Source organism: Eptesicus fuscus, chromosome 9, assembly GCF_027574615.1.
Source record: "Eptesicus fuscus isolate TK198812 chromosome 9, DD_ASM_mEF_20220401, whole genome shotgun sequence".
NCBI lineage: Eukaryota > Metazoa > Chordata > Mammalia > Chiroptera > Vespertilionidae > Eptesicus > Eptesicus fuscus.
Genome location: NC_072481.1, coordinates 25,170,814 through 25,242,439, shown reverse-complemented (window position 1 = coordinate 25,242,439; position 71,626 = coordinate 25,170,814). Strand labels below are relative to the sequence as shown.

Genomic DNA, 71,626 nt, shown 5'->3' with positions numbered 1-71,626 from the left:
TTCAATCATTGTACTGTTGATATTTGGCTCTGCTGACTAATGAGTTTGCCGACCACTGGCCTAAGCAAATGAAAACAGCAATAAACTTTTGAGTTAGAAGGTCTGGGTCTACCAGTCCTATGTGACTACAAGCAGTCCCTTAAACCCTCGAGACCTCAGATCCGCACATGTGTCCTAACTAACACCTAGTTAGTATGAAATCTTTATGTAAACCATACCTCCGATCAACAGAAACAAGGCATTCACATTAATGGCTATTGTCCCATTTCAATTGAGTACCTGGGCTTAGGGAATTGAAAAATAGGGCTGTCAAAGAAAAGAGACAGAAAACGGAGGGAAAGGATGAGGACGGGAAGAATCAGCTTACAGCGTGCATGGAGCCCCTCAAACCTGTTTGACTCTGTAAACCGAGCCCAGCAGCTTTCTCAGCCCTGACATGCCTTTCCCCGTGACATGTGATCAGCAGGGGTTCCCCATGAGGCATCTCAAGCACAAGCGAAGCCTTGCGACCAGCTCAGATACCAATGGGGTCAGGGAAAGGGGAGGTCTCTGTGTTTGCGGAGACTGATTCAGACATCCCCTCTTGGCTTCCTAACCCAGACCCTGGAGACAAGAAAACTCACAGGCCAGAGCCGGCTTCCAGTGTAAGACTGACTTCATCGCCTCCCAGAATGCGAGTTCCAGCCTCAGAGAGCCTCAGAGCACCCAGGGTCTCCCAGACACACCCCTCCTGCTCCTCCCAGCTCCCCCGCAGAGGAAGGCTGCCCGTATAACTACTAGAACCCCCGCGGTGTTCTAAAAGCAGAGGAAGATTGCAGCCAGGCCCTGAAGTAGCAGCCCCGCCTCCTCCGCGGCCTCCCTTCTCTCCATGCCCAAAGCCCGAATGCATCGCACGCGTTATTTTTAACCGCGGCAGCCTCCCCGTTTTCAGCCTCTCTGGCCCAGCCCCCTCCTCAAGACAGTCACTGGCAGGGTCAGGACGTAAAGAAGATCAGCAGGGATGCCGAGCACAGCACAGCGCCTGCCACCCCTTTGCTCAGATGACCTGGCGGCATTCTTCGGGGCTTTGCCTGGGGATCCAACCCCCTTGAGTCCATGCCTGTTCTGGATTCAGAATGTTAAACAGCAGGCAACTCATCCTATCGGGCTCCTCGGAGAAGACTGAAAGGAGAAATCAACCAAAGGGACCCATAACTGTGTGCTAGGGCAGAGGGGGCGAGAGGGTGCAACGCAGGGAGGAGGAGGCCTCCATCCTGACGCCTGCTGGTGAACGCGGGGTTTGTGAGTCCAGGGGCCCTTTCAGGCGGGGGGCTAGCAACGCCCTTGCCGCCCCCTGCCTACAGCTCTAAAAGCTATTCACTGGCGGATGCCACAGGCCCACCAAGGCCTTCCTCCAGGAGCTCCCTACTACACAAAAGAACTTGGAACTCTCCGGCCTGCCTTCCGGGTCTGCTGCCTGCCGCTCAGCCCCTCTGAACATCCCTTCCAGACCGCTGGCGCCCACGGAACGGCTAGCTTGCCATTACAGCCCACTGCCCGTTCCTGGCTCACAATCCGTCACACATCCTCTCCGGAACACGCCTTGCATTCATCCAGCCATTCATTGCTGGTCGGTCTCCAGCATGCACAAGGCCCTGTGCAAGCACCTGGGGTAAAGACATAAACCAGGCCCAGTCCCCAGGGAGTGACCGGCGCCCTGTGGGATAACTGCTCTCCTGGGCTAGGGAACGCGGAGGAGAGGAAAGTACGAATGCGAGAGCGGAGGAGGGAGCTTTGGATACCACCGAGGCCTTGGGGACAGAGGAGGTGGCACTCAAAGGAGGAGGCGGGGTTCCCGGAGCCTGGCAGAGAAGTTAGAGCACAGAGGTCTGATGCTGCGAGATGCACGGGTCTGGAGCCCAGGCACAGCTCACTGCGACAGGGTGCTTGTGGGTTCGAGGCGGAGCGGAACAGGTACACGGGGGCCTGACTTCACTGGGTCTTTATGCTACAGCCTTTCTTTCACAAGCCATGATGAGCCAAAGGAGGTTCACAAGCAGCTGAGTAACAGGATCGGGTGTGCAATTTAGAACAAATTTAAACTGTGTTAGTCATGGGGAGGAAGAAGGGCGAGCCTGGAAGAACTATTTTTTTTTTTTTTTTGACAGCGGATGGCATGTCCAGGCGAGGGGTGATAAAGCAGGGGAGATAGGGGCATTATTTGAGAGTCACCAAAGCAGGACAGGTCTCGGTGATGGAGTGGAAGTGGGTGATGTCACTGAATTAGCTGCAGGCCCTGCTTCGTCTGCCTTTCTGTCTGCACTCCGGCACCGACGCCTGCTGACAGGCTGAGCACTACCGGCGGAAGCAGCTCTGGGTGCCTTCAGTGGCAGCAGCAGAGAGCACTTGGCTGCACCGAAAAACATGCGAAGAGCTTTCCGTACATCATCTCCCCTAGTCAAGGCAGCCCTGCACAGCGAGCGTTCTTAGGATGGGGAAAGTGAGGCTCAGCCAGGATAAGGGACGTGCCCAGAGTCACAGAGCTGGTCAGGGGCAGAGCCACAATCTAGCGTTCGCCCTCTGACCCCAAAACCTGGGCTCCTAACCACTGCACTGCACTGCGCGGGAGGAGGCAGCCCAGCCCTCGCGCTGTGGAAAGGGTGTGTACACACTTGCAGAAGGTAATGTGCGTGCAAGTGCCCTCTCCAAGGACTTTAATCCGAGGAAGTAACTCAGCAGAAGTCAAGGGTTATCATTCATAAAGATGTTCACTGCGGCTTTGTCCATTATGGCGAAAAGGTGAAAAATGAGTAGGATTTTTAAAATCATGAAATATTATGACACTAGCCTTTAAATATGGTAACTATAAAGCCTAAAAATAGGGAAAATCTTTTTCATATAAAAGTAAGGGGAGAGGGAAGTTAGGGGAGGGTGGGGGTAAGGGGGAGAAATCAACCGAAGGACTTGTATGCATGCATATAAGCATAACCCATGGACACAGACACCAGGGGTTGAGGGCATGAGTGGGGGGTGGGGAGGGTACAGAGGGCAATGGGGGGATAAGGACACATATGTAATACCTTAATCAATAAAGACAATTTTTTAAAAGTAAGGGGAAAAGTCAGATCTAGAATGGTCCATAAGTCATGAAAGCAGCTACACGGGGACAAAGGCGGGGAAGAAGTCACAAAAATGAAAACAGGTCTCATGCTAGGATGGAGGGATTGTGGTGGCAGATTTTCCTCTTTCAAATTTTCCTTTAATGTCACTTCGTCACCTTTCCAATAGTAATAATAACCAATTTGATTCCCGCTGCCTTGTCAGAGAGCCTTGGGTTGGACCCCTCCACTGCCCGCCCAGCTCGTGCACACTGGCCCATTCTCCCCCAGGGCCCCCCGCACCAGCTCACTCCCAGCCTCTCTTACCAGCGACTCTGACCACAGCACGCTCCGCAGGGTCCAGCACCGAATCCTGGCTTTTCCGCTTTTTCTGCTCATGCAGTGGCAGGTTCCAGGGTAAGGTGTCCCCCGGGGGACAGGGAGACAGGCTCCCTGACCGCTCGCTCCGGTAAGACCGCTCGCTCCGGCATGACCTTTCGCTCCGGCATGACCGCTCACTGAGCGTTTCTTCATCCGAGGAAGACATCGCCCCGGTGGGGGCTGCAGCAGCAGGGCCGGGGGGCCCAGGGAGAAGTGATCTGGAGGAAAGAGGAGGGCACTGTGAACAGACTGAAGGGGTCACATAAGAAACACTGGGACTTGGGAGTCAGAGAGGTTCTAGTTTTGGTTCTGCCACTGATCTCATCTCTCTAAACCTCAGTTTCTTCATCTGGAAAATGGGATGATGATACTACATGGCAATACTAATTCACAGGGTTTGGGGGAAATCACATGAGATAATATATATGAAGATGTCTATAAATCTTAAAACACTGGGTAAAAGATAGTTCCTGCCTGGCCAGTGTGGCTCAGTGGTTGAGCATGGACCTATGAACCAGGAGGTCCTGGTTTGATTCCCAGTCAGGGCACATGCCTGGGTTGTGGGCTTGATCCCCAGTGTGGGGCGCACAGGAGGCAGCCAGTCAATGATTCTCTCTCATCATTGATGTTTCTATCTCTCTCTCCCCCTCCCTTCCTCTCTGAAATCAATAAAAAATATATATTAAAAAAATAAAAGGTAGCCCTGGCTGGCTTGGCTCAGTGGATAGAGCCTCAGCCTGCGGACTGAGGGGTCCCAGGTTCGATTCCGGTCAAGGGCACATGCCTGGGTTGCGGGCTTGATCCCCAGTAGGGGGCGTGCAGGAGGCAGCCGATCGATGATTCTCTCTCATCATTGATGTTTCTATCTCTCTCTCTCTCCTCTCTCCCTTCCTCTCTGAAATCAATAAAGAAATATATAAAAAAATTAAAAAAATAAAAGGTAGCTCCTACTATGAGTAACCACTAGGATTGTTACTTGGTACATTTGGAGGATTAAGCTTACGGGTCCCACAGATAGATGTGGATTCAAATTCTACCCCACCATTTGCTAGTTGTGTGACCCTGGGGAAGCCATTTAACCTCTTTGAGCCTCAGCATCCTCATCTATAAAATGGGGATGATGACAGCACCTGACCTGACTGGGTTGTCTGCAAGGAATAAATGAGATCCAGCAGGCAGAGTGCTTAACAATGCCCAGTGCCCAATAAGCAGCATCTATTATTACATTCCTGTACTACTCACCTCCCAGGAATGTTATAAGGATAAAATAGGGCAACAGATGGGAAGTATTTTCAAAAAGCTAAAGCAAGAGCTCAATGGCAGGCATGAAACAAAGCATGAGCTAGAACAGATAGAAATTCTTTTTCTTCCCATTCTGTCTCTGGCAGATATATTAGAAAAAGTTCTAAGTTTGAAGCAAGACAGACCTGGGTATAAATTCTGGTTTGGCCACTTACAATTGGTGCGATCAGGGACAAGTCACTTCACCTCTCTGAGTCTCAGTTTCCTCATCTGCAAAATGGGGGTAATATTTCACCTTAGAGGATGTTTCAAGAACACAGTGAAATGCAAATGTAAAACTGGCTGGCACCATGCATGTCACACAACAGGCACCAGATAAAATGTCCATTTGCTTATTCCAAGGGCTGTAGGGATAAGAGGCACAGCATGGGGAGTGGGGGAGGTGGTACAGAAAGTCAGTTTTTCTGGTCAGTTTAGCTAGTGGCGCGATCTGACAGGAAACAATCATTCTGGGGCCAGCTGGGCTCCACCAGCCAGACTGGGCAGCCTTCCCTCAGCCAGGCCAAGCTCACTTCCCAGAACCATCTGCTACACATGGCCCACCACCCCAACGGCCTCATCGGAGTCCGGATGGTGCATGCCTTCAGCTACCAGCCTCCCTGCAGGCCGCATAGTCAGCCCAAGCAACCAGTTCTCACTGTAGCTCTAGGGCCAGGGAGGGCGGGAGACCAAGGACTTTCCCTTGGGGGCACACCTGCACACAGAGCTGTATGGAGTCGTTCAGGTGGCCTAAATGACTGGGCACCCTGGGTCTCTGGCACAGCTCCTCCCGGATTCCGGAAATCTCCGCCTGGAGGCAGCCAGGGGCAGAGACAGCCTCCGGGGTCATTGGCACATCCCCACCATAGGCACAGAATGCAAACTGATAACAAAAGAAACATCCAACAGTGCAGGAGGCCTCTAGGCAGCTTCAGGCAGACAGAGCAGCCCTGCCCAGGCACCTCCTGTGCCAGGAGCCTTCGGGTCCTCTTCCCAGGGAACATGGAAAAGGAATCCAGCCACAGAAAGCAGAAAGAAAAAGACCTAGGTCCTGGCACCTCTTTGCCCTTTATCCTAGCACCTGCCCCTCCCCCCAATTCCCTTCTAGTGCCACCTCCCACCACTTAGGGCAGGTCAGATGCTGGAGTGACTGCCCCCGCCGCGGGGACATTCAGGCCGCGCTCCCCTCCCTACCCTCAGCCTTGGACAGGAAACGCCTCTCCCCTCGGCCCACCTGCTTCATCCCAGATCCGCCCATTCCTCCCCAAGACGCCCATTTTTACTACAAAGGCCCGCTCATCCACAGCCTCCTCCCTAAGAAACCGCCTCTCCCCGGCCCGACGCCGGTCCGTCTTCGACCCCCACAAACACCTGTTTGACCCCGGGCTTCTCACCCCACCCCCGGTCACCCGAGTCACTCCATCAATCCCGGATTCGCAGGAGCGCGCGCCACGTCCCCCACCCACTCCGCAGGCCGCAGGCCGGGTTCCAGACCCGCAACTCACCTGGCGCTCTCCCGCGGCGCCCTCCCCGCACCTTCCCCGCTCCTCCTTCCCCACGACGCGAGAAGGGGCGCGCCGCGAGCCGGGCGCGACGCGGGTGGGTCCGCGTGCTCGACGCGCGCGGCTGACAAAGAGCGGGGCCGCGCCGTGTGGACGCGCCACTGGGGACCCGGCGACCGAAACCTGGGGCCAGGAAGCGACGGTCCCCGCCCGGCCCACCCGCTCCCGCAGGTCTCTCTCTCCCGGCCCGAGAGGCTCGGTGTCCCGTTTTCCCGGAGAACACGCCTCCCTGCGGCCGCGGGCAGTGCCCGTCCAAGGGAACCCCCAGCTCGGGGCGCTCGGCGATACCCGGCGCCGGCCGCGGGGCTGCAGGTGCGAGGCCCGGACGGCTGCGATGCCCGCGCCTGACACCCCGCCCTTCCGCTGCTGCCCGCTACCCCGACTCGCGCCCCGCCGCCGCCGCGCACCCCGAGCAATCAGACGGGAGCCGCATCCAGCCCCGTGCCCCGCGCCTTACCCTGGGAGCCCGAGGAGGGGAAGACCGGCTGGCGACAGCAGCAGAGGAGGCGGCGGCGGGGCGCGCCCGGGCTGTAGCGCAGTCGAGGGGAGCACAGCGGAGCCGGAGCCGAGGGGAGCGGCTCCCACAATGGCCGAGCTCAGGAGCCGAGCCCCCCGCCCCCCGCGCCCTAGCGGCAGCGGCTGAAGCGGATCCGGCGCAGCCGCCCAACCCGCTCCCCCACCCCCGGCGCCGACGCCGCCCCCCGCCCCCCGATGCGCGCTCCCCCGCCCAGCACCCCACCCGCGGCCGCTCCTGACCTCCCCGCGCGCCCATGCCAGAAGGCCGCCCCGCGCCCCCTCCGTACTGACCCCGCGTCCTCTGGCCGCCCCGAGCCCCATCGCTCGCCCCTCTTCCCACAACTCCTCCCCCGCGGCCGCCCGTGTCCCGGGCCCGACTCACACCCCCACATTCCCCGCCCTCGACTCCGGCGCCCTCTCCGCGCGTGCGGGCCCCGCGGCCGCTAGCTGACCCTGGCCTGGCTTACCCGGCCCGCCCCCTGGACGCTCCCCGCTTCGGGTCCCCGAGTCGCTCTCCTAGGCTGCAGGGCTCTCTCAGCCCAGAACCCCGCTCCGGAACAGCCTCTCTTTTGCACCAAACCCCATTCTGTTCCCCTTCCTGGAGCTCCTGCTCCCGCTCGCAGAGAGCGCCCTGCCGGTCCACAGGCACACTCGCCTGGCTTCAGGAACTGAATGTGGCAGAGACCCGAAGGAGGCCCCATCTTCCTCGTGGGGCAGAGGGCAGAGGGGAACCAGGCCCCTGGAAGGAACTCAGACTCCTGTTGAGGCAGCACCAACCTTGGAAGAGGCTTCATCCACTGAGAAAACATGTAGTGGCCTCCTCGTGCATGCTCTGCCCAGTAATACAGAACATCAGAGCCAGAAGTGCCTCCGGCGCTCTCACAGTGCAGACGGGCGGAGATGTCCAGAGGAGGGAGGGCATTTGCCTAAAGTCACCCCACTAGTAGCTTGCATAGCAACAGCTACTATTTGGGCCTGCCTCCTGGGGACCCTGACAGTGCTTTATCTCAGTCGTGTCATATCTAATCCTCACAACCCCATTCATTCATTCATTCATTCATTCCACAATACCCACTGAACATCTACCACATGCCAGGCCCTGTGTTCTGTGCTAGCGATACAATGATGAACAAGATGCATCTGGCCCCTGCCCATTGGTTCCACTGGGCTTAGCAGGAAAGATAGACAGATATAAATCACAATGCATCCCATGAGGCAGGATTATCTTCAGTGTGTGGCTGTAGAAACTGAGATTAGATGAGATTTACTCCGTCATCTAGAAAGAAAGTAGCCATGTCTTCAGACAACACCCTGTGTTCTTTTTTTCACTGTAACTGTTGGGAACATGTAAGTTGGACCAACTTGCAGAGGCCCTTGAACTTCAAACTAAGAAATTTGGTCTAAACTATATGATTATAAGCAGCCAAGAAAGGTGGAAAACAAGACTGAAGGTAACCCAAGGACAAGGACAAGATGAGTGAGAATGGTTATGCCCGGAGACTGTTACAATAGTCCCAGCAAAAGGTAATGAAGGTCTGATCCCAGGAAAGGGGGATGGGAAGGGATGATTTCCACTCACTGAAACCTTCTGTGTTTGCGCACATTCTCCCACCATCAAACAAGGGGGCAGCCCTAGCTGGTTTGGCTCAGTGGCTAGAGCATCAGCCTACGGACTGAAGGGTCCCGGGGTCGATTCCGGTCAAGGGCACATGCCTGGGTTGTGGGCTCAATCCCTAGTAGGGGATGTGCAGGAGGCAGCCGATCAATGATTCTCTCTCATCATTGATGTTTCTATCTCTCTCTCCCTCTCCCTTCCTCTCTGAAATCAATAAAATATATATATTTAAAAAAATAAATGGGAAAATACCATTTACTAAACTCCTAATGACCTCTGGCAATGCCCTGGGCATTTTGTATATATTATCTGATTAAATCATCCCCATAACTCTGTGCAATAGATACCTTTATATCCTCATTTTATAAGTAAGAAAACAGTGAGACGTCAAATGATTTACTGAAGCCCACAAAGCAAACTAGTGCTGCGTCTTGGGGTAGAGCCCAGGCCTGTTTCCAAACCTCATGCCGTCATTGTCGCTCTCACTGTCTGGGGCCAAGGCGAAGAACCAAAGTCCTTTGACTCAGCCAAGGATCCTTTTCCCTGGACCACAGTTATCTCTGAGACTTCCGGAGAAATGTCAAGGATCCACAATTGCAACCTAAACCATACTAGGCCAGTAGAAACATTGCTCCACAGAAGCCTGCAGAGGCCTCAGCCCCAGGGAATTCTGCAGCCAGAGCCTCAAGTGCCTGTGGGGGAAGAAAGCTGAAGAGGCAAGGAAGGAATCATTCTCAGCTTAGAAATGAGTGCAAAAGCCCTTCCCTGGTGAGAGAGCATGGGTGCCCTGGGGGAAGACAAGCTGAAAACATAGCAAGAGTGTGGAGAGCCTGGGTCTGAAACTGAATCTCCGTAGCTGCTGGGGTGTGTGGGCAGGGCCTCGGTAGACTGGCCAGCTGGGGAGAGCTCATGGGGGAGAGCTGTCAATCATCTGGGAAGCCTGAAGTCCCAGCCTCTCTGACTAGAGAGCAACTAATGTTTTCTATCTCCTCCAACCTCAATGTCCTTCCCAAATCTGACCACCAATCCTGTCCTGAATTATTCATGCTGTGGGCTGTGAGAAGGTGGAGCTTCCGGAAGCTTCCAGACTAAGGACATTCAACTGTGTCTCCCTGGGGCTCTAGTTCCTGCAGTGCTACCCTGGGATTGACCTGCTGGTGAGATGTGCCAAGCTTTTGGCAGCTGGCAGGCAGCCAGTAACCTTGAGCTACTGGGCTTTGACTCATTTCAGCAATCTTTTATGGAGGAGTGCTATGTGCTGGGGACAGTTCTGGGTTCTGTCAGGAACACGGAAGTGGATCTGGTCAGGTCTTTGTCCTTGAGGATTCTCAGGATGGTAGAGGGGGCAGGTACTTAAAAATTATTCCCTTCTATAATGTCCTCTGGGTCTCTTAAGAGTTCCCTTCTATTGTACCCCATTTCACCAACTGAAGGCCTCTACTAATTCCCTCCAGAAGTTAGTGAGCTTGGAACTAGGGTACCTCAGAACCCAAACACCTAAACGGGGTTCTCTCCTTGGAGATGTGCCAAAACAACTTCTTACCCATGTGCCTATTTGGAGTTCGGATCTAGGCCCCCAGGCAGCTGTGTGGCCCTCAGCTTTCTGCCATATCAAGAGAATGACACTCACTCTTTAACCATTCAGCAAACACTAATTAAGCATCAACTCGGTGCCAAGCACAGAGCTTGTGCTGCTGGTACAGACAGATAATGGCCCTGTTCTCGTGCTGCTCACAGTTGAGGTGGGAGATAGACAAGCAAAAGGGCAATTACACTTCAGCTGATTTGTTCCGAGATGGGAAGAGAACAGGGTGCCCTGGGTGGGAGCACAGACTTCCTAGAAGCCTGAGGCCAGGTAACCTTACCAGGCCTTTCATTGTGTCTTTCTAGGTCTTTGCTTAAATAGCAACTCTTCAGTCCTCTGTCTTCATGGAAAAGCTTTACTCTTCCATATTGGCATTTCCTTCCACTGTTTTTCTTTAATTGATGAGAGAGAGAGAGAGAGAGAGAGAGAGAGAACCATCAATTTGCCACTTCACCCAACTATGTGTCCATTAGTTGATTCTTGCATGTACCCTACGGGGGATCAAACCCACAACCCTGGTGCATCTGGATGACGCTTCTAACAACTGAGCTACCTGGCCAGGGCTCTGTTCCCTGTTGTTCTTTATCCCAACCTGTTCCTCTATACCCTCTGGAATTAGGTAGGTGTCAATTGAAGGTGAAGGTGAGCATGGGTAGAGGCTCAAGTCCTGTGAAGTTGAAGCTATTTAAACAGGAAACAGCACAGAATCCCCAAACTGGGAGGGACCTTAAAGAGTTCTAAGCTCTGCCTAGAACATTTTTCCTCCCACCTTTCTCTAATTGATTCCTCCCATCCGTACACTGATGACGTCCAGATTTGTAGCCCATCTGTATCTCTCTCCTCCCAGCTCTAGACTCATATCCAACTGCCTCCCTGACATCCCCACTCCCACTGGATGTCTAATAGGCATCTCACATTGAAAATATCTCACATAGAACTTTTTTCTTTTAACTTGTTTTATTTTTCAATTACAGTTGACATTTAATACTATTTTACATTAGTCTCAGGTATATAGCATAGTGGTTAGGCAATTATATAATTTACAAAGTGATCCCCTCAATAATTCTAGTACCGCTGAAACCGGTTTGGCTCAGTGGATAGAGCGTCGGCCTGCGGACTGAAGGGTCCCAGGTTTTATTCCAGTCAAGGGCATGTACCTTGGTTGCGGGCACATCCCCAGTCGGAGGTGTGCAGGAGGCAGCTGATCGACATTTCTCTCTCATCGATGTTTCTAACTCTCTATCCCTTTTCCTTCCTCTCTGTAAAAAATCAATAAAATATATTTTAAAAAAATAATTCTAGTACCCACCTGAAACCACACACAGTTATTACAATATTATTGACTATATTCCCTATGCTGTACTTTACATTCCCATGACTGTTTTGTAACTACCAGTTTTTACTTCTTAATCCCTTCACCTATTTTATCCATTCCCCTACCCCCCTTCCATCTGGCAGCCATCAGTCTGTTCTCTGTATCTACGAGTCTGTTTCTGTTTTGTTTGTTTGTTTTGTTCTTTAGATTTCACATATAAGTGAAATAATATGATACTTGTCTTTCTCTGCCTGGCTTATTTCACTTAGCATAATCCCTCTAGGTCCATCCATGTTCTCTCAAATGATAAGATTTCATTCTCTTTTATGGCTGAATAATATTCCATTGTATGTAGCACATCTTCTTTATTCACTTGTCTATTGATAGGTACTTGGGTTGCTTCCATATCTTCCTTTTTAAAAATATGTTTTTATTGATTTCAGAGAGGAAGGGAGAGGGAGGAGAGAGAGAGAGAAACATCAATGATGAGAGGGAATCATTGATCGGCTGCCTCCTGCACGCCCCACACTGGGGATGGAGCCCACAACCCAGGCATGTGCCTTTGACCGAAATTGAACCTGGGACCCTTCAGTCTGAAGGCTGATGCTCTATCCACTGAGAAAAACCAGCTAGGGCTGTTGTCATTTTCTTATTTTACAATCTAAGGAAAAAGCAGTCAGTGCCCCTGACTAAGTAGTCAGTTACTGCATGTTTTGAAATTCTTGCAACACACCAATGTGCTGTGGCACATTGGTTGAAAATTGCTGATCTAGTAATTACTCTTGATTTTTCTTTCATTCCTCTCATTCCCACCAGCTAAGTCAGACAAACTACTTCTATAATGTATCCTGAATTCACCCATTTCTTCCATTTTTCTTTAAATATATATTTTTATTGATTTCAGAGAGGAAGGGAGAGAGAGATAAACATCAATGATGAGAGAGAATCATTGATCAGCTGATTCTGCAAGCCCCCCACTGGGGATCGAGCCCACAACAGGGGCATGTGCCCTTGACCGGAATCGAACCTGGGACCCTTCAGTCCGCAGGCTGACGCTTTATCCACTGAGCCAAACTGGCTAGCGCCATTTCTTCCATTTTTCTATCACTACCTTAATCCATCACTCACCTGGACAACTGCTATAGCCTTCTGAATGGTCTCCCTGTTTCCATTCTTGCTCCCATCCTGTTTCAATCCATGAAGAAGCCAAAAATGAAGCTTTTTAAATCATGTCATCCCATACACAGTTCTAACTTGCACTTAGAAGAAAATACAAACTCCTTATAATGGTCCATAATGCTCCACATGATCTGGCCCTTGCTTAGACCTAATCTCAAGACCCCCTTGTCACTGGATTCCAATAAATCAGACCTCTTTTGTTGTTGTTGTTCCTCTGATAATCTAACTTTATTCTCATCTTAGGGCTATGTGAAACTGTTCTGGCTGCCTGGAAACCACCCCCTAAAATTTTTGCATAATCAGTGTCATTTTTATCAAAGACTCAGCTTAAAAATCACTTTCTCAAAGATGCCTGTTTTGACCACCCATCCAAAGTAGCCTCCTCCATTACACCTTGTTTTATTTTCTTCATAACATTTATCACTTTGTCATCATCTTGCTTATGTGTTTACTTGTTTTATTTTCTGTCTCACCCACCAGGATACTTCATAAGAGTGGAGGCCCTATCTGTGCTGTTCACTGCAATATCCCTAGAGTGCTTGGCACATGGTAGGCTTTCAGTGGATACTTGTTGAATGAATGAAAGCATGAATGAATTAATGAATGAATCAACCAAACAATGAAGTAAGGAAAACAGAGGAAGAGACTCACCAGCAGAGAGATCAGTATGGACGAAGACCTGACATTGAGAGTATAGGAGGCCCAAGAGATGAAAAGAAGTTCAGAATAATTGGCATGAAGTGTGCTAGGGGGTAAGTTGACCAACATGAGGCTGGAGAAATAGGAGAGATTATGGAGAATGTTGGGTTTCAGACTCTCTCCTAAATTCCACATGAAGTCATTGAAGGGGTTCTCCCCACCCAGCTTTATTGAGGTGTAATTGACGAATAAAATTGTAAGATATTTGTAGTGTATATCATGGTGATTTTGTGGCAGGATAGTAGGAAGCTAGGAAAATTCCTGGGCAAGTGGGATGGGAAACTGAGATAAGAACATTAAACAAGGCCAAACAGTTTGGGTAGCTTGCAGCCAACTTGTGAATCACAAGACCTTATCTTCTCTAACCAAGGACACTTGAGAACAAATGGTTTATACCTCTCCTCCCCAACCAGAGAATACATAGTTTAAATCATCCTGCCTGGGAAAATAGAGAACAAAGACCCAATTAATGCCATGTGTGCCAGCTAAACCCAAGGACAGATGAAGCTGGGGAACTAATAACAAAACCCCCATTAAAGCCAGACAGATCTAAGATAAAAGTAAAACAATAAAACAGACCAAAGAATAATCCAAAACTCCCCTGTACACTCATTTTGATGCATCAGCTTATTAAAAATGCACCTGGAAAGCTGATAAATATTCTACTGAAACCCTCCCCTAAGATTCTCTCTTGCAGGGAACAAAAGAAAAGATAAAAAGCCCTAAGGACAAAGACTCAATGCGGGCTCACTCTAGAGCACGCCCAAGCCCCTTCCCAGGCATGAACTTTTTCTTTCTTCCTAAACTCTAAGAGTCCCCAGGAGACTGACAACCAGTGGGCAGCAGCAGTTCGACCCAGGCTCACCCCTGATCCTGTCTGCAAGGCCCCCTTTTCCTCTGACTTCCCAATGAGCTAAAGCAGCCCTGCCCTGGCTCACCTTTTTTTCCTGTAACATTTCTGGAGGACCACAGCAGAGCACGGCCTGGGCCCTCCCCTATTGTTTCTTCTCCCCAATTCCGGCCTTGGTTTCACTGTTCCCAGCTCTAATCAACATGCTCTCCAACCCATCTGGACTCACGTTGTGAAATCTTTCCTACACAAAGTCAAGAACCCACTCACAAGGCCAGCTTGAGGCAGACCTGCTCTGAGCCGTCCCTGTCTGTTAACAATGTGATGTATGTGTACCTTGTAAAAGGATTCTTCCCTATCTAGTTAATTAACCAATCCATCACTGCACATGTTTATCCCTTTTGGTGTGTGTGAGAACATTTAAGTCTTCTCTCTTAGCAAATTTCAATTATACAGCACAATGTTATCAACTATAGTCACCATGTTTTACCTTAGATTCTGAGACCTTATTCTTCTTATAGCTGAGAGTTCATGTCCTTTTATCAACCTCTTCCTATGTTCCCCATGCCCAGCTCCTGGCAACCACTTTTCTACTCTCTTTCTATGAGTTTGACTTTTTTTTTTTTTTTTTTTAGTGATAACATGCAGTATTTATGTTTATTTCACTTAGCATAATGCCCTCAAGTTCTGTCCATATTATTGTAAATGGCAGAATTTTCTTCTTTCTCGTGGCTCAGTAATATTCCCTTCTATATACATACCACATCTTCTTTATTCATCCATCTGTGGATGGACATTTAGGCTGTTCCCATATCTTGGCTATGGTGAATAATGCTGCAATGAGCCTGGGAGCAAGGAGATCTCTTCAATATCCTGTTTTCATTTCCTTTGGATAAACACCCAAAGGAAGTGGGATTGCTGGATCATATGGTAGTTCTATTTTTAACTTTTTGAGAAAACTCCATACTGTTTCCCATAGTGGCTGCACCAATTTACATTCCCATCAACAGTGCACCAGGGTTCCCTTTTCTCCACATCCTTGCCAACACTTATCTCTTGTTTTTTTGATGATAGCCATTCTAACATTTTAAACAGGAAAGGGACTTAATCCAATATGCATTCTGGAAAAACTCACTCTGGGTTCTGTGAAAACAGGCTACCAGGAGGCAAAGTTGAGTGTGAGAAAGCCACTGATAGGTGCCAGTGAGGAAACATTTAAACTTGTCCTCCCACCCTGGCAGGGTAGCTCAGTTGGTTAGATAGAGCGTTGTCCCGATAAGTCAAGGTTGCAGGTTTGATACCTGGTCAGAGCACATACAAGAATCAACCAATGAATGCATAAATAGGTGGAACAACAAATTGATGTCTCTCTCCCTTCCTTGATCTCTAAAACTTAATAATAAACCAACAAACTTGTCCTCCCAAGATTGGGTAAGATCTTGGACAAATGATAGTGATGATGATGGGGAGAAGTGCATAGAATCAAAGATATTTAGAAGATAATCAGCAGGACTTAGGAATGAACTAGATGTGAAGGGTGAGGAAAAAGAGGTACCAAGAACAACTTCCAGATTTCTGTCTCAGGCAGATTAATGGTGGAATTCTCTAAAGTTATCGAGAAGGAGGAGCAGGTTGGGAGAAAGATGCTATGCCCATTTTTAGACCTGCTCCCTTTGAAGTGCCCCTGGGCTACCCAGTGGAGATATCTAGGTCTGGAGCTCAGGAGAAAGGCCAGGGGTAGATGCATATTTGGGAGTTGTCTGCATGATAGAAAGTGGATCCATGCTCACCCAGGGAAAGTGCAAAGTGAGGAGTGAAGAGGACAGAGCCCTGAGCTGTACTAACAGTTAAGGGGTAGGTGAGAGAGAAGAGCTAAGGGAGACAAGTGGAAAACTAGGAGAGTGTCATGGGACAACGAAGAGCCGACTTGCAACAAGAAGGAAGTGGTCGAAAAGTCGAACATGGAAAGGAATGAAACCGACATGATGAGCTTGTCCTCTGGCCACAGGGTCTGGTTTTGGCATGGACATGGGACCGCTTCAGACCAGAGAGACACTATGAGGATTGGTAAAGGAGATTCCTTATTCCCAAGATAGTTACCAGGAGACACTTACTGATGCTTTTCTTGTTGTCATCATTACTATCATTCCAGTTACTTGGCTCCAGAGAACTTTGGATTTAGTGACATTGAAATGTATTAATCAGGGAGAGTTCAACCAAAGGACTTGTGTGCATGCATATGAGCCTATCCAACGGTTAAGTTCAACAGGGGGTTGGGGCATGTGTGGGGAGGGGGGGGGGATGGGAATGGGGGGATGAGGACAAATATGTGACACCTTAATCAATAAAGAAATTAAAAAAAAAAAGAAATGTATTAATCAATTAAACAAATAATTGCTGGGAGCCTATGTACTGTTGTGGAGCGAACGCGAGTGAATGACCACTGGAGTCCAGACCACATTAAAACTTAGGGAGCCTTTATTAGCCGGCCAGCGACTGCTCTGCCTTTCTCCACGCAGGTAGTCCAGAGAGCAGCCCCGACCCTTTGTGCAGGACTGCTTTTAAGCACATTTACCACATCTTGTTTTTGCAGAGCAAGCAATTTAAGACAAAACAGTTTTTCTTAAGTAATGTCAGGGTCATATTATTGATGACCATGTTATTTACAGGGTCATCCTGTTCTTCAGAAAGCAGTGTTCTACCTTGCAAGGCTATTTTGTGAGGTGCAGCTGGGATTCAAGGCTAAGTCGACTAGGAGGAAGCATGCTCAAAAATTTCTACTCTCTAACAGTACCAGGTACTGGTAGAGGAGTTAGGGATAAAGCAGCAAACAAAACAAAAGAAATATCTGCTCTCATAAAACTTAAATTCTAGGATCAACTGCTTCCACATGTCCCCTCTCACAGCACCTGTTTTACTACAATATAAAAATAGAGTCCTGTCCATTTTCACATTGAACTTTTGTTAAATAAACTTTTGTATTGATAAAAAAAAAAAAAAAAAAAAAAACTTAAATTCTAGGAGGGACCATAGACATCAAATAAATAACTAAATTTGCAACATAAAGCAGTTATTCTTATGGAAGAAGGAATAGAAATAAGAATAAAGTAGGGAGAAAAACATGATGGTGGGAGCTGCTATTTTAAATAGGGCAGGGTTGTCAAGGAAAGCTTCGCTGAGGAGGTGATACTTCAGCAGAGGCTAACCAGAGAAAGCAAAGAGGCCTCTGAACATCTAGAGCGGTGGTCGGCAAACCTAGGCTCGCGAGCCACATGCGGCTCTTTGTCCCCTTGAGTGTGGCTCTTCCACAAAATACCACATGCGGGCGCACACGGCCCATACGCAGAAGTTGGTTTTCGGCTCTCAAAAGAAATTTCAATCGTTGTACTGTTGATATTTGGCTCTGTTGACTAATGAGTTTGCCGACCACTGGTCTAGAGCAATGCTGTCCAATAGATAGATAATAACAGCCACATGTGGGATTTCACGTTTTCTAGGAGCCACATTTAAAAAGGAAAACCACAAGGATCAGTAGTTGCCAGGGGTTATTGGGGAGGGAGGAATGAATAGGAAGAACACAGAGGATTTTCAAAGCATGAAACTATTCTATATGGTAAATACATGTCCACCCATTATACATCGTCAAAACCTATAGAAAGTACAACACTAAAAGTGAACCTTAGTCTTAGGCAGTTTGGCTCAGTGGATAGAGCATCGGCCTACGGACCAAAGGGACCCGGGTTCCATTCTGGTCAAGGTCACATACCTCGGTTGCAGGCTCCTCCCTGGCCTGGGCCCTGGTCAGGGCTCGTGCAGGAGGCAACCAATTGATGCATTTCTCTCGCATCCACGTTTCTCTCTGTCTTTCCCTCTCCCTTCCACTCTCCCTAAAAAATCAATGGAAAAATATCCCCTGGTGAGGATTAATCAGAAACAATTTTTTTTTAAAAAAGTGAACCTTACTATAAACTATGGACTTTGGATGATAATGATGTATTAATGTAAGTTCATCGATGGTAACAAATGCATCACTGTGGTGCGGGATGGTGACAGTTTATGGGAAGCAGGAAGCGGCATATGGGAGCCCCCTGTACTTTCCATTCAATCTTGCTGTGAACGTAAAGCTGCTCTAAAAAATAAAGTCTATTTCTTAAAAAGTAAAAAGCAATGGATGAAGTTAATTTTAATTATATATTTCAATAATAGAGTTCAAATATCTCTTATTCAGTACTCACAAGCCTATATTTCTAACATATCCAAAATATTATCATTTCAAAAGGTAGCCAGTACTGAACAAAACCATTAATTAGATATTTTTAATTCTCTCTTTTTCATGTGTGTGAACGAGGCTCTCAAAACCTGTGTGCATTTTATACTTGCGGCCGTTCAGAGTAGCCACGTGTCAGGAGTCAGGAGTGGTAGTACCTTCCACCTGGGACAGCGTAGAGGAAGAGCATCTCAGGCAAAGGAAACAGTGAGTGCAAAGGTGCTGAGGCAGGAAGGGCAACAATAAGTTTTGTGTGTTGGAGGAGAGCCGGCAGGGACCGGAAGGAGCGAGGGGTGAGGTGCGGAGTGGTAGATGAGGCTGGTTAGAGACAAGGGCAGGAGCTAGTCCCTGGAAGGCCTGGTACAAAGTAGTTTGGGGATCATTCTAAGTGTGACTGGGGAACCATTAACGGGCTCTGAGCAGGGAACACATTCTGTCCCTTTGTGACATGAAATGCAATGCAGATGTTCTTTATCATGATACAGTTTCTAATTATAGGGAGGCCGTGTGGGGCCCTGTATCCCCCTTGAGCAGCACAAGGAAACCAGCTATCTCTCCAATGTCATGTTTGCAGACTAGAGGCCCAGAGACTAAGGAAGGCCTGCACCAGGATGCACGGTAAGTCTTTTATTGTTATTGGTGATTGGGCACAAGGGGATCAGCGGACTTTGGCCGGTAGAAGCAGGCTGGAGTGAGTTGAGGAGTGGGAAGGAAATGGCAAAGTTTGGCAGTGAAGGGAAGGAGAAACGATAGGGTAGAGTTGTGGGATCTGAAGTAGGGAGTTGGTTTGCTTGTTTGTTTTTATTTATTTTATTTTATTTTATTTTTATTTTTTAATTTCTTTATTGATTAAGGTGTCACATATTTGTCCTCTTCCCCCCATTCCCATCCCACCCCCCACCCCACCCATGCCCCAACCCCCTGTTGAACTTAACCGTTGGATAGGCTCATATGCATGCACACAAGTCCTTTGGTTGAACTCTCCCCCTCACCCTCCCCTATCCTCCCTCTGAGGCCCGATAGTCCGATCGATGCCTCCTTGTTTCTGGTTCTGTTCTTGTTCCTCAGTCTATGTTGTTCATCATTTCCCCTAGATGAGCGAGATCATATGTCACTAGATATATACTTATAAGAAGTGAATGTGAGACGAGCAATAATAGTTATGCTGACAGGCAAATGAATCAGTCTGTAGTGAGTTTCTTTCTGGACCAACAGTTCTTTTGAGACCCAATTTCAATGTCCACCAGTTCCTTATGTGTACATGTCAGCACTGACCCCTCAGCTCTGGATGGTGGACAAATGGTGGTAACGGAGGTCCGACTCCCTCTGGTTTGGTCTCGGCCGGACCCAGGGGCACGGCTTCACCCAGACTAAGGGGCACATGGCCTCACCCATACCCAAGGGGCGCGTGGCCTCACCTGGGCTGGGGACCCAGCCTCACCCGGATGGATCCAGGGGCACACGGCCTCACCCGGACCCAGGATCCGGCTTCACCCGTACCCAGGGGCGCAAGGCCTCACCCGGACCCAGGGGCACATGGCCTCACCCGGGCCCAGGGACTCAGCCTCATCCGGGTCCAGTGGCGCGTGGTCTCACCCGGACCCAGGGGCGCGTGGCCTCACCCGGACCCGGGACCCAGCCACACCCGGATCCAGGGACGCGTGGCCTCACCCGGACCCAGGGGCACGTGGCCTCACCCGGGCCTAGGTGCGCGAGGCCTCACCCGGACCCAGGGGCACGTGGCCTCACCCAGACCTAGGTGCGCGAGGCCTCACCCGGATCCAGGGACACATGGTCTCACCCGGACCCAGGGACGCTTGGCCTCTCCCAGACCCAGGGACGCGTGGCCTCACCCGGACCCAGGGACGCTTGGCCTCTCCCAGACTCAGGGACGCGTGGCCTCACCCGGACCCAGGGACGCTTGGCCTCTCCCAGACCCAGGGGCGCGTGGCCTCACCCGGACCTAGGTGCGCGAGGCCTCACCCGGATCCAGGGACACATGGCCTCACCCGGACCCAGGGACGCTTGGCCTCTCCCAGACCCAGGGACGCGTGGCCTCACCCGGACCCAGGGACGCGTGGCCTCTCCCAGACCCAGGGACGCGTGGCCTCACCCGGACCCAGGGGCGCGTGGCCTCTCCCAGACCCAGGGGCGCGTGGCCTCACCCGGGCCTAGGTGCGCGAGGCCTCACCCGGATCCAGGGACTCATGGTCTCGCCCGGACCCAGGGACGCTTGGCCTCTCCCAGACCCAGGGACGCGTGGCCTCACCCGGACCCAGGGACGCTTGGCCTCTCCCAGGCCCAGGGGCGCGTGGCCTCACCCGGATCCAGGGACACATGGCCTCACCCGGACCCGGGGGCGCGTGCTTGTTTGTTTTTAAGCAGGGAAAGACTTGAGGATGTCCGAACACTGATCTGAAAAATAGAATGGCCTTAGCTGGTTTGGCTCAGTGGATAGAGTGTCGGCCTGTGGACTGAGAGGTCCCAGGTTCGATTCAGGTCAAGGGCACATGCCTAAGCCCTAGCTGGTTTGGCTCAGTGGATAGAGCGTTGGCCCGTGGACTGAAGGGTACGGGTTCGATTCCAGTTAAGGGCATATGCCCAGGTTGTGGGCTCGATCCCCAATAGGGGGCGTGCAGGAGGCAGCCGATCAATGATTCTCTCTCATCGTTGATGTTTTGCCTGGGTTTCTGGCTCCATCCCCAGGACGGGGCGGGGCGTGCGGGAGGCAGCCGATCAATGATTCTCGCTCATCATTGATGTTTCTGTCTCTCTCCCTCTCCCTTCCTCGCTGAAATCAGTAAAAGTATATTAAAAAAAGAAAGAAAGAAAGAAAGAAAGAAAGAAAGAAAGAAAGAAAGAAAGAAAGAAAGGAAAGAAAGAGAAGAAAAATAGAATGGATCCCGGATGGTGTGAGGCTCCTGAAGAGGCGGCAGGGCCGCTGCGGAGCGGAGGAAGGCGAAGCAGGGATGCAGGTTGATCTGGGGGCTTGGTGGCTGCCTCCGTTCCAGAAGATCTGCTCATCCTATTCCGGTCGAAACACTGGTACCCAAATTGTTGATCCTTGATAGTCTGATAGGTAAAAACTGAAATGCCACTAAGAGTAATTTGTACTGCTCCTATTATCAATGAGTGACAATCTTTTCATGGGTCTGAAATGTGTTTTTTTTTTAAATCCTACTACTTACAAAAATTCTCTAAAGTAAAAATTAAAATTTGCCTCTAATCCCAGATTGCAAAAGCAATTACTGTCAAAATGTCATTATATATTTTCCAAACTTTCTTTGTGTTCATCTAAATATATTTATATATCAAATATAATATAAAATTTCATTTTAAAGGAAATATGTGTGTATACCTATATCTATTTATATAATATACCAGAACTCTGACACTTGCATTTTCTTTCTTTTTTAATCTTTTGCCAATAATGTTTTTGTTTATTCCACATCTTAATTTTTTAAAAATACATTTATTGCTTTTTTCTTTTCGAGAGAGAGAGAGGATGAGAGAGGGAGAGAGAAAAGAAACATTGATGTGAAAGCAGAACATGAATTGGTTGCCTCCTGCTTGCCCCTTACCAGGGATGGAGCCCGCAACCAGGGCATGTGCCCTGACCGGGAATAGAACCAGCAACCTTTTGGTGCCTGGGACAGCACTCAATAAACTGAGCCACACTGGCCAGGGCTTGCTTGTTATTTTAGATGCCTTGCATTTTCTTTTATTGTATAACTAGCAGCCCGTTTGCACGAAGATTCGTGCAATAGACCTTCATTCACCTGGATGCCTGCACCAGTTTTCTGCCGGCACCGGGGACCCAGGCCTTGTCGGTGGCCACCGCCTTCTGCCTTCTTTCAGGGTCGGGGCTTGGCCCCGGGCGGCGGCCTTGGCTCTGCTGCACCCCAGCCTCCCTGCTACTGATCGTAGGAGCCGACCCCCTGGTCGTTGCCTGCGATCCGTGCAGGCTCCACCACACCCCAACGTCCCTGCAATGGTTTCCTGGTGGGTGTGGTTGGTGGGCGTGGCTTGTGGGTGTAGCGAAGGTACGGTCAATTTGCATATTACTCTATTATTAGGTAGGACTTTTTCAAGGTCTGCTTCTCCTTCATTATGGCTACTTAGTATGGCATTTGTGATATGCCCTAATCTATTTTGCTCTTTCCTCTTTGACATTTTGATTATTTCCAATTTGTTAAACTGAAACAATGCTACAACAAATATTTTTCAGCATGCATTTTTATGTACATGTGATATAATTTCTTTAGGCTTATTCCTAGAAGTGGTCTTTGGCTGCTTTAAATGATAAACTAGTTTGAAGCTAACTAGGTTGGACTGGGATGGGAAAGGCTTCCATTTAAGTATTTTATCTACTGTTTTCAGCACATACTCACCAGAGGATATTTTTCCATTGATTTTTAGGCCAGAAGTCCACTTGCCAATTTGTTTTTAAATATGAACTTCCCTTCATTTCATAAATTGCTGTGCATTCATTACAATTCATCAGTGGCAAAGAATTCCTGAGTGGCTGCTGAGTTCAGTGTAAGGACAGAGATGGTTAGAACAACATAGAAAAGTTCTGCCCTTCAGCTTTCAGTCTAATAGGGAAACAGGATATAGAAAGAGAAATAATAATTCAAAGAGTAATTGCCGCCCTGACCGGTTTGGCTTAGTGGATAGAGCGTCGGCCTGCGGACTCAAGGGTCCCAGGTTCGATTCTGGTCAAGGGCATATACCTTGGTTGCAGGCACATCCCCAGTAGGGGGTGTGCAGGAGGCAACTGATCGATGTTTCTTTCTCATCGATGTTTCTAACTCTCTATCCCTCTCTCTTCCTCTCTGTAAAAAATCAATAAAATATATTAAATTAAAAAAAAGAAGTTTATACTTGTAGAATGTGTTTCAACTTGTACAATCTGTTTCATTTTATCACCTTTCAATTCTAGTAACCACCACCGCAATCAACATACAGAACTGTCCCATCACCACAAGGAGCTCCTTCATGCTGCTTTATAGTCACACACACTCCCTCCTCCTCCCACCGTCCCTTTTCCTTGGCAACCATTAATCTGTTTTCCATCTCATAATTTTGTCTTTTTGGAAATGTTATGTAAATGGAATTTTACAGTATGTGACCTTTTGAGATTTTTTTTTTTTTCCACTCAGCCTTTGAGATCCATCTAAGTTGTTGCTGTATCAAGTTTGGTCTCTGTCATTGCTGCATAATATTCCATGATGTATTTGTTTCTTGGAGTTGCCATAACAAATGAGCACAAACTTGGAGGCTTAAGACAACAGAAATGTATTCTCTGACAGTTCTAGAGGCCAGAAGTCCTAAATCAAGGTGTGGGAGGGCCACACTCGCTCCAAAGGCTCTAAAGGAGAATCCTTCCTTCCCTCTTCCAGCTTCTGTGGCTTCATCACTCTAATCTCTGCCCCATCTTCACATGGCCTTCTCCACTACGTCTGGGTCTTCTCTTCTCTTCTAAGGATACTTGTCATTGGACTTGGGGCCCACTTGGATAATACAAGATGGTCTCGCCCTAGCTGGTTTTGCTTAGTGGTAGAGCTTTTGGTCTGTGGACCGAAGGGTCCTGGGTTCAATTCCTGTCAAGGCATGTACCTCGGTTGTAGGCTCCTTCCCAGCCCAGGCCCTGGTTGGGGCGTGTGCAGGAGGCAACCAATCAATGTGTTTCTCTCATATCCATGTTTCTGTCTTTCCCTCACTCTTCCACTCTCTAACTTCAATGGAAATATGTCCTCAGGTGAGGATTTTAAAAAAGATGATCTCATCTGGAGATGCTTATCTTAATCACATTTGCAAGGACCCTTTTCCCAAATAAGATCACATTCACACATCCAGGAGTTAGAACATGACATATCTTTTGGGGGGCCCCAATTTAACCCACTACACATGATATGGATGTACCTCACTTTGTTTACCCATTCACCTAGTTGAGAGACATTTTGGTTGTTTCCAGGTTTTGGCTGCTACAAATAAAATTGCTGTGAGCAATAGCTTATTGGTTTTCATGTGGACATGTTTTCATTTACCTAAAATAAATACCCAGGAGTGCAATTTCTGGATTGTGTGGCAATCACATATGTATGTTTTTTAAAGAAAATGTTCAACTATCTTAATGAGTGGTTGTATCATTTTACAGTCCCACCTGCGATGTTTGAGGTTCAGTTTCTTCACACCCTCACCAGCATTTGGTATTGCCACTATGCTTTATTTTAGTTGTTCTCACAAGTGTGCGGTGACATCTCACATGGTCTCAGTTTACATTGTTCTAATAGCTAGTGATGTTGAACATTATCTCATGTGCTTGTTTGCCATCTGTATTCTCTTCAGTAAATGTCTTATCAAGTATTTTGTCTACTTTCTAATTAATTTGGGGGTATTTTTTTAATTGTTGAGTTTTGGGTGTTCTTTCTATAGTCTAGGTTAGAGTCATTGGTCAGATATATGACTTGCAAATATTTTCTCCCACTCTGTATTTTATCTTCTAAACAGGATCTCTTTCACAGAGCAAAAGATTTTTTAATTTTGATGAAGTCCAATCTATTTATTTATTTATTGGAATGTGCTTTGGTGTCATGTCTGATTCTTCCCAGAGCCCACGGTCCTGAATATTTTCTCTTATGTCATTTGCTAACAGTTTTTATAAATTTACATTTGAACTACTGTGATCGTTTTGAGTGAAGGTGTGAGGTTTGGTTCATAGAGTGGGTTTTCTCCCCTCCCCCCCATCCACCACAGAACTGTATGGGGATATTTCTGGGTTCTGTATTCTGGTCCATTGATCAATGTGTCTCTCCATCTGCCGGTACTGCATAGGTTGATTACTGTAGCTATAGGATCATTCTTTAAATTGGATACAGTGATTCCTTTCATTTTATTCATTGTTTTCAAAATTGTTTTGGCTATACTAGCTCCTTTGCCTTTACCTTTACATTTTAGAATAATATTGTTTATACCTATCAAAATTTTTTGCTGGGATTTTAATAGGAATTTCATTAATCTTGTGTATAGATTTGGGGAAAATTGACACCTTTACTATGATGAGTCTTCCAGTCCATGAACGAAGCATGTCTCTCCATTTATTTAGATATTCTTTCATTTCTTTCAAAAGCACTTGGGCTTTTCATCTTAGGAATTTTGTCCATGTTTTATTTTATTCACACCTACACATTTTTAAGTGATTATAAATGGTATATATTTTTAATTTAAATTTTGGTGTCCAGCCCAGCCGGTGTAGCTCAGTTGGTTAAGTGTTGACCCATGAACCAAGAAGTCACTGGTTTGATTCCTGGTCAGGGCACATGCCAGGGTTGCAGGCTTGGTCCCCAGTAGGGGGTGTGCAGGAGGCAGCCAATCAATGATGTTTCTCTCATTATTGATGTTTCTATCTCTCTCTCCCTCTCCCTTCCTCTCTCTCTAAAAAGCCAATAAAAACATTAATAATAAATAAATTCTGTTGTCCATGTGCTCATTGCTGGGCAAAAATTAATGACATTTAAAAATCACATATTTGTGCCCAGCCAGTGTGGCTTAGTTGGTTGAGCATAGCCCCATGCAACTAGAGGTCACCTGTTTGATTCATGGTCAGGGCACATACCTGGGCTGCAGGCTTGATCCCCAGGAGGGGCTGTGCAGAAGGCAACCAATTTGATGTTTCTCTCTCATCCATGTTTCTATCTCTTTCCCTCTCCTTTCCCCTCTCTCTAAAATCAATTAAAACATATTTTTTAAAACAAGTAAAATTTAAAAATTGCATATTTGTCATAAAAATGTAGACTTCTGATTTGTCATGAAACATTGAAAGATAAGTCATCCTGGCCTGCACTTCTGTTTGGTAACAATTGGCTGGAGCTGGGCATCCACTGCCTGTGGGTGGGTGATAGTGAGTTTACTATAAGTCCTGCCCCTCTCACAGTGAATGTATTTATTCTTACAAAAGGCTTGTATCCCTAGTTATTACATTACCAAAAGAATCTGAACTTGCTACCTCTGTATCAGAACTTGCGTTTGATGTCCAGGAAGTGTTGGCCACAATAAAGATTAGATATGACATCAGAAAAGGAGCCATTGGCAGGATCCTGAAAAGATTCTGCTACATCATTGCAGCAATGTTCTTGCTCTCCCGGCACAAAACTCTGTGTTAGCACAGACTGTTCTGAGTGGTTACAGTAAAAAATAAAAAAATCCCACTCTCATCCTAGCTGGTTTGGCTCAGAGGATAGAGTGTCAGCCTGCAGACTGAGGGGAGGGTTCCCAGGTTTGATTCCAGTCAAGGGCACATGCCTGGGTTGCGGGCTCGTTCCCCAGTAGGAGGCATGCAGGAGGCAGCTGATCAATGATTCTCTCATCATTGATGTTTCTCTCTCTCTCCCTCTCCCTTCCTCTCTGAAATCAATAAAAATATATTAAAAAACAAAAAGTGCCAAAACTGGTTTGGCTCAGTGAATAGAGCATCAGCCTGTGGACTGAAGGGTCCCAGGTTCGATTCTGGTCAAGGGCATGTACATTGGTTGCGGGCGCATCCCCAGTGGGGGGTGTGCAGGAGGCAGCTGGTCGATGTTTCTCTCTCATCGATGTTTCTAGCTCTCTATCCCTCTCCCTTCCTCTCTGTAAAAAATCAATAAAAAGAAAATAAAATAAATAAATATTTATTTAAAAAAATATATATATATTAAAAAACAAAAAGTCCCACTCTCATCTCAGGAAACAGCTAGCTCATTCCTCCTCTTGAGAAACCCCTAATTTTGACATGATCTGGCTTTATGCTCCCAGCCCATTCTTCTGGAAAGCAGGACAAAGCCAGTTGGCCCATAGAACCGTATGTCAGCAGAAGCCTTGGATGTTCAGCAGCTGCAAAGTGAAGCCCGAGGGGAGGTAGCTGTGTCCTAAAAGAGTAAAGAATGCTGTGCTGGTAGTTCCAGTCAGATTGGTGATCCCAGAAATGTGGAAGTTTCAATAGTTCTCAGGAGAAGCCTGAAAATGATCTATTTTTCATCATGGAGTCAAACAAGTAGCTAGCTCTGTTGACCTGGTCAGCTCTGCCATTTCAGTGTCCAAACCTAACAGCTCCAATGTGGAGGCAAAAATCAAACTTCTGAGTTCGCTGACCCCTTACAAAGGACATGAGGCTTCATGAGCCACCTGGCCTCTTTGATCCAGTGCATTCTATTCTGGCTTCTTCTCCGAGAGGGAACTATCAAAAGAAGTTGATCTTCTTTTGCCCGATTCCTCACCCCTTTATTTCTCAGCTCAGCATCTCCAGCCTTCTGACCAGGGCTGAGAAAAGTTGAACCATCTCTTGCTCTGTTTGGACAGAGCGCCACCCAACAATGGACAGCAGGCATGGGCTTCCTGCAGGAGCCTTGGCTTCCCTTAGTGCTCAGTTTCTGGAGATAAAAGACAAAACAATTGCCCTAGCCCCGTGGTCGGCAAACTGCAGCTCACGAGCCACATGCGGCTCTTTGGCCCCTTGAGTGTGGCTCTTCCACAAAATACCACGGCCTAGGTGAGTCTATTTTGAAGAAGTGGTGTTAGAAGTTTAAATTTAAAAAATTTGGCTCTCAAAAGAAATTTCAATCGTTGTATTGTTGATATTTGGCTCTGTTGACTAATGAGTTTGCCGACCACTGCCCTAGCCAGTTTGGCTCAATGGACAGAGCGTCCACCTGCAAACAGGTCAAGTACCTCAGTTGCAGGCTTGATCTCCGGCCCTGGTTGGGGCGCGTGTGGGAGGTGGCCAATCAATGTCTCTCTCACATCGCTGTTTCTCTCTGTCTCTCCCTCTTCCTTCCACTCTCTCCAAAAATCATTGGAAAAATATCCTTGGCTGAGGATTAACAAAAAAACAACAAAAAAAGAAAAAACAATCTGGTTTATCAACAACATCCTCTGCTCAATACATCTTGCATGTATGGCCTAAGACATTATCATTCTCCTTGGTCACAGTGCCATGTGTCTGGCCCTCCACAAAATAAGGAAAAAAGGACACTGGCATCAGACTAGGAGGCAACTCAACTCGAAGAGACCCTTCAGGAGGGCTGGCCACAGATAATAGCGAAGAATAACAATAATGAGAAGCAACGGCTATCATTTATCTAGTACCTATTACACGCAAAGTAGTTCTGGGTTAAATGCCTGTGTGTTCACTTAATTGTCAGGGAAATTCCATTAAGTAAATAGAATGATCTCTCCTTTGCAATTGAAGAGACTGCAGCTCAGAAAGGGAATGCAACTTGCCAAAGGTGACTTCAACAAGACTGGGTTTGAACTGCTTGATGTTCTGATGCAAGTGACATATTTACTGAACCGGTAGCTCCAAGTAAGGTTTTGTAACATTGAGTTCTCCCCATCTCTTTCTTGGCTGGAATTGCCCAGGCAGCCGAAGCCATGGCAGTTCAGGGTTGCTCCTGTCTTCAGCCAGGCTGGCAGATGAGTGCCTCCAATATGCTGATTGTTTCTGCTCAAATCTCTGGTCTGTAAGAAACGATGCCCAATCCCAGGAATTAGAATGGTCACTGGGAGTCCTCCAGATGCCTAGGCTGGGGAGTGGGAAGGGGGACAGGACACCCTTTTGATATTATTCAGCCTTGAAAAGAAACGCTGACATGTTACAGAACCTTGAGGACATTATGCAAAGTGAAATAAGCCAGTGACAGAAGTATTGGTCCTGACCGGGTGGCTCAGTTAGTTGGAGTGTCATCCCACACACCAAAAGGTCACAGATTCGATTTCCCATCAGGACACATGCTTGGGTTTTGGGATCAATCCTCTGTGGAAGCAGCCAATTATGTTTCTCTTTCATGTCAATGTTTCTTCTCTAAAATCAATAAACATATCCTCAGACAAGGATTAAAAAATGAGAAATACTGTATGATTCTACTGATATGTGGTACCTGTAGTAGTCCAAATCGTATAGAAAATGGAATCCTGGTTGCCAGGAGCTGGAGGGAGGGGAGGACGGGGAGTTATTGTTTAATGGGTATTATTATTAAGTTCAGTTTTCCAAGATGGAAGAAAGAGTTCTAGAGATGGATGTTGGTGATGGTTGCACAAAAATGTGAATGTACTTAATGCCACTCAACTGGACACTTAAATATAGTTAAGATGGTAAATATTGTTATATATATTTTACATTAAAAAATTGGGGGGAAATGCTGCAAGATATCAAAGGTTTCAACTATATTCTCAATATATATTAATTTTATAAGGTTCATAACCTTCTATACCCAGATTTTAACAGCATGTTTCTAAGCATGCCAATTAAAGGTACTATACCACTGGTGTAAGATAGCAAATTAAAACAATGGCATTGCTTCTTCAAAATTGTTATTTGAGTTGTGGTATTTTCTTAGCCTTAATGGTAGACTTCACAGACCTTATAGTAAACACACAATCAGTCTCTGCTGCCTCTCCCTCCCAGCCCAAGTCTGTGCTTTATGGAAGATAAACCAGAATCAAAACACTAAAGAACACTGCAACTTCTTAAATGAGTTACCATATTTGAAGTACCTCATACACATTAAGCATTCATTAAATGCTGCTCATTATCCCCTGGATGCTACTTTTTAAGGCACAGACAGAGGCATTTCCCCAAACTTAAAAAATAGGTTGCAATCTTATTATAGAAAAGTATGATCCAAGAGAAAACAGAACAAATAGGATGAAGCAATCCTTTATTTTTAGATACTTTCACAAAGAAGTTGTCAGTACATAAGCTTTCCAGTGGAGAAAATGAACATGAAAATCAGCCTCCAGCTGCTGCTCTGCTTAGGGCCTTGGGTTCTCCTCCTTGCCTGTGTGGTGGGGTGGAGGTGTGTACTTCCCCTCCTTGATTAGCTTATTCCGCTGTTTCATGATGGCACTCATGCGTTTCATCTGTCAAAGGAAGAAAGTATTTAAAACTAGGGGGAGGCCTCGGCCGGGTAACTCAGAGCATTGTCCCAATACACCAAGGTTGCAGATTTGATCCCCAGTCAGGGCACAAACAAGTATCAACCAATGAATGCATAAATAAATAGAACAATAAATCAATGTTTCTCTAAAATATAAACAAACAAACACAAGTAAATAAAAAACTAGGGGGAAGAAATGCACCAGAAAGCGAGGGCTGGAGAACCAGAAGGAAAATTGATTTCATTTTCAGAGGGCCTCTGAGATGAAACGTGTCTTTTAAAAACTAACTTGAAATAATTACTCAAGCTTTTAACAAATACACTTCTGGTATACCGTATTTTCCGGCGTATAAGACGACTGGGCGTATAGAAGATTTTCCTGGGTTAAAAAGTCGTCTTATACGCCGGAAAATACGGTATATAATAATATCTCCTTGAAATCTAATAACAAAACTTACAAGACAAAAACCCTTAAGAGCCCTAGCTGGTTTGGCTCAGTGGATAGAGCATCAGCTTGTGACTGAAGGGTCCTGGGTTCGATTCTGGTCAAGAGCACATGCCGGTGTTGCAGGCTTGATCCCTAGTAAGGGGCGTGCAGGAGGCAGCCAATCAATGATTCTCTATCACCACTGATGTTTCTATCTCTCTCTCCCTCTGCCTTCCTCTCTAAAATCAATAAAAATATATTTAAAAAAAAAACATTTAAGAGACATAGTCCTACATACTAAAAGCTTCTATTTTTTTTTATTTTTTTATTTATTGATTTTTTACAGAGAGGAAGGGAGAGGGATAGAGAGTTAGAAATATCGATGAGAGAGAAACATTGATCAGCTGCCTCCTGCACACCCCCTACTGGGGATGTGCCCGCAACCAAGGTACATGCCCTTGACCAGAATCAAACCTGGGACCCTTTAGTCCGCAGGCTGATGCTCTATCCACTGAGCCAAACTGGTTAGGGCATACTAAAAGCTTTTAAAATATTAAAGGCTATATATTCCTGACCTCTCTATGTCAAGGTGGCACTGCTGCTGTTGACTGTTTGCTGAGTATGAATGAAGCAGAAATAGCCAATATAAGGTCTCTTTCTACTACACTGAAATTAAGACCAATATATACTCTCAGCTACTACTCACTAGTGTTGAGCCCTGAGTTCTGCCTCTTCTCAGGTAGGCCATTCCTAGCAAATGCCATGCTATATAAGCCTTTGTGAGAGCATGATTCACATGGATTCTTCGACATAGAAAATACACTCACTAGTCATGACTGCATTATTTACCAGCTCAAACCTCAATGGCTTCCCATCTTACTGAAAGAAAAGCCGAGTCCTTCCTTATAATGACTTAGTTGGCCGACCTCCCTGCCTTTATGCTTAACACCTTCCTCTAGCTCTCTCTGACCCAGCTCAGGAGTCTTGGCGCTTTGCTGCTGCTTCTGCCGGACACGCTCTCCCCTGGTTTCCACTTGGCTCACTTTCTCTAAGTCTCTGTTCAAACGTCTTGTGTTGAACTCTTCTCTGACCACTCTATTTAAAAAAGAAAAACAACTTAGCCCCCATGACCAGGGCTTTCTATCCCTTTCCTATTTATTTTCCCCACTGCACTCAACTCCTGACACTCTATTTTTTAACTTGTTGGTTAACTTTCTGCTCCCCTCCCCACCATATAAGCTCCATTAGGACAGGGACTTAAAAAAAAAAAAAGTCTGGCTCTACCCAGTCTGGCTCAGTGGATAGAGCGTTGCCCTATGGACCAAAGGGTCCCAGGTTCGATTCCGGTCAATGGCATGTACCTTGGTTGCAGGCTCCTCCCCAGGCCCAGGGCCTGGTCCAGGCTCATGCAGGAGGCAACCAATCGATGTGTCTCTCTCACATCGATGTTTCTCTCTGTCTTTCCCTCTCTCTTCCACTCTCCCTGAAAATCAATGGAAAAAATATCCTGGGGTGAAGATTAAAAAAAAAAAGGCTGGGCTGCCCTAGCTGGTTTGGGTCGGCCTATGGACTGAAGGGTCCCTCAATTCCAGTCAACGGTACATGCTTGGGTTGCGGGCTCGATCCCCAGTAGGGGGTGTGCAGGAGGCAGCCAATCGATGATTCTCTCTCACCCTCTCTAAAATCAATAAAAAGATATTAAAAAAATAGATTTCTTGCCCTAGCTTGTTTGGCTCAGTGGATGGAGTGTCGGCCTGCGGACCGAAAGGTCCCAGGTTCGATTCTAGTCAAGGGCACATGCCCAGGTTGTGGGCTCGATCCCCAGTGGGGGGCGTGCAGGAGGCAGCCAATCAATGATTCTCTCATCATTGATGTTTCTATCTCTTTCTCCTTCTCCCTTCCTCTCTGAAATAAAAATATATTTTTTAAAAATAGATTTCTTTATGAAAGAAGTTTCCTAACAGAGGACTAGTCATGGTTAAGCTATTAGAACACCATGGTTTAAATCTTCACCTGAACTAGAGCCAATAACCACTTAGTGATGTGATATAGTAACCACAGGCTCTGGAGCCAGCATTGCCAGGCTCAAATCCCAGTTACAACACTTACTAGCTATATGACCTTAGGCAATGGCCCTAGTGTTTTAATTGTATGGTGGGGGAAATAATAGTAAAGCACCTTACAAGGCTGTTGTGAGAAATAAATGCATTATTATATGCCCGACACTTAGAACAGGGCTTGATTCTAATTTCCTGAATCACTAGTTTCTTCACCTAGGGGGAAGTATCTAGTCATTTAGGGTAACCTCTAAAACAGTAACATATCTATTCATAAACTCATGGGATAAGGAAGTGACCTTGGGGGAACTCTTCAATATTTCCAGATAAGGACATCAAGACAAACAAGTGACTTGCCTGAAGACGCAAAAATAGTGGTGGCAGAACCACACCAAAACCCAGCTCTTCTAACTTCAATCCAATGTCCTTTCCACCTCACCACACTGCCTCCTCTTGGTGTAAATTTTCCACAGTGAGTAAAGTCTTAATCTGAGCAAGGAATAATGCGAGCTCACGAGAAGACATTGTGAACTAGCTGGTAGGTGGCCAAACATGACCCATTCATTGTCCTACAATATAGACACTATATTACACACTAAATGATCAGTATTCCTGCAGAGATCAATACAAAATTATGACCCGACATCCTCTCATTCCTTCCAAATTTGGCTTCACTTTAACCAAATGCTAACAGACGTTAAAAGACATTTAAAATGTTGATCAATTTAACTTAAAATCTAAATTGTCTCCCTGAACTACAAGAAACTAAGTTATAAAAACATTTCTATTTGTTATACCTGGAGCACAAAAAGAGGCAAAACAACAGCCCACATTCAAAGATTTCTTTTTTAAGGGAGAATAGAGCTCTCAATGTGTTAGCCCTGTGTTAGCACCCCCTTTTCCCTATGCATTTTTGGTTAGGCTCACCTAAAGCAATCTCATTAACACCTCCACCTTCCCCAGAGTATAAATACTTCAGAGATTGTTATATCAGGTTCAATGTAATAGACCTTCAAGGTTTTTTGTTTGTTTGTTTGTTGTTTAATATATTTTATTGATTTTTTACAGAGAGGAAGAGAGAGTTAGAAACATCGATGAGAGAGAAACATGGATCAGCTGCCTCTTGCACACCCCCCACTGGGGATGTGCCCGCAACCAAGGCACATGCCCTTGACCGGAATCGAACCTGGGACCCTTGAGTCCGCAGGCCGACGCTCTATCCACTGAGCCAAACCGGTTTCGGCGACCTTCAAGGTTTTAACCCCTTCCCCAATGAGGGTTCAATGAATTTTAAAGATTTTTACCCGAAGATTTTCACAAACATCCAAGACAGGTTGATATTCTTTGCTTTATGGCCTACTACAAAAATAGAAACAGACACAGACATGTAATTTCTAACCTGATGGCTACAGCAAGGTTCGATACTAAGGAAAATCAGAGATGAGGAAGAACATTGAGGAACAACAGATCTTCCTCAGATGTGAAGACATTTAACTTCCTTGACATGGTACCTAAACAGAGGTGTTTCACCATAAAAGTCTTGCCAATTCAACTCAATGACCAATTAAAAATACTGAAAAGTAGCCCCAAAGAAATAAGGAAGTAACTCAGCTCCCACCTCCATCACTTCCTCACCGTTTTCTGCCGAAGCAGACATTCTAATAAATCTTCATATTCTATCTGGCACTCTTTCCGTGCGCGGATACCACCAATTCCATGTGAACATTCTATCCATTCTTTTTCAAAAGCATGGCATCGAGATGGAATCCTGTGAGGCTGTTCAGCACTTTGGATTGACAGCCAGCGGTCTAAGTCAATGCCCAACTTCTTCTGTATATCAAAGAAAGGCATGGCTGAAATGGAAGGTAAAAAAAGATATAATGCCATAAAATATAATCAAGTAAGAAATTTCTAAGAAAATGAGGTTATTATGATAAACTAGAGGCCCAGTGCATGATTTAATCATGCACCTGGTGCACCAGCCGGCTGTCTGTCCGCTGGTGCACCAGGCCTTTAGAAAGCCTCCAGCGCAGCCGTGGCGCAGACGCTGAGCTCGTGGCGCCAGCCGCAAGCTCAGCGTCCTGCTGGCCCAATCAGCTACCCCAGCCACCCTGAGTCCCACCCCCTGCGCCTCCTGCTGGTCCAATCGTGGGCGTAGCGGAGTGATGGTAATTTACATATTACCATTTTATTATGTAGGATAGCCCTCTAGAAAGTTATTTTACACTATTCTCCCAACTTCTTCGCACCAAACTTTTTCATTAGACAGATTCTCCCAGTTTATGGCAGATGAACAATTTCTGTGCTTTCACAAAACGCAAGGAAAAGAGAACTAAAACAAAGTATAAAAATCTTCTTTATATTGATAAAGTCATGTTTATCAAAAGTTAGAGTTTTTATGTTTTGACTTAATAATCCCAATTCTTTGAGTCATATCTGAAGAAAAAACTGAAAAGAACAAAAAGAGCATAAGCACTGAAGCATTTCTTTACATATTTCTATCCATATCAACTTAGATGACACCTTCCCTGAGAAGCCATCCTGAAACCGGCATCCCTCCTTTATGTTAACACATCAGTCTCCACTTCCCATAGTTCTTTGCATGCCACTATAATGGACTATTTACTTGAATGTCTCCCTTATTGAACAATGAATGCAGTAAGGGCAGGGACCAGGGAGTAGTTAGTTAAAAAAAAAAAAAAAAAAGGTTAATTTCAAACAACTTAAATGGATAATTAAATCCATTACCTACTTAGAATAGAAAGATATTCAGGAAAAAAGAAAAATAAACATGGGACATACATTTTAATGTCAAGAAAAATACAACAATAATGCCAAAGAGAAACTGTCTGCAAAAGAAGACTGGAGGAAAGCACACACACACAAAGGCAATGTTATGTATGAATAGATCTACAGGTGAATTTAACTTTTAAATTTCCTACCCATTCTTTAAGTCATTTACTAAATAACGTGCCAGGCACTGGAATGGGGAAAAGCAGCAGCTGCAACGTTAAGGACGAGAATACAGATACACAGCGAATTGGGGACCCAAAGGAAGGAACAAACCAGGGGTTCAGAGCTCGAAGAAGGAAGAATCAATTCCGTCCAGGTGGCTTGAAAATGCCTTTTAGGATGGGCTGAGTTTGCGAAGTGAAGGTCAGGGTACAGCAGGAGTTTCAGCCGCAGGTTCTGGGTATGTTTGAGGGACACTGAGGACCCAGACATGGCTGGAGCGTAAAGAGCATTTCGGGAAGAACGGAATGAGCTGAAGCGGTGTGAAGGCCGCAATCACGCGGGGACTTGGAAGCCGAGAAAAGGAGCATGGGCTTCGGGTTAAGAGCCAGAAGGCCAAAGCATTAAGCCGGCAGATACTCAGTTAGCCTGCAAGGAGAACCGAGAGAGGCGCGGGCTACAGGCTTCAGTGACATTGGCTGTGTGAGCCAAGGGTCCTGGGGAAGCGGAAGACACGCCCAGAGTTCCAGTGAGAGAGAACGGGCACCCGGCAAGCCACGAGGAAATTAGTTAAAGAAACCTCGGAAGGAAGTTCCTTAAGCTGAGCCCTACCGTCCTGCGGCGGTGCCCTTGCCCGTTCGCTGGCTGCGGGTACAGGATGATCGGCAGGCGACGCGGAGATCTGCCGCAAAGGATGCCCGCGGCGCGACGCTTGCAGCGCGACGCCGGAAGTAGATCTTCCTTCCGCCGTCTCGCCCCGGAAACCATAGGAACCAGGCCTATCTATCTGCGCCTGCGCGGGTGTGCTCCTGGCATTCTGGAGGTGTGACGGGGGCGTCCACTGACCTGCCCTAAAGAGCCGCCTTAGAGAGCACCCGGCGGGTAGTGCGTTCCGCCTGCCTCCGGGGACTGTGTCACGCACTCTCCCGACAGCTTTGATTCGTGAGGCACTTGACCAAGGCCACTCGAGGGAGAAAAGTGTGTCCCCTCCGCCATCCAGTAACGGTTAAGCTCATGGACTGCGGACCCGCGCTAGGTGGGTTAATGTTCTGACTTCGCCACTTGTGTGGGACCCAGGCAGCTTCCTAATCTCACTTAACCTCGGTTCCTCAAATTAAAATTAAAATATTGCCCTGGCCGAGTAGCTCAATCGGTTAGAGATCGTCCTGCTGAGCCAAGGTTGTGGGTTCGATTCCCAGTCAGGGCACACATCGGAAGCAATCAATGCATACATACATGAGTGGAACAACAAATTGATGTTTCTCTTTCTCCCTTCCTTCCACTGTGCCTAAGATCAGTATAAAAAATTTTTCAAGTTTAAAATATTACTTTAGCCGAAACCGGTTTGGCTCAGTGTATAGAGAGTTGGTCTGCGGACTGAAGGGTCCCAGGTTCGATTCCGGTCAAGGGCATGTACATTGGTTGCGGGCGCATACCCAGTGGGAGGTGTGCAAGAGGCAGCTGGTCGATGTTTCTCTCTCATCGATGTTTCTGGCTCTCTATCCCTCTCTCTTCCTCTCTGTAAAAAATCAATAAAATATATTTAAAAAAATAAATAAAATAAAATAAAATATTACTTTAAAAGAAAATAATAGTACCTATAGCATAGGGGGGCTTTGGGGATTAAATAAATGCGTAAAGCACCGAGGCTGTTCCTGGACGGTGGGAACCAGTCTAAGGCAATCACAGTGTTTGATGTCTCAGCTTCTAAAGTTTGTGGATTCAGGAAAGCTGATAAAGACCATGATGCCTTCCTCTGTTTGAGAACCTCCAATGGCTCCCTTTGACTGCAGAGGAGCATCCAAAGTGGTGTGCATGTGTGGGTACCATAGGGTATATGTAATATGATACATTAAAGTTGTGGGAAGAAAATATGAGAATATTTCTGTTTATCGAATCTTTTTAAAAATCTATCTTTTTGCTTTTGGGTTTTGTTTTTAATCTTCACCCGTGGACATTTTTTCCATTGATTTTTTTAAAAAACATACTTTTATTGATTTCAGAGAGGAAAGGAGAGGGAGAGAGAGATAGAAACATCAATGATGAGAAAGAATCATTGATCGGCTGCCTCCTGCACGCCCCCCACTGGGGATTGAGCCCACAACCTGAGCATGTGCCCTTGACTGGAATCGAACCTGGACCCTTCAGTCCGCAGGCCGCTGCTCCATCCACTGAGCCAAACCGGCCAGGGCTCCATTGATTTTTAGAGAGCAAGGAAGGGAGGGAGAGAGAGAATCATTGATGTGAGAGACACACATCGATTGCCGCACAAGGCCGGACAGGAGATGGGAACGAAGGTATGTGTCCTTGGCCGGAAATCAAACCCACGACCATTTGGTCCCCAGGCCGCAGCTCTAAGCACTGAGCCAAACCAGCCAGAGCTAAAATTTCTGTGTGTGTGTATGTGTGTGTGTGTGTAAATGTTTTTAAAGTACATAACATCACTGTAGTGGTACATATAAATAACTTGCAATTAAATATTTATTTGGGGTTTGAGCTGAAAATTTATTTTCCTTTTAAGTGATGTGCTCTCAAAAACGTTTAGCCCAGCTAGTGTGGCTCAGTGTTTGAGTGTCGACCCAGTAACTGGGAGGTTATGGTTAGATCCAGGTCAGGGCACATGCCAGAGTTGCCGGCTCAATCCCCAGTATTCGTTGTGCAGGAAGCAGCTTATCGATGATTCTCTCTCATTAGTGATATTTCTATCTATCGCCCTTCTCCCTTTGAAATAAATAAAAACATATTTAAAAAGCAAAAAACATTTAGCCAAGTCCAGCATTCCAACCTTCCCAGCCTCCGTCCAAAATCCCCTGCCTAATGTTCCAACCAAGAGCTTGTTTCAATGTATTTCAGGAAAAGTCCTGCCACCCAAGTCTCTTTGATTTTTTTTTTTTAACCTTTCCCCAGGAGTGACACCATTTCCATCCCATCTCCATTTCTGCATGCCAGATTCCTGATCTACTTAAGGACTTTTGCAAAGGTTTTATTCCCCCAAGGGAATTAAATGCCCCTAAGTCCCAGATCACCTACTCTGGAGATTATCCCTAAGGTCCCAGAATTTGCTGGTTTTATTCAAGCACTAGAGGCCCAGTGCATGGATTCATGCACCAGTGGGGTCCCTTGGCCTGGTCTGCACCCTCTTGCAATTCAGGACCCCTCAGTGGATGTCGGAATAGATGGTTTCGGCCCGATCCCCTCAGGCCCGATCCAGACAGGAGGGAGCCTGATCCTGTGTGTTGAGCGTCTATCCCCTGGTGTCAGTGAGCGTCATAGCAACCGGTCGTCCAGTCATCCTGTCGTTCGGTCACTTAGGCTTTTATATATATATAGATTCCAATTCTTCCTTCCTTCCCCCCATCAGATTAGAGTTTCAGTGCAATTAGAATTTCCTGAGCACCTAATACATACCCAGCGGAATACTGGGGGCTTATGGAACTCTTAATTCATGGCCCTTGCTCACAAAATACCAGAGCTCGTAAGGTATTGTTCACCACCACCCTTTGCATTTCTCCCACTTTTTTGTTGGAAACTGAAGTTGTATTTTGTCTTTTCCTCATCTTTTATCCAATATTTAATTACTGCCCAAGTTCTCTCAAATATTCCTCCCACGGGTTTCCATTATTTCCTTTCTGCCTCCCAGCTCCTCACATCAATCTCTTTTTCCCTGACTAATCTTCCTAAAATACTAACTTCATTGTATCATTCCTTAGATACCAGGCAGGATAGATAAGTACAAAGATGGGCAACACAGATGCCTCTAAGGTCAAACAGAGCTCACCCTGAAAACAAAAGTACCATGATAAATGGCAACTGGTACTTGGCCTCAATGTGACTAATGGGAAGGAGTGGTGGGGAATAAGACAAACTGGGGGGCATATGTCTGTGCTGTCTGAAGGCAGCAGCAGCTGTTCAGTTCTCTCCTATTACTGTTGAGAGAATCAGGGCCCCAAATTGTCAAATCTTGATGTTTTTCAAGAGAAGCCAGAAATCTTAAATGTGAAACCTCCCATTTAAAAAATTTGGGGCAACTAATTTTTCAAAAAGTGCTGGCCAAACAAAACCCACATTGGAAATGGCCTTTATGCTGCCCAATTTCACCTCTTGGTTAGAGGGGAAAATGGAGGTTCAAAACAATTTACTTTGAACTATGATGGCTTTTACATCCAGCCTTGCTCCCTTCTTACTCTTGTTTGGGTTGCTTTTCTAAAACTCAAATCTGATCATTCAAAAAACACTGAGCTTTTATCACATGCCATGGCCCTTGTTGAGCTCTGGGGATGAAGACACAGAATGCTGTGGCAAGTGATAAAACAAAGATGAACAAAACAAGGGAGAACAGAAAAGGAGGAAGTCATTCATACTGATCGGGCTGTGTTTGATATATCAGTATATTCAAGAAAAGGTCCAAATTCATTGGTTTTGGCATCAAGTCCCTTCATGATCTGATTTTGTCCCATTTCTAAGTTCTCAGATCCCGTTCTTACCAGCCCCTATTCAACCTCCTGTGTTCTCAGCCATCCAGAATTGCTCTCATGTTTCCAAACCTTAGGGGCAGGTTCTGTCTGGAATGATCCCATCTGCTCACTGCCACCTCCCACTGTCTCCCATCTCCCAGGTAAATTCCTAATCCATCCAGGTTGGATACTATGCAATTTTCTGATAAAGGATTTCCAAATTCCTCAAGCATTTCTTGAGGTCCCAATAGCCCTGTAAGCTTCTATTATAGACATTGCTAACTGCTGATACGCCGATCCCCCCCCCCCCCCCCGCACACACACACACACACACACACAAGGGACCATGCACACAGCTTGCCAGCATGGGTGTGAAAGATGGCAGTGACAGGTCTTCCTCTACTGCAAATACTGGAAAACTACAATCCCCAGAAACCCACACCAGAACTGAGCCTGCACTGTTGCTGCAGTGACCACGGGGCTGCTTGGATATTGTGCATACGTCACAAGTGATGTAACTCAATATTAGGGGTTCCATGTCGCCCCTTTCTATTCCTAACCACCCTCAACCCCCACTTACCTTCATCGTCTTGTTTTGTGGATCCTTTGCTTCGTGGAAGTGTGATTTTACAACGAAATTAAAGGACTTTATGCTCAGAGGCAAGCCTGAACTGTTGCTTTTTCCAATCTGTATTCGGGAAACCTAGGCTTGAGACTGGAACGAACACAACTGGGCGTTCACCGATGGGCGTTCATCACTGTGATCTGTTTTTCCCCAACACAGCCTCATTCCCATCTTTCAAGGCGTAAGCGATGTTTCGATGACCTAATTTAAGGGCCTCATTCCCACCTCTGAAAACTAGCCTCAGCTGCTGCATGAGCACACGCCATAGCTAACGTCCCCTAAGTCTCCATTCACAGGATCTCTGCCCTTGACCTGCAGGATTTCCGCATGTCTACACGCCTCTTAGTCATAACCCAAGAAAAGCTTTAAAACTATCCTCCTACTGATAGACCATCTATAATTTAGCACGTTGGGAACTTCAGGCCTGTATCTGAAACCACCACCACCCAGATTTGAATAAACTGGGTAGCTTGTGGATCCCAGCACATTTGGGGAAAGCAGTGAGTTTGGAAACTTACCCCCCACCCTCATCCCCAAGCCTAGAGGAGCAGTAAGGTAGAGGCAACAAAGCCAATAATAAGCAAAGTCTGAAAAAGAAAGTAATGGGTCCTAAGGACTGGACTGTAATGAAAATCAGAATAATCATTTAAAGTATAATAAGAATGTGCCATTTGGGGGTAGAGAAAATATCAAGCTTAAGATGCAACAGGACCAGGAACCACTGAAGCAAGCAAGAGGAAGGCTGTGCCAGGCTCATGGTGGTAGCGGTATGGATGTTGGTAAACATTCCATCCCTACAATGTTTGGCTCATTCTGGTCTGAGGAGCTGCCTCTTGACCTTAATTAGGCTCCCCAGGTGGTAGGATTTCATGAAGAAAACACAGTTAAGGCCAATAGGCCACTCTATGGCACCTGACATATTTCTCATCATAAATTAACACACTTGGAGTCTGGTTTTATAGACAAACTAGGGGCCAGTGCACAGATTTGTGCACCATGAACTGTGGGCCGCGAGGCTGCGGTGGGCACAGGGGCGGGTCTCAGCCCATCCTTTGTTCCCCCGCCCGGTTCTCCCGCCATGGCCCCTGGTTCCCTGCCTGGCGGCAGGCCTCCCCCCCTCCCGCCCCCAGCCTGCTGCTCCCACTTGCTTATGGTGCCGGCCCCGCTTGCACCTGCTGATGGTGCTGAGTGATTGGGGCAGGTGTGAGCGGCAGCTCCGGTGCTGGCAGCAGTGCGAGCAGGGGCTGGCACTGGCAGCAGGTGCGAGTGCCAGGCGGGACGGAGACAGGCAGGAGCAAAGAATTTTCAGCCGAAACCGGTTTGGCTCAGTGGATAGAGTGTCGGCCTGCAGACTGGAGGGTCCCAGGTTCGATTCCGGTCAAGGGCATGTACCTTGGTTGCGGGCACATCCCCGGTGGGGGGTGTGCAGGAGGCAGCTGGTCGATGTTTCTCTCTCATTGACGTTTCTAGCTCTCTATCCCTCTCCCCTCCTCCCTGTAAAAATCAATAAAATATATTATAAAAATGTAAAAAAAAAAATTTTTTTTCAGTAATGACCAGAGGCTAGCCCCCAGGACAGCGACTGGCGCCCCACCTTGGTCTGGTGCCCCTGCTCACCTGCTCCACCATCCGGCCACAGCCAATGCCCACCATGGTCCACGCACGCCCCCTGGTGATCAGCGCACATCATAGCAACCGGTTGTTTGGCCATTGGGTCTATTTGCATATTAGGGTTTTATATATATATAGATAGAGCCAGCCTTCCTGAGTACAGATCAGAGTAAACTACCTGGAGGGATCCTGCCAGTGCAGCTGAGTAGCCTTCCTCAGGAAACACCCTGCTGTCTCTCTGGGTGCACAGACACTTATCAAAGCAAGTTTTATCATACTTCTGCCCACAAACCTTGAGCTTCTCTAGGGTAAGGATTGCACCTCTTACCCTGGCTGCACAGACACAACTGCAAAAGGCTTAAACTTACTTGATCTGAGAGTTAAGGGAATTTCAGGTAGTGCACTGATGACTGGAACAGCAGTATAATTCATTTAGTCACTCATCATTTAGGAACCAAGAATAGAGAGATAAATAGCTCAAGGTGCTACTAAGTATAGAGGAAGAGTTTACCAAATACACACATAAATGCATTATACAGTTTTAGAAAGGCATAAAATGAAGTAAACCTTCTCAAAAAGGTCTTCCTTACAATCCAATTTAGGCATCTAGTTACTTCTCTATCATTACCATTCTCTCTCTCTGTCTTTTTAAATAATTCTTCATTGTTGAAAGTATTACAAATGTCCCCCTTCATCCCCCATTGACCCCCTCCAGCCTGCCCCCACCCCTGCTCTTTTCTTCAAACACTTTCCAATCATAGATTTACTTGTTTACAGTTTGCCTATCTTGCTTTACAAGAATGTAAGTACCACAAGAGCAGGGACCTTATAGTTCTAGAGCCCAGAACAGTACTTGGCAAATAGTAGGTGCACAGTAAACATTTATCTAATGAGTAAGTAACTCTGCCATGAGGAACGGAACAAAAAGACAATTGCCACCCTGACCAGTTTGGCTCAGTGGATAGAGCATCGGCCTGCGGACTGAGGGTCCCGTGTTCGATTCCGGTCAAGGGCATGTGCCTTGGTTGCAGGCACATTCCCAGTAGGGGTGTGCAGGAGGCAGCTGATCGGTGTCTCTCTCTCTCTCTCTCTCTCTCTCGATGTTTCTAAACAAGATTAAAAACAAAAAGGTAAAGAAAAAGAATCTTTGCAAGTATGCTCAGGGAAGAAGGAACATGAGACTAGAAAAATTCTTCAAGGGCCATGCTCTTCTTTGACAGGCAAAGCCTGAGCTACATTTAAGCATCCTTCCCAAGCAATGTCCAGGTCTTATCTCTGGGCAAAGAGGCTCTTAATTGGTCAACCTGTCTCCAGTTTGGTATTCGCCCTTCTGTCCTGTACTTACCCTGAATTAGTTTCCCCAAAACTCTTCAGATTCCCACAGAATAAGAGGAAACTCCTAGTAGTCAGTGTCCTTCATTATCTTGCCTCTGCCACCTAGCTTCACACTCTCTTCCTAGGATCTACGTGAGTTTTTTACTCTGGCTAAACAAGAGTGTTGTGCCTGCACACCATGATTTCCTACCACCTAGCATTTGCTCATTTCAAATCCCAATTACTACTTTGCCTGAACCCTAGTCATTCTTTGAAACCTTACTCCAACTCTACCTCCCCAAATAAAGCCTACTTAAACTATCTCTTTTCCTTGGTCCACTACCTGTACCATTCATGCAACACTCAGCAACTTTTATCTTGCCTGCTTATGTACCTCACTAGATTGAGCTCGCTTCTCAGGAGTCAAAATCCAACTGACTATATTACTTCCAAGTCAGGTACTGGGGATATAAGATATAGGATTACTTACAGAACTTCTCAGGTTTTAAAATTCAAATACCTGTCCTCCATAATTAAAGAATCCAGAAGACACCAGCAATGCTTGCCAATATTAACGTCTTTCCCAACTTTTCTCCCATTAACACAAAGGCATATTGGGTACCAAGCTAGGCTAATAGCCTTTACCAAAAAAGCTCTGATAAGCAAAAAAGTACATAGGAAATTTCATATGTAGAAATTGAGCACTAGGAAATTTCAATCCACCTACTGCTAAAAAGCAGTTGAAATCCTATCTAATAATGAGGGAATATGCTAATTGACCATCACACCCTCACAAAGATGGCGACACCCACAGCCAATAAGGAGGGAATATGCTAATTGACTGCCGTGCCCTCAAAGATGGAGGCACCCACAGCCACAAGATGGCAGCGCCCAGTTCCCTCAGCTCTGCTGGGGCGGCAAGCCTATGGCACGGCTGCGCACCTGCCTCCGGAGTCTCCCAGTGCCCTTAGTCCCCCAGCCTCCCAGGGCTGGCCCGAGGCACAGCCAAGCCTCGGATGGCGGTTGCTCAGCCAACACCCGAGGCGCAGGCAACCCTCGGATGGCAGCTGCCCAGCCAATGCCCGAGGCACAGGCAAGCCTCGGATGGTGGCTACCCAGCCGCCCAGGGCTACCCAAGGCTTAGGTAACCAGGGCGGGCTGAGGCTTGCACTGCCGGCAGTGGCAGCAGCAGAGGTGTGATGGGAGCGTCGCCTTCCCGATTGCCAGGTCGCCTCCCACCCCTGAGGGCTCCCAGACTGTAAGAGGGGGCAGGCCGGGCTGAGGGACCCCCAATCCAGTGCATGAATTTTCATGCAGTGGCCCTCTAGTAGAAAAATAATTTTCTTGCCCTAGTCAGTTTGGCTCAGTGGATAGGAGCATCAGCCCATGGACTCAGGTTTGACTTCTGATCAGAGGCATGTACTGAGGTTGCAGGCTCAATCCCTCGGCTTTGGTCAGGGCATGTGTGAGAGTCAATCAATTGATGTGTCTCTCTCACATCAATGTTTCTGTTTCTCCCCCTCCCTTCCACACTCTTTAAAAAAAAATCAATGGAAAAATATTCTCAAATGAGGATTAAAATAATAATTTTCTTAAAAACATAAAAAGGCTAAATAGGTAATGGGGAATTACTGAGCCAAAATCTAGATGAGAATCCAGACAGCCTAGAACTCAAAGCTTCTCTTTCTTTTAAGGCATTTACCAATCTGGAAGAAGTCTGAGCTGCACTTTCAGAAGCCTCATGGACTATAGGGGACAAAAATAAAAACCTAAGGCCAACTAAATGTGGGAACTCCCACCACAGACACCTTATGCCAGGATTCCAAAGTATTACACTTTCAAGATACAGGTAAAATAAAAGTAAACCTTCCTCAAGAAAAGGAGGAATCACCAGAAAAGCAGCTAAGTCAAACAGAGTCATGTAATATGTCAGAAAAAGTATTCAGAATAAGGGTCATACAGTTTATAAACTGGATGGATGAAAAAATCAACAACTTATATAAGAATCAAGAAGAAATAAAGAATGATATAGCTGCAATAAAAAACATCATGGAAAGTTTCAACAGTAGACTAGGAGAAGTGGAGGACCGAATTAGCGAATTAGAAGACAGGGAAGCAAAACACACCCAAACTTAACTGTAATTGGAGAAAAAAATTAAAAGACAGGAGGAGAGCCTAAGGGAACTTTGGAAAGAGGTCTTTTTTTTTTTTAATATATTTAATTGATTTTTTACAGAGAGGAAGGGAGAGGGATAGAGAGCTAGAAACATCGATGAGAGAGAAACATCGACCAGCTGCCTCCTGCACACCCCCCACTGGGGATGTGCCCGCAACCAAGGTACATGCCCTTGACCGGAACCGAACCTGGGACCCCTCAGTCCGCAGACCGACGCTCTATCCACTGAGCCAAACCAGTTTCGGCAACATCATACTCAATGGGCAAAAATTACTAAAACCATTTTACCTAAGAACAGGAATGAGACAGGGATGCCCACTTTCACTACTGCAAGTGCTAGCCATAGCAATTAGACAAGAAGAAATAAAAGGTATCAAAATTGGAAAAGAAGACGTAAAACTGTAATTATTTGCAGATGACATGATGCTGTACATAGAAAACCCTAAAAACTCCATGAAAAAATTATTAGACTTAATAAATGAATTTGGCAATGTAGCAGGATACAAAATTAATGCCAAGAAATCTATGGCATTTTTATACACCAATAGTGAACTTACAGAAAGAGAGATTAAAAAAATATCCCATTTACCATCACACCAAAAAAATTAAGATACCTAGGAATAAACTTAACTAAGGAGGTAAAAGACCTGTACTCGGAAAACTACAGGATACTGAAAAAAGAGATAGAAGACACATAAACAGATAGAAGAACATATCATGTTCATGGATTCATAGAATCAACATTAAAATGTCCATACCACTCAAAGCAATCTATAGATTCAATGTACTTCCCATTAAAATACCAACAGCATATTTCACAGACCTAGGACGAACTCTCCAAAAATTCATCTGGAATAAAAAGAGATCCCGAATAGCTGCAGCAATCCTCAGAAAGAAGAACAAAGTAGGAGGGATCTCAATACCAGATATCAAGCTGTATTACAAAGCCACTGTTCTCAAAACTGCCTGGTACTGGCACAAGAACAGACATATAGACCAATGGAATAGAATAGAGAACCCAGAAATTGACCCAAACCACTATGCTCAATTAATATTTGACAAAGGAGGCAAGAACATACAAGACAGTCACTTCAATAAATGGTGTTGGGAAAATTGGACAGATACATGCAAAAAAATGAAACTAGATCACCAACTTAGACCATTCACAAAAATAAACTCAAAATGGATAAAGGACTTTTATTTATTTAAAAAAATTTTTCCATTTTTTTATTAAGGTATTATGATAAAGGACTTTTAAACATAAGAAGGGAAACCATAAAAACATTAGAGGAATCCACAGGCAGCAAAATATCAGACATATGCCGAAGCATTATCTTTACTGATACAGCTCCTAGGGCAATGGAAACTAAAGAGAAAATAAACAAATGGGACTACATCAAAATTAAAAGCTTCTGTACAGCAAAAGAAACCATCAAAAAAACAAGAAAGCCCACTGCATGGGAGAACATATTTGCCAGTGTTATCTCTGATAAGTGTTTAATCTCCAACATTTACAGGGAACTCATACACCTTAACAAAGGAAGATAAACAACCCAATCACCAATCAAAAAATGGGCAATGGACCTAAATAGATACTTTTCGAAAGAGGACATAAGGAAGGCCAAGAGACAAATGAAAACATGTTCAAAGTCACTAATCATCCGAGAGATGCAATTCAAAATGACAATGCGGTACCATCTCACACCTGTCAGGATGGCTATCATCAACAAATCAACAAATGACAAGTGCTGGTGAGGATGCAGAGTCCCCTCCTGCACTGCTGGTGGGAATGCAGACTGGTGCAGGCACTGTGGAGAACAATATGGAGTTTCCTCAAAAAACAAAAAATGGACCTCTCATTTGACCCAGTGATTCCACTTCTAGGAATATATCCCAAGAAACTAGAAACACCAATCAGAAAGGATACATGCACCCCTATGTTCATAGCAGTGCAATTTACAATAGCTAAGATTTGGAAATAGCCTAAGTGCCCATAAGCAGATGAATGGATTAAAAAACTGTGGTACATCTACACAATGGAATACTATGCTGCGGTAAAAAAGGAATTCTTACCATTTGCAACAGCATGGATGGAACTGGAGAGCATTATGCTAAGTGAAATAAGCCAGTCAGAGAAAGATAAATATCACATGATCTCACTCATTTGTGGAATATAATGAACAACATAAACTGATGATCAAAAACAGATCCACAGACAGAGAAGCATCAATCAGACCATCAAACCTCAGAGGGAAGGCAGGGGAAAGTGAGGGTAAGAGGGAAAGATCAACCAAAGGACTTGTATGCATGCATATAAGCCTAACTAATGGACACAGACACCAGGGGGGTGAGGGCATGAGTGGGGGGCAATGGGATAAAGACACATAGGTATGTAATAACTTAAGGGGAAAAAAAGTAAACCTTTCTCACATGGACTGGATACCTGATTGTGTGCCATCTGGATGACCCAGGGAACCTCCAGCCTTCAATCTGAATTAAGGAAGTTTGGGACTATTCCCAGCCACAGGCAACAAGAAATCCCTCTTAGAGGTAAGTATGTCATCCTTGTCCTGTTTATTTCTACAAATAACTTTTCAAATATACTGTCCAGCTCACAGATAACCTGGCATGAAAACAGACAAGGCACTATAAACGACAATCAGTAAAAAACAAGAGACCCATGAAGACTTCAGGTATTAAAATTTTAGACAAAGTTATCACACCCTCCCTTCAATAAAGTGCTAATTATTTACAAGTGTGGATTGAGGTGCTTAGCTAGAGCTCTTTCCCTAAGTAAACTTGTTCCTTTCTTCCTGAAGGTGTCAACCTTATCCAAGATCCAGTTTAACTGCAGCTATAGTAGACTGCAATGTTCTCAGAAGCTGTTTTCAAGGAATCATCACGACAGCAAAGAAATCAGTTCCTAAGAACAATATTTAACCAACTCTCTTTAAACCCATGCTATGTTCTGATAAACATGAAATTCTCATAATCCACTTTTGTATCAAAATTTTCAAAATTAAATATGCCAAAGGTAAAATAACTAGTCATTCTAAGGCTTTCCCCCTCTAATAGTATACTCTCTGTCCCCATCCTTTAGAACCATCGCTCTAAAAAGTTCATTTCTTTTTCTATAACTCACTTTGGCAGTCAATTTTCATTTGTAGGAAGAGGGTTTTTTCATCACACTTCAAATTGATGTGTAACTCCCCTAGGAATTATAAATTAGGAAATGTCCATGACGCATGGTGCTTGTCATTTGTGAGCTTTTCAAATTCATATCAATGCTGCAGTGCAGGGGCTCACAAACCTTTCTGGAAAGGGCCAGAAAGTATTTTCAACTCTGTGGCCCATACTGTCTGTCTCTGGAGTTGCAGTGTGAAAGCAGCCAGGTGCAAATGAATAGGTGTGGCAGTGTTCAAATAAAACTTTATTTACAAAAACAGGCCACAGTTTGCTGGCCCCTGATTTAGTGAATAACAAAATACAGATTCACTGAAAGGCATCACTGAATTCATTTGTCATTCATCTTTTATTGTTTTCTTAGTCAAACACTTAAAGTACAAATTCTAATAAGAGAATGTGAAATTCTGTTGTTAACAAAGGGCTCTTCATACTGGAAAGTTGAGAATCACTGCTGCAGAAAGGAAGATTTTGGTCTTCAGAGCTGATGAAGACCACTGTAAAGAAACCTCCTGTAACATTTTCAAGTGCAGAGCCTATGTCCCAAGCTGTGCTAAATACCTTCTTGACATGAATTAACTTAATCTTGCATTTATTTGAAAACAAAAACCCAACGATGTACATACAATTAATCTGTTTTACAGATAAGAAAACTATGGCTCAGAAAGTTCAGTAACTTGGCAAGACTCACATAGTAAAATAGTGGCAGGGCAGACTAAAGTCTAGGGTTATAAACATCCAAAGGCCATTCCTTTAACTGGTAGACTAACCAACCAATCCTTCCTGGTGGGCAGGAAGCTTCACCATGTGTGGAAGCTGGCCCAAATTCTTATATCCCCTGATGTTCTTCTTGGGGAGCTCTTAACAGTTATCACTGTCTCAGAACTCTGATCTCCCCTGTACTCCTCTAACTTAGGGAGGGACACTTACTCCTTACATTGTCCTTAAACTTAAGGCTTTACTTAAAGAGGATAACTAAAACAAAAACACAGAATATTTTAACTTACTAGATATGGCTATTCTGAGACTACTTCTTCCCTACTTATCCTCATGAGACAAAGATACTTCCCTACTTGGGAATGTGCCTTAGTTCAGATTCTAGAAATCAAGGTCTAGAGAAAAACTCCTTTTGCTAGTCTAAAAGGCCTATCTTACAGGTCCCCATTTTCTGTTCTAGGATCTGTCTTTTACCTGGATAAAACACTAAGCAAACATGTCTAGTCTCTTTAGAGGAGATCCCCAAATCCAGCCATGGTGGTGTGGTCTTACCATGTGGCCCCCAAAAGCAACCATATCATAATACAATAGCATGTCATTTTCCTTACAGAAACTTAACTCTATTTCCCAGCCAGAAGCTATTCAGTAGGAACGGGGCTGACACTCACAATACTGAGTGAGCACATCACACTGATTCTGTAACAAGAAGACTTAAGTGAGGCAGTGTTCCCTATTCCTGATCCATCCTTCAGGACTTCTGACGGCCCCCACAGCTGCGCTGCCCTTGTTTTGGTGTGGCTACCCCACTGTAAGGCCACTCCCATTACTGCCGCTACTATGTTCCTCTTTCAGGAACAAGTGACTACCCTGAAAAAAGAAGAGATAAAATAAATTGCCCTTCAAATATGAAGTAAAAAAATTCTTTAATTATCAAAAGATCACTGTTGGGCTTTAAAAAAAAGTCTGTAACTCTTAAATGTAATGTTAAACTGGGGAAGTGGTTATAGCAGCTTCACATAAATTATTTTAATAAACATCATCACAGTATTAAGAAGGCAAGGTAAACAAATAGCTTGAGTATTTTATTTGTTTGCAACTAAGCTTGTTAACACTATATAATGAAAATGTACAAAGAATAACGTTGCAGTTTTTGGTTAGATTTAAGTCAAAGACATTCATTAATAAGGAATCTTCCAATGTGAATATTCCAGAAATTATCTCTAAGCCATCTGATCAGAACTGTCTCTGAATATTACCTTACTTTGGAAGGTATTGGCATACATTTTAATTACACTCAGATTTTTCAAAATAAGCTGTAATTAAAAAAACTATTCTATATTCAAACTAAAACAATTTTAATAGAACTTTCCTTTCCAGAAACAATAATAAACGAAACAAGGCATTTGTAAAATGTGGTCCTGAACAAGTCACAGTAAAAAATAAATGTATACTTAACTTCCACCTCCTCAAAACAGAGGCTACTTTCTGTTCCTCAGCCTTGAAAACAAGGTGAAGAACAGTCTGTAAGCAACTTTGGGCAGGGGGTTGCCAAAACAAAGCTCAAGCAGTTGAACATGGACACCTCTTAAAAGAATTTGGGAGAAGCTGACCAAAGGATCCAAATCTGTATGTAATAACTGACACAAAGGTGAGGTGGCTCCTCCCAAGTAGCAGTGCTGCCGGGCCTGGCCCAGCCCCAGCCCATGCTCACCTGGTCTGTGCTCCCAAGAAAACCCTGATGCTCCTGCTCTAGGGGAGACTTTTTCTTTTTAGAGGTTCAGTGTCCAGGGAGCTCTCTGTGTGGATGAGGTGAGCACAGACTCCACATGGGTATTTTAAGGCTTGGAGTCAAAGTATCTTTCCAATACAGCTAGGCAGATTCCATGTGTCAAATGGTCCGTCTCCAGTTTGTTCTAATTCCTCACCACGCATTTATAGACCTAGGACCACAGACCTTTGCTATGTCATCTAATCACATCTGATGTCCATCCTAATGTATGATTCATATTCTGTGCCTGAAAACAGTCCCTGTATTTAACAATACCTACACATAAAACAACCCACTGTTACAACTTACATGGTCACAAAACATTAATGATCTTCTGTAGATCAAGCAAATGTTTTTAACCATAATTGTCGTGCATCAAATTCACAGCCAGAATCCCCAAGATCAAAAAAATTTGCACAATACAAATAATAACTTAAAATACACATACATACATATACATACACTCTCATACACACTTCTTACAGAATGTGCTTGGGGAAACTCCATTTGTTGAGTGCCACTGAGGGCATATTTTGCAAAACTGCTGCTCCAGGTATTTTGCTTCGAAAATCTATCACAGTAGGGCACAGCTGTTTATTGGATGAGCAGAAAAGAAAGATATGCTTGTGGCAACCAGAAAGTTTTAAGGTCTTTCAAGTTGTATAAAATGGACCTGCAGAAACCTTTAAGTGTTCTCAGGATGCAAAGTTGGAGCTGAAATGTGATATCAAACCAGTTGCAAAAAGTGCACAGCAGCCATCTCTTGAGGTCAAACCTGGTACCCAGATATGCAAGAAAGCTTCAGGACACATCTATAAATTAGAAATAAAGAAACAAAAACATGTAAAAATACTAAAAAACATAGGGTTGTCCTTTTTAAATAACAACTAATGGTAAATGTGATAAACTGCATGGAGAATATGAATCACCACTTAAAAGGTCCTACATTCTTAAGAATTTAAGAAATCTGAGTCAGGTTCAGTGGATATACAGTTATTATAATTTATGTTTTGAGTACCTGGTAGTTGCAAGATGTTTAGAATTAAGAAATTCTGATCACACTCTTGACAAGTAAGCCTAAGAAATCAACTTTCATAAATTAACAATTGAAATTACCTTTCTGGGGAAAAGCCAGGTAATAAACAAATTGGTACTGGAGTTAGACTACCTAGGTTTCAATCTTGGCTGAACCACTAGCTACATAAGCTTGGACAAATTAACTTCTTTACTTCTTTAAATGCTATCGTTACTTGTATAACAATAACAGTTCTTCCCTCATAGGGTATGGCCTGGTGCTAGGCATGTAAGTATTCTTTAAGTGCTAGCTATTATTTTACTTCACAAGGGCTTTTTGCTATCAGAAGACAAGGTACTCAGTTTTAAAATTTTGCTCTTGAAAGTTGGGTAATTCAAAGAAAACTTGGCAATACTTACAGCTTGTGGGCCGTGTTCCGTATCGTCGCATAATCTGATCGTGTGTGAATTTCACAAAAGATTCATATTGTTCTGTGAGGGGAAAGACAGTATATACTATCCCCGGAAACTCTCCCCCACTTTTCAAGAATCAAGTGTCAGGATCACATCTAGCTTCCCTGTTTAAATTATTTATTCCCAGGACCTCCTTATAACAGTCACTCTTGAGATTTGTTACTTCCTCTTAGATGCCAGACCCAAATCCCTGGCTCCTAGATTTAACCACTGATCATTTATAACATAACATTTTCCTAATAATCTTGTGCTGTAATTCTATCCCCTACTAATGTCTTCCTAAGACAGATAGACATGATCACTACTATGCCAGCAAATTTTAGGGTATCTCCTATAAAACATGAAGCTTGAAGCCCTTTGCTGCACTCTACCGTGGCTATAAATTCCATCATACACATTGAGTGAAAAGGTGGGATGGCTAAAAGCTAGGAGAAAATTCCATACTACCTAATTATAGTTTGTTCTACAGAAGTGCCTTAGAGCCAGCTGGTCTGAACAATTTTGGGGTGGTGGTAGGAGGGGCGAATGATATACTAGTTTCTTCTTATAATATATATTATTAGTATATTAAAGAAATTCTACTATAAAGAAACCCATTTAATTTTGTTGCTAACCCCAACAGTTCTCAATTTACAGCAGGCCTATTAACATTCTGAGGCACCACATGGTGTGGGTCATCAAATTAGGAAACAAGGAAGACTTTGCTGCCTAAAATCTCTCGATCACAACCCTCCTCTTTCACTAAACAGGTACTTTCTATTCCTGATTCAGATCCCTTCCTTTCAGAAAAGGCTCTAACTTGTTGCCACCATTAATCACTCCTTTTGTTCTTGCCTAAGCGGTGCTTTCCAAACTTTATGCTAATGTACCTCCAAATCACAGGATGCCTAACTTCCCACACCCACTAAGTGACTCTCACCAGGAAGTTTGATTATGTTAACTATTTTCCACACCTCCCAATCATCTATTGATGGTCAGCACTATCCCAACCACCTGTTTACATGCCAGCTAACCCAAACAGTCTACTCAATGCCTTTGTTCATATGAAAAATTCTCAGAAAAGCTTGGCTTATCTTTTTTCAGAAATGTAAATAAAAAGTCCTTCCATATAATATATAAATGAAACATGTACAACCACCAAAAGGAATAACTTAATAATCATAATTCATTAAGTCTTCTTGCATGATGTCCTACACCTAAATTATCATTTACTTACTTGGGATTAATCCTTACTGAACCTTATTAACAATGGCACAGCCACCACCTCAGCCTACCTGCTAGTTTGGTATTGAGGATGTGCTCGTACTCCTCCCGAATTTTATCTTCGTAGTCTTTTAGGAGACGCTCACATATGATTCCAACTTGTCGGAGAGTAAAGGTGGGCTGGTCCTTCTTCATCCAGGAGGAACCTGGCCAACAGACAAATCTAGTTTACAAATTCTAGTTCTAAAGTTCAGAATTAATAACATCATGCAAACAGCCCTAGGATATAAAAATTGTTTATAAAAATGATATTTTCACTAATTTACATGAAATATTTCCACAAAATTCTCTGAGTTTCTGACATTTGTTTTACAAAGCAAGGACAAAGGTAAACTGAGAAGAGAAACAACACGTATCCAAGTTGTTCTGATGCCATAACAACCAGAGTCCATACTCAATGCTCATTTGGTCAAGAATAAGAATAAAAAGTTTAAAGCTGATATAAAGCCTCTAGTCTAGGTTAAGAAAAGTAGATTCACTGCATGAGAGCTACCCAGATTCTTGGAGATCACCTACACCTATGTTTAACCAAGGTGGTGCATCATAATTACCGGTGGAACTAGTTCTGGGATAGGGCTTCAGAATCTTTTAAGTTCCAGGGTGATTTTGATAAGAAAAGAATTCTGACACTTATGGAGAGCAAATGACTTGCTCAATATAAAAAATTGTTAGCAAAGTCATCGAAATATGAATGAAGGGGACAATTAACCACTACACATCTCATCCTTGATCCCTTTTGAATCTGGGCCAAGAAGAGTGAAATGTTTATAAGATAGTAGTTAGGAACCAAAATATCCACTGGAAAGCCAGAAAACATAGAAATTGACTTCCTGATCATGATTTTTTTAAAAAGCAGCTCCATTGGTAGTCCAATTCTGAGTTGTTTTTCAAGGCTTAACCTGGAATTTGTTTCTTTGGCCTTTAGTCTATAAAAATATTCAACAGCCTGAAACAAATAATTTTTTTGCTTAAACCAATTTTTTTTTCTCTACAAATGAAACCTGACCAAAATATCTAGCCAGTCATTATCTGTACTTGTTTCTCTACCCATAACATATTCTATTACTTCAAAATTAGCTCTAGCCAGTTTGGCTCAGTGGACAGTGTGAGCCCATGGACTGAAGAGTCCCGGGTTTGATTCTAGTCAAGGGACTTATACAGGGTCGTATATAAATCCCTGACCCTGGTTGGGGTGCATGCAGGAGACAATCAATGTGTCTCTCTCACATCGATGTTCTGTCTTTCCCCTCCCCTTTCCACTCTCTCTAAAAACAAAAACAAAATTACATTACTAAAATTGAGACTTGTTAGCTATAACCATTGAAAGGTCTACCACTTATGTATGTGCAAGAGCAATTAGAAAAGGGGTTGTTTCAGAGCCAAAATCTTTGGGTTATAAGAGGATTTTTAAAAAATCATTTGCGGTGAAAGTGACATAAAGTGAACAATTTAGTATAGTCACAACATTGTACAACCACCACCTCTATCTAGTTTCAAAACATTTCTACTACTCCCAAGAAACACCACTTACCCATTAAGTGGTCCCTGTCATTTTAAATATCATATACAAACTCTTAAATGGGATGTGCAAATTAAAGTATTCTTACCTGGAGAACTAGGCGCTGTGAGTGCTGAGGAGTGAGGCTGACTTTCTGAAGTACAAGCTTCATTCTGATTAAGAACAACTTCTAATTGTCTCCACCTCTGGTAACGACTATATTCTTGTTTTATGTTCTGAAAAATTTGCTCTAAATAAAAAAAGAAACACACTTGAGCATTCACTTTGAGTCATTTCTTCTTATCCTTCTCCCCATGTAATAAATATTAACAAGAAAAATATTTATACTGAATAAAGCATTCCTCCTTTAACCCCCAAAGTGTGCCCTCTTATTATCACTACTAGAGGCCCAGTGCACGAAATTCGTGCAGGGGGAGGGGGGCGTCCCTCAGTCAGACCTGCACCCTCTCCAATCTGGGACCCCTCAGGGGATGTCCGACTGCCAGGACCGCTGGCTCCTAGCCGCTCGCCTGCCTGCCTGCCTGATGGCCCCTAACCGCCCTCCCCTGCTGGCCTCATTGCCCCTAACCACCTCTGCCTCGGCCCCTGCCATCAGGGCTTTGTCTGGAAGACGTCTGGTCTAATTAGCATATTACCCTTTTATTAGTATAGATTTCAACAATATGTAGAGTAGCAGTTATTTTGGCATAAGCCACTCAGACAATTCTCTTCGCTTGTTTCCTGAAGACCAGAGCTGCTGTTTGCTGTAGCAGTAACTACAACTTACAAGGAAAAAAAGTTCTTCACCTAATAGGGAACTATTTTTTATCTCCCTTCAGTTGCACAATTTCACAAACCAGAGTACTAGGGGTGAGTCTCTTACGACCCAAGGCCTTCTAACAGCAAAACTCTTGTCCTGTTTGGACTAAGATCTTTAGAGAAGAGGAAAGCAGAAACCACTATGTTTATAGCTGGAGGAAGATCTGAAATTTATTGCTTGGAATTCATGAACAGGACTTAAAAGAGAACTTTCTGATTTTATAAGAGGCAATATTTGGTAGGATTCAAGTTACTATTCTGAGTCAAGGTAACAAAAAAAACAAACACTATTAAAAGGAGTTCAGGACACACAAATACTAACCACCTTGAAGTACATCCTAGAGACAACACAGAATCTGGAAGGATGTGGTTTTCAAGTTTTTTTTTTTGTTTTTTTTTTTTTTTGTGGTAGAATGTATATTCACTTTTCAGATAATAAAGGCTCCTAAAACCCAGAAAATTATATTACCCACCCGAACTCACATTATTCTAATGTATACCTTACTCTAGGTGTATTATTATTTTTTAATAGGGAGGAGGAAGTGTTAATTCTATTTGCTACTTCCTAGATGTGTGACTATGACCTTGGGAAGTCATTCAAGATCTTTAGCCTAGTTCTTCAATATAAATACTAAATGTCTGCCCAATAAAGTTGTGAGAATCAAAAATCGAAGATATTAATGCCGTAACAAATGATAGTACAGCCCAGGAACTGACATGAATTCAAAGTAGCTCCACACATAACTAAACACTCAGCCTAAACACTGGAACAATGCAGTATTTGGCAAAGCTTTCCTTTAAGAATGCTGTAAAGTTCATGTGTTAGATCTCTCAATTTATGAAGTCTTTGCTTCATCTTTAAAATATATTCTCCAAGCACACATGTGCCAGATGCAATACAAGGTTGTAAGTAATTGCAGACTTGAAACAAGAAAGAACAAGTATGAGGACAAGGCTCCTGAAAACAGAAGATCTTTGATAAACTTTTCACTGCCTCCTGCATGGCAAAGTGAACAAATGGAAAGATACAATTTTGAGGCTGGAAGAACTTGCAAGTCCAAGAATCTAAACATGGTATACACAGGAGAAAAATAAGGAAGCAGATGTGATTTTCTTCCCAAGAAGGCCATATATAACAGGCAAAGGCATTTAAAAAAAAGAAAAATGCAAATTTCTGCTCTGGCCTGCTCTAGGGTTCAGCTGGTTGAGCACTGTCCCATGCACTGAAAGGTCCCTGGTTTGATTCCAGCTCAAGGCACAAGCCCTGGAAGAGGGCTTGATCCTGAGTAGGGGGTATGCAAGAGGAAGCCAATCAATGTTTCTCTCTCCACACTCTTCCTCTCTCTAAAAATCAATAACAACATATTTTTTAAAAGAAAATTGCAAATTTATTTTTTTAAAAAGAGACGAATGGAAAAGGAGAGGGAGAGAGAGAAATATCAATGATGAGAATCACTGATAGGCTGCTTCTTGCATGCCCCATACTGGGGATGGAGCCCACAACCCCAGGCATGTGCCCTTACTGGTAATTGAACCAGGACCTCCTGGTTCATAGGTTGCCATTCAACCTAGCCACGCCAGCCAGGCACCAAGTTTCTTTTTTAACAGTGGGTAGTTTTTTTTTTTTTAAAATATATTTTATTGATTTTTCCACAGAGAGGAAGGGAGAGGGATAGAGAGCTAGAAACATCAATGAGAGAGAAACATCGACCAGCTGCCTCCTGCACACCCCCCACCGGGGATGTGCCCGCAACCAAGGTACATGCCCTTAACCGGAATCGAACCTGGGACCTTTCAGTCCGCAGGCTGACGCTCTATCCACTGAGCCAAACCGGTTTCGGCAACAGTGGGTAGTTTTAATCTTTGCCTCTCATTATTTGAGGTTGTGCTTCTAGGTTTTATCAGACTAAGTCCATTGTTTTTCCAGTTCCATCCCCCACTACAATCCAGTTGCAGTAAACTATCCTTTCCTTCATTTGTGGGTTTTCTGGCCTTTGCTCAAGCAATTTTGCTTTGCTTGAAATGGGGCTGTTTCTCCCCTTCCAATATTTAAGACCCAGCTAAAATGCTACCTCATTTGGAAGTTATTCCTGAACCCCTCAACTCATGATCAATTAATGCTTTGCATCTACTCACTCCATGTTTACAAATATCTTCGAGTTCAACAACCCCCCTCCATACCTCCATCCATCCACCTCACTCATTTAAGCAATAAAAGGTTTAATTTTATAGGGTTTTACCACAAAAAGTGCTATGACACATCTTTTTCTGAAGTAAAACATAGTCTCAGACCATTTCTGAGAGAATTGCACAACCTTTGAAATAATGACTAGGATTGTTACAGAGTAGAGCCACTGATTTTTAAATGCACTTTTCTATTAATTGGCTTTATTCTTTCTACTTGTATAGCAACTAATATTTCCTCCCCCATTCTTTTTTAATCCAGAGGGTATCTTTCACATAAGCCAAAGCATTAATGAATCATTCATACTCTGTTTCTTTCATAACAGAACCCTATTCTAATAATCATTAAGAAACATAACTGATCAATCTTTACAAATGAATACTTTATTTTTTAAAACTTAGGTTTATTGTAGAAAGTACTACAGATGTTCCCTTTTTTCCCCATTGACTCCCCCTTCTAGCCCACACCCACTGCCCATCCCAGGCCTTTACCACACTATTGTCTGTTATAAATGAATATTTTAAACAAAGTATTTTAACATAAAATGACCAAGAAGCTAGTTTGCATGATCTGTATGGCCAGATTAAATTTTAAGATTAAAAAAGTAGTGACCCCATTATAGCACTCTGCAAATTTTTAGGCTCCCAAATACATTCAGCAATCATTTATTATGCACTTGGTATAATGTGAAATACAATAAAATTAGTCTAGAGAGTAGTATTGGGAGAAATACAACATTTACATAATATTCATCAAGACAGATGGAGCAAGTATTCTATTTTATTGAAATTCTATTTGTAGCTGTAGGAGCTGTGGACAAAAAAAATTTTTTTTAAATCACCCTCTGCTTTTGAAGGACTTTTTACAAAAACTTCTGCAAACATTCTTGTTCAGTGCAACATAAGTGGTCTAGGAATTTAAGGTCGAACAGAGTTCCTCATGGAGCAGGGTTAGTCAGGTAATGGACCGAGATTTAAGAAAATTAGTGTATCTGGATTAGCAAATAGCAGAGGAAAACATGATGGAAGGCAAGAAGATATGGCTATAGTTGGTAAATCCTTTGAATGCCAGCATAAAAAAGAGGTGAACATGAGGATAGACTTGTCTAGGGCAGCCCGGCTGGCAACTGCAGGAACGTTGGTTAGAGAGGATGAGGGCCTGAAATCCGCATGGTGGATTTGCAGAGGAGGACATAAAGCCTACATTCACTGGTGACTGTAAGGGGGTGAAGAAAGAATGATTTTATGGCAATTCCAAGGTTTTGCTTATGCGTGAAAAACAGAAAGCACACAAAGAAACGACTTGCCAAAGTTCAGTTCGGAGACTCCCCCCATTTCCGGGTGCCCTTTAAACTGCTAAACATTAATTCTGGTGCATTTCCCCCTCAACTCCCACACAATGGTTAAATTTTTTTAGATTAACTTTTACTTTTTTGTCACATCAGCTCTCGCCTTTACTTGGCCAATGCCCTTACTTGAAGGCGAGTCTCTCTGCTCAGGATAGCTGAATTCCTCCTTCTGGAACCTCTGTATGTTTAAGGATTCTCAAATTCTAGCTAACGACCTACAAGCCATATATGGTACAATAGCCATACAATAAAAAAACATGTCCAGTCCCTTAGAATTAGTCAGGTTGAAATCGGATTCCCTAACTTCTGTGGCGGCCTCTGGGCCCTCAAGACTTCTGGAAATCAGGTCTCCCGACCAGCTCCAGTCCAGCGTGGAACAGCACGCACGCAGGCCCCCTCCCCGAAGCCGGCCTCCACCCCCCGCCCTCCAGGCCGGGTTCGTGAGTAGAATCCAATTTTCCATGGCCCACTGGGTCTCCAGGCGGCTCCGTGCAGGCCCAGGCGGCGGAGGCAGGAGGGGCTGGGGGACGGGGAGGGCCCGGAGCAGCCAGGGATATCCCCGTCTCCCTCCTGCTGCCCACCGTCTAGGCTCTCCAGCTCCAGGAACACCGAAAACGGGCTCTGTGGCCCCACCACCCCTCCCGGATGTTTCCCATCCCCGGAAGCGACCAGGCCCAGCGGCACCCCAGTTCCCTTTTCTCAGGACGAAGAAGGGGTCCGTGGGTAAATGAGCCCAGCGTCCATAACCCTCCCCCCCCCCCGCACCCCCCTCCAAATGCCCGGGCCTGGCTTCCTGCCAAGCCCGCAGCGTAGCTCACCCGGAGTCGGAAGGCGCCGCTCGCTGCCGGGCGGGACGGGCTGCTGGAGCGTCGGCGGTGGGGTCTGCATCTGAAGCGGCGGAGGCTCGGCGTCCGGGGGCCTGAGGCCCGGAGTGGGGCCGGGCAGCGGGGCGCAGCGCCGCCGCTTCGGGGAGCCCGGGCTCAGCAGCGCCGCCTCGAACTCCATGGGCCGTTTCAACGTCGCCCCGCACGCCATGCCGCTGACGGGCCAGGGACCAGGAGCCGACGCGGCTGTGACGGCGGCCCAACCTCCGCCTGCTCAGCGGAGCTCCCGAGCCAAGCCGGCTCCAATGGCGCCTCCAGCACCCGGCAGCGGCGCTGGCCCCGCCTCCTGTGACGTCACGGGCGTGCCCACCGCCAGGCCGGGGGTGGGGAGCCGGAAGAGGGCCACTCTGGGAGGGTCCATCAGCCACAGTCCGCCGCCGGCGCCCCCTACTGAGGAAATGGAACGGCCTGGGCGGAGAACTTGGTCACCAGGCAACGAAGGGAAGGCCCCCGCCTCCGCCCCTCCCAGGGTTCCAACCCCCACCCCATCCCTCGCCGCCGCTCCCGGGTGGCCCCTTAGGTTTTCGCACCTGCGCGGCACGGGCCTGGGGGAGGGGAGAGCCCGCATTGGCAAACTCCGAGGGGTGTGTGGAGAGGCGTCGGGGTCGGTGTCTGGGGGTCCCGTAACCTCCAATCTAGCCCTTGCCCCGGGATAAAAGGAGAGGGTGGTTTTTAAAAGTCCTCAAGGGCATTCCCCTGACTCCAGGAAGTGTCCATTTAAACAGAACCGAGATCTGAGGATGGACTTCAGGAAGTCCACCAGTCCCACGAAACTGCAAAATTTTGTGTCTGTGTGTATTTTAGGATAGATGACCCATACTTTCATCAGCTCATCATCTGTTACTCAAAAAAGTTAAAAACAAACAGAAAACAACCAACTAGTTTAAGCCATTTAAGAATGGTGTCAGGGTCAAACACTTGAGCGGATAGCTGACTTGCCAGTCTTTCCTGCTGACCTGACAGCTCAGGTGCTTCCTCGGGTCTATCTGAATTCTTGCCCGCGGTGCCAGCGGTGAAGGGCCTTTGATATTCTGGAATAACAGATGGATATCAGGAAGGTTCTACTTTCAGAAACCGCGTGCTTGTGTATTACTAAGGAGCAGGTCTAAGGGATCTGTGATACAAAAAAGGTTGAAACGTTTTTATATTTACTCATATATGTTAAATAATGACAACGACCCCTGGGATCTGTCTGCTTCGACATATCTCTGGGATTTTCCAGAACAATCTAAATTTCAGACACTCTCCTCTAATAGGTCATATGTCTGATCAATATGCCCCTGTATTTGAGTTGGAGAATATGAACATACCTCCTCAGTCCCATTTTTTTGTCCCTTTCTGTTGCTTTTCTCTGGGTCCTCCCTAATTTCTACAAATTTCATAAAGATCAAACATAGGTCAATTTCTTTTTTGCATTTATGTTTGACAAATAGCAGAAGTAATTCTAAAATGACTGTGCATATTAGATGTTAAATTTATTTTATCCTTATCTCCTTTCCATAAGGACACAAAGAAGGGTAACGATAGGCTAGAAAACTAGAAATGGAACATTAGGGCCAAAGAAAAAGATGAAAATTATCCTAATAATTTAAAAATAACTGTGACAGCCCTAGCTGGATAGAGCATCGACTTGTGTGGACTGAAGGGTCATGGGTTGGATTTCACTCAGGGCACATGCGGGGGTTGCGGGATCAATCTCCAGTAGAGGGCGCGCAGGAGGCAGCCAATCAATGATTCTCTCTCATCATTGATGTTTCTCTCTCCCTCTCCCTTCCTCTCTGAAATCCATAAAAAATATTTTTTAAAAAAGAAATGTTTTTCTTAAAAAAAATGACTGTGACTGAATTTGAAATTTAGTTCTGAGTTTCCTGGCTGCAGGGTAGAAATGAAAACACTGTACATGTTGAATAGATCTTGTCATCTGAAAGGAATCAGTTTATCAGAGGAGACAGACCATAGATTTTTTTTTTTCTGTAGCACTAACTTCTAAAGGTAATTCCTCCGGTGACTTTATTAGGAACCAATGAATGATGTTATAAAGCAATCAAGATTTGAATAACAGCCCTAACTGGTTTGGCTCACTGGATAGAGTGTTGGCCTGTGGACTGAAGGTTTCCCAGGTTCGATTCCGGTCAAAGGCATGTGCCTTGGTTGCGGGCACATCCCCAGTGGGAGGTGTGCAGGAGGCGGCTGATCAATGTTTCTCTCTCATTGATGTTTCTGACTCTCTGTCCCTCTCTCTTCCTCTCTGTGAAAATCAATAAAATATATTTTATTAAAAAAAAAGATTTGAACAACATATGCAAAAGCAAAATTCGTATGGATATTTCTTGTTATGTTTAATAAAAGAAAAAGCCAAGGACATAAAAAGCAACCTAGTGGTGGTTATTTTTTTTAAAAGGGGTTTGTCTAATATGGTCTGAGAAATTGCTTTCTTGTAGTCAAACTGGTTCAAAGTTAGAGCTTAGAAGGTTTTCTTTTTTAATTTTTTAAATATGTTTTCATTGATTTCAGAGAGGAAAGAAGAGGGGAAGAGAGAGAGATAGAAACATCAATGATGAGAATCATTGATCAGCTGCCTCCTGCACACCCCCCACTGAGGATTGAGCCTGCAACCCTGGCATGTACCCCCAGACTGACCAGAATCTAACTGTGACCTCCTGGTTGGTGGGTCGATGCTCAACCACTGAGCCACACTGGCCAGGCGAGCTTAGAAGGTTTTAAAAGTATGGCCCTTGGGTCATCATTCTAAATAGCACTTGTAGCTAGGGTTTTGCTAAGTGCTTTGATAGTCATGCTCTTCTTCTCTGTGAGCCTTTAAAAGTCTGAGCATGCCTTGTATAATTTTAGTGTTTTAAAACAGGAAGTTATAATTTCTTTATAAATCTGACTGTTCTTCAAAACTAGAAATTCCTTGAAAATAGTATCAAGGGCCCCTGGTTGGTTTGGCTCAATGGATAGAGAGCATCAGCCTGCGGACTGAAAGGTCCCAGGTTTGATTCCAGGCAAGGGCACATGCCTGGGTTGCGGGCTCGATCCCCAGTAGGGGGCGTGCAGGAGGCAGCCAATCAATGATTCTCTCTCATCATTGATGTTTCTATCTCTCTCTCCTTCTCCCTTCCTCTCTAAAATCAATAAAATATATTTAAAAAAATAATACCAAGGCCTCATTCATTTATGTTTCCCCATCCTCCACACAGTGTTTGAGTGCAGTAGGGATAGGCACAGAATAAATATTGGTCAAATGAATAAATGGTAATTATTTTCAAGATTGTTCTCTCTATCCCTGAAAGCTGATTGTCCACATTGCTGAATGAGGGTGGATTCAGATGATTCAGAAACCAAACAAGTAGGTGGTATATCCTATTATAAGTTGCAGTTGACAGCAGCCCGGCCAGAGCGATGCCCTTGAGGGAAGCAGATGGGCTGCTTTGAGGGCCACTCACTGTGGTGTCTCCTTATGAAGTCACCACAGTCCAGGTCTGCTTTACTTTGTATATCCAGACACCTGACCAGTCAAATACATGCGTACACACACACACATTACTAAGTACCTTTCATGTGCCAGGCATTATACTTTCATGGTTGAGGATACTGTGGCATGAAAAGAGACGTAGTTCTTGCCCTCCTAGGGCTTCCAATCTGTTAGAGATGACAGACATTTATCAAGTAATCACAACAACAAATATACAACTACAAACTATGACAAGTACTCTGACGGGGGAAAAACAGGGTATCACAGTGGTTGTCTTCTTAACCTGACTTAGAGAGAAATGAAGACTTGAGCTAGGAGCTAACTAAGCAAATAGAGGGTGAGAACATCCCAAACAGAGGGGATAGCATACCCCAAACTCAGTGATAGAAGAGACCATAATGTGTTTGAAGAATTAAAAGACGTCTAAAGTGGCTGTGATACAGAGCATGAAGGTAGAGTCAGGGAAGATAAAAACTGATGAGGAAGGCAGGAGCCTGATCATTTAATACCCTGTAGGCTGGCAAGAGATTTTTCCCCCCTTTATCTTAAGAGCAGTGGGAAGCTACTCCAAGAGTTAAGGTGGAACAAAAGAGCTTAAATATGATCACATTTGCATTTGAAAAGATTCCTGGCTGCCGTATAGAGAACAGGTTGGAGGTGAGCTGGGGTGGATGGAGATCAGTAAAGAGGTTACTGTATCTGTCCAGATGCATGCCTTGTAGTATGAGTTGTATAATATTACAAGAAACCTCCTACCTCTTAGCACACACAGATTCTTTCACATCACCACCTGTGGGTGTTTTTATGATACTACACCCTATGAAAGCTCAGCCATAGGTCTGAAGTTCTGTCTACTTATGGTGATAGCAGTTGTTTGACCCAGAGACATTGATGAGCTAAAGATGAGTCTGGGAATGAAAGGAAAGAGGGATACCATCTTCCAAAATCTTCCAGGATTCTTTGCCCAAAGTTTCCAAAAGAGTTGTCTATATTCGCTATCTCCCTTTGCCTACCTCTCATCGCCTATCAATCACACTGGTCTGATTTCTGCCCCTCCCATTCCACTAAAACAGGTAAAGTCACCAATGATCTTCAAGCTATGGAGGGAAGTAAACTCACAACAGCAAAGTTTAGAAGATGAAATAACAGATGTCTGTGAGGGTTAGGTATGGAGGTGAGAGAAATGAAAGACTCAAATATGACTCCGAGGCTTCTGGCTTTCTCAGAGCCATTTATGAGAAAGTTTTCACCAGGCAAGGGCCAGACTGAGGAGGAATATAGGAGTACAGTTTTGAACATATTGAGTTGCAGGTTCCTTTAAAGTATCACTTGGGATTCTCAAATGGGGTGTGTGCGTGCGTGTGTGTGTGTGTGTAAGTATGTGAGCCTGGAATTCAGAAGTCTGGATTGGAGAAAAAATTAAGAGTCTTTGGTGTAGAAATGGTAATTGAAGTTGTATAGGCAGCTGGGATTATCTAAAGTAGGAATTCTTAGTCTTTTTGTGTGTGTGCTGTAAGTCCCTTCTCTGAATGTTTTTAAGTGTATAAGATAAAATACTTATAATTACAAAGAAAATATCAGTTGTATACACACACACTCACATATAATATATTAAAAATATATAATATAATAAAATTTCCAAATAGTGTATTAATACCCATTGGATATTCATATGATACTGATAGACTACATGGAAATATACATTAGGATATTAAAAATGATTTGAACCTGTATAATATAAAAGTATAAAAGGTAAAAAAAAATGATTATTGAGTCAGGCAGGTGTGGCTCTGCAGTTGAGCATTGACCCATGAAACCAGGAGGTCACAGATTACATTTCGGGTCAGGGCACATGCCTGGGTTGCCATCTCAGTCCCCAGTAGGGGGCGTGCAGGACGCAGCTGATCAATGATTCTCATCATTGATGTCTATCTCTCTCTACATCTCCCTTCTCTCTGAAATCAATAAAAATATATTTTAAAAAAGCACTATAAAATACAGCAAAAACTACAGTCACAGGAAATTTGATAGCCTTGGTGCCTTCATTACTGAAACTGAAATACTAAAAAAAACACCCAAAAACAAAAAAAACATAAAATTAAAACTCACCTTAAGAAATTAGAAAAAGGCCCTAGCCTATGTGGCTCAGTGGATAGAGCATCGGCCTGTGGACTGAAGGGTCCCAGGTTCGATTCCGGTCAAGGGCATGTACCTTGGTTGCGGGCACATCCCCTGTGGGGGGTGTGCAGGAGGCAGCTGATTGATGTTTCTCTCTCATCGATGTTTCTAACTCTCTACCCCTCTCCCTTCCTCTCTGTGGAAAATCAATAAAATATATTTTAAAAAAGAAATTAGAAAAAGAATAAATAAACTAAAAGAGTAAGAAGAGATTAATAAAGATAAAGCTGAAAATAAACTAAAACACAAAAAATAGTAAAAATGGCCCTAGCTAGTTTTGCTCAGTGGATAGAGCGTCTGCCTGCAGACTGAAGGGTCCCAGGTTCAATTTCAGACAAGGGCACATGCCTGGATTGCAGGCTTGATCCCCAGTAGGGGGTGTGCAGGAGGCAGCTGATCAATGATTCTCTCTCATCATTGATATTTGTCTCTCTCTCTCTCCCTCTCCCTGCTTCTCTGAAATAAAAAATATATATATTTTAAAAAATAATAAAAATGATTAATAAATCTGAAAACTTTTAAAAAAGAAAGATTTTTAAGTTGATTTTTAGAGAAAGAGGAAGGGAGAGGGAGAGAGAAAAACATCAATGTGTGAGAATGATACATCAATTGACTGCCCTGCATGCTCCTACCAGGGTTTGAGCCTAAAACCCGGGCATGTGTCCTGACCTGGAATTGAACCTGTCACCTTTTGATGCACAGGATGATGCTCCAACCAACTGAGCCACACTGGCCAGGGCTGAAATCTTTTTTAAAAGGATAATAAAGAAAAAGACAAAATATTGTGCCCTGACTGGGATCGAACCCAGGACCTCTTGGTCCATGGGACAATGCTCAATCCACTGAGCCACCACAGCCGGGCAAGACAAAATATTTATGAGTAGGAATGAGAAAGAAGACAATCATAGATACAAAAGTGATAAGAATTATAAGAAAACTAGAGGCCCAGTGCACAAAATTCTGCACTGGGCTGGAGGGGGGGTGGACTCCCTCAGCCTTGCCTGTGCCCTCTCGCAGTCCAGGAGCCCTTGGGGGGATGTCCAACTGACAGCTTAGGCCCACGGAGCAGACATCCTTAGTGCTCCAGTGGAAACGAGAGCGGCTTCCGCCACCGCTACTGTGCTCATCGGCAGTGAGCCCAACTTCTGACTGAGTGACACTCCCCCTCTGGGAGCGCACTGATCACCAGGGGGGCAGCTCCTGCATTGAGTGTCTGCCCCCTGGTGGTCAGTGCATGTCACAACAACCTATCATCGCCATTGGATCGATTTGCATAATAGTCTTTTATTATATAGGATCCTATCTGCAACTTGATGGCAATGCATTTGAAAAGTTAGCAGAAATGGGTAATTTTCAGTTAGATTATAAATTATACAAGTTAATTAAAAAATAAAAGGAAAACTATAATGTAGCAAAAAAATTCACACTATACAATAAAAGAGATTTGGGAGGTGATTAGAAATCTACCATTTACTAAAAGGATCAGAACCTGATGGTTTTGCAACTAAGATCCCTCTCACCTTTAAAGAACAAACAAGTCCATTGTTATTTGATCTGGTAGTTCAAAGAAAAATTTGGAAAGCTCTTTAATGCATTTTATAAAACTGACATAACTTTAAGAGCAATTTTTGATAAAGATAGTTTTAAAAAGGAACTATGGACCATCTTTGTTAATGAAGAGAGACAAAAATTCCAAATAAAATATTAGCAAATGGAATTCAGCACTCAAGAGTAATGCATTGTGACCATATTGGATTATTTCAAACATAGGAGGGTGATTAGGCTCTCAGGAAATGTATCAATATAACTCATAAACTCCATGAATCAAAGAAAAGTCGTAAGATCTTCTCAGTAGATGCTAAAAATAAAAGTCTTAAAAGGTATATGAGGGAGTCTAACATACAATATGGTGATTTCATTTATTTATTAATTAATATATTTTCATTGATTTCAGAAAGGAAGGGAGAGGAAGAAAGGGATAGAAACATCAATGATAAAAGAGAATCATTGATTGGTTGCCTTCCACATGCCCCCCACCATGTCTTGACTGGGAATCTAACAGTGACCTTCTGTTCATAGGTCGATGCCAATCATTGAGCTACACTAGCTGGGCTACAACTTGGTGATTTTTGTTTATGATATTGTATTATATAATTGAAATTGCTAAGAGAATATATCTTAAGTGTTCTTAGCACACACACACACACAAAGGTAACTATGTGAAGTAATGGATGTGTTAATGTGTTAATTAACTTGATTATGGTACTCATTTCACAATGTGTACATATATTAAATTATTACACTGTATTCCTTAAAAATCATGTTGCACAACCTAAATAAATACAATTTTTATTTGTCAATCATACCTCAATACATCTGAAAAGGAAAAAAAAGACACTTTTCTTGTTAAGTATCTGCATAAACCTCAGATGCTCAAAACATTTTAGTAAAATTTGAATATGCTTGCATAATTTAAAGAGAAAAACATTTAAAAATAAAAGCATCTATTTTTCTTTTTTTATATATTTTTTTAAATGAAAGAAAATGTAGAACCTCAGTATAAAGTAGACCAAGAGAGCAAACTCAGAAAAGAAAGAAGTACCTGACTTAATGAAACCATTGAAATAAATTTAAAATTGGTGGGGGGAGGGGGCGGCGAGGGGAGGGGATATGCAATGGAGAGAACACAAATTTACTATTTTTTAAAAATATGTTTTTAGCCCTAACCAGTTTGACTCAGTGGATAGAGCGTCGCCTGTGGACTGAAGGGTCCCAGGTTCAATTACGGTCAAGGGCATGTACCTTGGTTACGGGCACATCCCCAGTAGGGGGTGTGCAGGAGACAGCTGATTGATGTTTCTCTCTCATCGATGTTTCTAACTCTCTCTCCCTCTCCCTTCCTCTCTGTAAAAAATCAATAAAATATATTAATATATATATTTATTTCAGGGAGGAAGGGAGAAGGAGATAGAAACTTAAATGATAAAAGAGAATCATTGATCAGCTGCCTCCTGCACCCCCCACACTGGGGACTGAGCCTGCAACCTGGGCATGTGCTCTGACTGGGAATCAAATCATGACCTCCTGGTTCATAGATCAAGGCTCAACCACTAAGCCACATCGGTGGGGCACAAAGTTACTATTTATAACATAAGATGGATTCTTTCAAACGGACAAGAAGGGAACTGACAACCTAATAGAAAAATGGGTAAAGGACATTAAGAAGTAATCCACAGAACAAATCTGAACGAATAAGTATATGACACCAGCAATCGTAGCTCAGTGGTTGAACGTCGACCTGTGAACCAGGAGGTCACGGTTCCATTCCTGGTCAGGGCACATGCCCAGGTTGCAGGCTTGATCCCCAGTGTGCAGCGTGCAGGAGGCAGCCGATCAATGATTCTCTCTCATCATTGATGTTTCTCTCTCTCTCTCCCTCTCCTTTCCTCTCTGAAATCAATAAAAATATATTAAAAAAAAAAGAAGCATATGAGAAATACTCAAGCTCACAAATAGCCAACGAATGCAAACTAAAGGAACAATGAGATATCATTTTATACTTATCAGACTATGAACTTTAAAAAATTCAGATAATATTTATTGCTATGGGACTGCTGGAATGGCATTATTATACAATAGAGGCCCGATGCACGAAATTCGTGCAAGGGGCCTCGGCCCTCGCAGCCTCGGCTTCGTCGGGAAGGTTGTCTGGAAGGATGTCAAGAAGGTCGTTTGGCTGTCTGGTCTAATTAGCATATTAAGCTTTTATTATTATAGATTGCTGTATATTAGTGCAGCCCTTTCAGAAAGCATTCCAGCAACGTCTATCAAAAATAAAAACATACCCTTGCATCTATAATCCCACTTCTGGGAAGACACCCTATAAACGAAAAGCACTGGAATATATTTACATGGGTGTTTATTGCAGCATTGTTCACAGTGGCCACACGTTGAGATTAAAGAGATCATTCATCATTCAAGCAGTGATCGAATAAAGTATAGTACATTTAAGGCAGCTATTAAAAAGAATGCATCAGAAGTATGCAAATTCCCATGGTAGGATTTTTGAAAAGGAACTAAGGTATGGAAAAATGTTTGTAATTGACTAAGACTGCACAGCTACCAAGGGTCAGGATTCAAAACATCTAGGTCCAGAATCTTCCAACTTGGCCACTATTCTTACTGTGTGACTTTGGAAGTGGGGTTGAGTAGAAAGTTGGTAGAAGATGACAAAAGGGAACACAGAACAAAGCGGGAATAATTACCTGGTAGCACCCGTTTGTTCTTCACCCTCAAAGACAGTACAGCAGAAACCTCCCTCCAGCTTTCAATTCGGTTTGAAAATGGTGACTTCTGAGGCCACCAGAGGTCACTCCGGTTTCCTTTGTTGGGTTACAGACCTGCGGAGTCTTGGCATCAGGCACCCAGTGCTTTGGGTCTTCTTGCTGCCCTGCCCTGAGCTGCTCCTGTGTCTCCTCTCTGGTGGTGTGGCTGTGACTGCCGCTGCCGCTGGCTGCTGCCGGTGCAGCTACCACTATTCCTAAAGATAGGAGATCATGGAGACCTCTCTTCTCTCTGCCATAAAGCAATGATGTGGGCTGGGGATCAGCCAGATGTGGGCTCAAACCCTAGCTCTGTTATTGACCCCTTTGTGTAAACCGAGTCAGGTCACAACCTCTCTGAGCTTAGTTTGCCCACCTGTAACATGAACCTACATCACAAGTGAACTATCAACATTAACTGAGATAATGTATCTCAAATGCTTAGCACAGATCTTATTATTAATACTCAGGATGTTTTTCTCAATGCAGGCACTTGTATCCAGCTAGTTTTTCTTTACTTTTCTTCTCATTGTTTGCTATAAGGCTCAATAAAGAAAGAAGTTGGACAATGAGTTATTAAGGCTACGGCCTTAAGTAATCCCTTCAGTCCTGTGTTTCTGCTGAGACTCCTCAAAGCAAACTA

The 71,626-nt window shown here is 44.5% G+C and overlaps 2 protein-coding genes across 4 annotated transcripts; both read right to left on the bottom strand.

Moving 5' to 3' along the window:
* Positions 1–30,003: 30,003 nt before the first annotated feature.
* On the bottom strand, positions 30,004–36,391 carry NDUFS5 (NADH:ubiquinone oxidoreductase subunit S5). Of its 2 annotated transcripts, none has more exons than XM_054720796.1 (3): positions 36,256–36,391; positions 34,359–34,576; positions 30,004–30,222 (listed from the first exon to the last, which is right to left on the bottom strand). In XM_054720796.1, the coding sequence occupies exons 2-3, from the start codon at positions 34,572–34,574 to the stop codon at positions 30,115–30,117; spliced, it is 324 nt and encodes a 107-aa protein (XP_054576771.1). In that variant the 5' UTR covers positions 34,575–34,576; positions 36,256–36,391; the 3' UTR covers positions 30,004–30,114. The 2 variants fall into 2 exon arrangements, with proteins under 2 accessions (XP_054576771.1, XP_008149389.1); XM_008151167.3 differs by having other exon boundaries at positions 36,288–36,391.
* Positions 36,392–50,822: 14,431 nt separating this feature from the next.
* AKIRIN1 (akirin 1) lies at positions 50,823–61,284 on the bottom strand. Of its 2 annotated transcripts, XM_008151164.3 has the most exons (5): positions 60,943–61,284; positions 55,882–56,022; positions 54,286–54,420; positions 52,958–53,029; positions 50,823–52,335 (listed from the first exon to the last, which is right to left on the bottom strand). In XM_008151164.3, exons 1-5 carry the CDS (start codon positions 61,157–61,159, stop codon positions 52,325–52,327), a joined length of 576 nt encoding a protein of 191 aa, XP_008149386.1. In that variant the 5' UTR covers positions 61,160–61,284; the 3' UTR covers positions 50,823–52,324. The 2 variants fall into 2 exon arrangements, with proteins under 2 accessions (XP_008149386.1, XP_054576735.1); XM_054720760.1 differs by lacking the exon at positions 52,958–53,029.
* Between the last annotated feature and the right edge of the window lie 10,342 nt (positions 61,285–71,626).

What these genes read in the sequence shown, in the direction of transcription:
- AKIRIN1 (XM_008151164.3), bottom strand. Translation starts at nt 61,159, where the DNA reads ATGGCGTGCGGGGCGACGTTGAAACGGCCCATGGAGTTCGAGGCGGCG. An exon ending in GCGGCGCCTTCCGACTCCGG is followed by an intron (nt 56,023 to 60,942) that starts GTGAGCTACGCT and finishes TTTTTTATTTAG; the next exon opens with AGCAAATTTTTCAGAACATA. An exon ending in CCTCAATACCAAACTAGCAG is followed by an intron (nt 53,030 to 54,285) that starts GTAGGCTGAGGT and finishes TTCCCCTCACAG; the next exon opens with AACAATATGAATCTTTTGTG.
- NDUFS5 (XM_054720796.1), bottom strand. Translation starts at nt 34,574, where the DNA reads ATGCCTTTCTTTGATATACAGAAGAAGTTGGGCATTGACTTAGACCGC. An exon ending in GTCTGCTTCGGCAGAAAACG is followed by an intron (nt 30,223 to 34,358) that starts GTGAGGAAGTGA and finishes TTCCTTTGACAG; the next exon opens with ATGAAACGCATGAGTGCCAT.